Below are 70,820 nucleotides of genomic sequence, written 5' to 3'. Positions count from 1 at the left end.
TATGTCCTCTGCATTTTATATTTGCTCTCTGCATTTTCACAGCTTGATTCAGAAGTTGAGAACTCAATTGATTGGATCCAAATGCACACTGTGTTTAAATTTTCCAGACCATCAAATGAACCTCTTTTGATGACCATAATTCATTACATGACATTTTCTGTTCTGCATTTTAAACACATAGTGATCACTCTGCATATGAATTTTATTTTGGAACTGTTATTGCTGTCATAGTAGCTACCTGTAACACATAGTGATCACTCTGCATATGTTCAACTGTCTGATCTTTCACTGTCAAAGTAGTTACTACCAACTAGCATAGTAGTTACTTTTGCATGCAAAACCCCTCTGAATTGTCTTAATTTTCTCTGATTTCTGCACATTTGCTGTGAAATTATATCCACTTAAAACCTCTGCATTCTGTCATGCTTCACTGCCAAAGTAACTACTTTCATTCATCATATTAGCCACTTTCTGCTGCAGCAATGCTGTAAATTGCCTGCATTTTCTCTCATTCATTTCCAAATGGTGTGAAATTCCTGCTACAGGGTTAATTATGCACTATCACTCATTTATTCCTTTTTCTATGTGCAGATTAATGGCAAACACTCCCAGAAAGAACGCACCCAGAGCCAAGAGAGCCAAGACAGCTGCTGCCTCTTCATCTAGGCCTCAGCCTGCACATGATCCTAGATTCCGGTCCCTGGCCCATGAGAATTTCTTCAAAGCCAATATTCTCAGGCGACACATTGTGCAGGACAGGAATTTTGACCTGCAAAAAGGGACCTACCCCCAATTTGAGCAGGAAATCCAGAAAAGGGGGTGGGATTTGTTCACCACATGTGCTGGGCATAGGTGGAAGGACATCACCCAAGAGTTCTATGCAAATGCCTTCAGGGTTAAGGGAGATGATTTCCCCTACAGGCATTCCATGGTCAGAGGCAAGGTGATAGACTTCAACCCTGCCAACATCCAGAGGATCCTCAACATCCCTCTTCCTGAAAAGAGGCCTGGACAGCTGGACTACACTATTTTCAGCTACTTGGAGGAGAAGGACTACAAGCCAATCCTTCAAGCAATATGCAAGGCTGGAGAGAACTGGGAGTTTAACATGAAGCTCCAGCCCAAGAACCTAACTACAAAGCACCTCCTTCCACCTGCCAAAGTCTGGAGCATCTTCATCCTTAGCTCCTTCATGCCAGTCATGCACTCATCTACCTTGGCAGTGATGGCGATGTTATCAGCAATGCCATCATGACAGGGATGCCCATCCATGTTGGCGATGTTATCAGCAATGCCATCATGGAGATCCTTGCTAGGAAGAAGGACTCCATGGGTTTTCCCTCCATCATTACTATGCTCTGCCAGGATGCTGGAGTTGACTTTGGGGAGTATCAGCAGAAAATCAGAGCAGCTCCCTGCATCACCACAGCTATAGTGAAGGAGCTGTTTAAAGCTAAGAAGAGCTCAGCCCCAAAGATACCTCCCCAAGCTGCAGGGAAGAAAGGCCTTCCTTCTAAAATGAAAGACCAGCTGAAGGAAATAGCTCTGCGACAAGATGCTATACATGCTGGTCAGAAGGCTGCTCTGACCCTTGTAGAGACCATGTTACTCAACATGGGGAAGAAGATGGGAATGACTGCTGACCAGATCTACTATGCCCCCACCTTCCCAGCCCCTTATCTTCGAGCAGCAGTTCAGAATGATCTCCCACCTTTCACACCTACAGCAGAAGAGGAAGAGGAAGAGGAAGATAGCAGCTCTGAGGGTGAGCCAGTACCAGACCCAGTTGCAGCAGCAGAGGGGCAGGATGATGAGGATACTGATACTGATGCAGCTGAGGATAATGACCTCTCTTCCAGCGCTGATGAGGATGCAATGTAGTCTTAAACTTTTAATTCTGTTATTTATTTAACCTTATCTTTCATTGTACATATTTTTTCTGCCAATTTCCCTGTAATTAGTACACTTTTCTTTTTTATTTTCCCTGCCTTTAACTTCCCTTTACTGCTTCTACTCTGAACAACAACTTAACTCTTTCATGCTATATATATATATTATCTGAGTTTGAGTTATTTTGTTCTGTTGGTGCTGAATTTATTATCTCTTTGTGCAGAGAATGCCCTCAGTTCCATCAAGAGGAGCATCATTTTTTTGCCCATGAGTTGAGGCACTATCATTCATGAAAGGGGGGTGAAGTTCTTTCCCTCTATTTCATATACTCTTAACCTCATTTTTCCTGCATAATTATACATTAAAATACAAAAATATATTTTTATTCTTTTTCTTTTAATTGAACCAAATTTTGTAATCCCAATCGTAGACTCTTATTGCAATTTTCATTCAATTCATAAACACACTATACTTTTGTAAATAATTTTCTCTCCATGCCATGCTGAATGTCTTTTCTTGCAAGGTGATTTATTCTCACATGATGATTAAGTAATTATCACCATTTTTACCATGGTAGAGAATTGAGCCCCTAATTATCTTTCTGTGTGTATGCTTCATGTAATTTTGCATCTATTCTCTAGAACTTGCCCTGCTTCTTAATTTAATATGCATTATGCAATTTTTTATCTAGATGATTGAGGCCTCCTTTACACACATACACAACCACTCACCATTGCCCACCTTTGCACCTTATTGCATTACATCCTCTTCTTTTGCCAAAACTTAGTTTGCTAAAACATTTTTTTTCTTCCATCAAGAACGTATTTCTTTTGAGTAACATCAAGAGTGAATGCAAATACCAAGTTTGGGGTGTTGAATTTGATGGTAGTTGCTTGAGGACAAGCAATCTCTCAAGTTTGGGGTGGTGAACAATATACATGTTAAAATACATGTCAAAAAAAAAAAAGTGGTTGCCAAAGTCCAATAAATCATAAAAGAAAGAATGAAAAAGGAAAGAAAATAAAATGAAGCAAGGTCCATGAGATTGAAGAGATCTTCACATAATAAAAAAAAAATAAAAAAAAATGATGAAAAGCAAGGTGAAAAATGCTTGAACCTCTTAGGCTACCTCATTTGATGCATTTCATTCTAATTGTTGTATTCACTCACTCAAGAGGATTCCTTTATCTTGAAAACCCACCTGAGCTTTTGACCCTCCTTGATCAAATTGAACCTTACCTATCCCTATTTGTGACCAACCAAGTCCTTTTGATAGGTAAATCATTGTATTAAGGCAAAGGAGATTGAGAATATGGGCAAGCATATGGTAGGGTAGAGCAATTTGCATGTGTTGAGGGAAAATACCTAGCTTAAAACACTGATGAGTGAAGAGTGAAACACCACCTTATGAGCCAGATAATTTCTGTTTGTGTGAAGTATGATGAACCTTGTTGAATTTTTGTTTCACTTGTATGGGACTTTGCATAAAATTAATTGATATGAGTGTGCTTTCTTTGTTGAATGACTCCATGATTTTGAAATGGAGAAAGTGCATATTAGAGTTAAAAGATTGGAATAGAAAAAATTTGAGAAATTTTTTTTGGATAAGTCCAACCTTTTTTACTTTAGCCCTTGAATTTTGGTTTGCTTGAGGACAAGCAAAAGTTTAAGTTTGGGGTTGTGATGCGTCCACATTTTACTACATTTTTATACATCATTTATTACTTTTTATAGAAAAGAATAGACTTAGATAGTGTAAATAAGATGAATATTCCAAATAGGCTAAATAATATAGCTTTCTTAGTTTTTTGTTAATTTACATGAATTTAGATAGTTTATTTTACATATTTTGATCATTTGAATAATATGGCAGGAATCCCCAAGCTTATTTTGAAGAATTATTGGATTTTGAGGAATTTGAGGTGAAAGTAACTACTTTCAATATTGATAGTGACAACTACAGCAAGCCACTTCCAGCAAAGGGACCAAAGTGATCACTTTCAAAGCTTAAAGTGACAACTACAGTAGCCCAGAATCAACCAAACCTGTGCGTGGTTACTATGAATATTCAAAGTAGTCACTCCAGAGCATGCAGAATTGAAGATGCTGCGCGTAGTTACTATCAAAATTCATAGTGACAACTCCAGAGAGTCCAAAATGTCCCAGTGTTGCGCGTGATTACTATGAATATTCATAGTAATCACTCCAGAGAGGCAAAACTCAACTGATGCTGCGCGTGTTTACTATGAAAGAATGAGAGTAACTACTTTGGAGGGCGCCAGCTTTAGTATAAATAGATTTTTACCAAATTAGGGTAGAGAGTTCTTACACTTTTTGAACCTTTTCTCTTCTTTACTCAATTTAGAATATTTTCCAGAGCTTAGGGCAACCTTGGGTGACAGCCAAGGGTCCAACCTAGGGTTTGGTTTCTCATTTCTCTTGCTTTTACATTAATGTTAATGAGTTTTCTGCATTTCCCAATTACGTTTTTGACCCCCATTTCCATGGAGGGCTAAGTTTGTGTAATCCTTAGTGAATTCACATGGGTTCTTGAGTTCCTTGAATTTAATGATAATATAATTCCTTTATTTCATGAATTACTTCTTCCTTGTCTCTTGAATTGAATTAATGGTGAATGAGGGGGGTATTGCTCAATTAACCCTAATTTCGTTTTAAGGAGATTCTAAACTAAGGGTTGCTTAATCCTAGGTTTAATTCTAAGGTTGCGTAATTTTGGGATGAGAGATTAGAGCCTAACAAATTGCGTAATTTCGTTGGGACCATAAGGTTGATTTTCGCTTGTTAAATTAACCTAATTCATGGAAGAGAGGATGAATGTTAAATCTTGAGTGGAATGAGGATAGAATCTATGTGGATGAACTAAGGATTGCTGTTTTCTATTATTTGAATTAATTAAACTCATTTGCTCATTGCTCTTTATTTTGATTTGAAACCACAAAACCCCCATTTTAATTGCTTGTTTAATTTATGCCTTCAACATGTTTAATGAAGATTAATAACCAATGTTCATGGGAGACAATCTAGGGTTACCCTAGTACTACATTAATTTGTTTAAATTTTGATGAGGATTTACGACAAATCTTTTAAACACCTCGAGAAAGACCATCATCAAAGTGCCAGAAGGGGAGAAGGTGGTGAGAAAGCCTTCCTTTGAATCCTCGGAGTGATATTCAAGGAGTTTCAGTGGCCTAAGACGATATTCGCACTTCTTCCTAAAGCAAAAAGGGACCAAATAAGACCAAAAGAGACCAAAACTGGAACTTGGGTCCAAAGGCGCCAGAAAGTACCAGAAGGGGAGAAGGTGGTGAGAAGGCCTTCCTTTTGAGTCCTTGAAGTGATATTAAAGGAGTTTCAGTGGCCTGAGACGAGTCGTACGTATTCCTTTGCTGGTAAGCAAAAAGGGACCAAAAGAGACCGAAACTGGAACTTGGATCCAAAGACACCAGAAAGTGCCAGATGGGGAGAAGGTGGTGAGAAAGCCTTCCTTTGAATCCTAGGAGTGATATTAAAGGAGTTTCAGTGGCCCGAGACGTGTTTCTCACGTCTTTGTTTGCTGGTAAGCAAAAGTGGACCAAAAGACACCAAAACTTAAACTTGGGTCAAAGGGCACCAGAAAGTGTAAGAAGGGGAGAAGGTGGTGAGAAAGCCTTCCTTTTGAGTCCTTGAAGTGATATTAGTTTCAGTGGCCTTGGATGAGTTGCACGTCTTCCTTTGCCGGTAAGCAAAAAGGGACCAAAAGAGACCAAAACTGGAACTTGGATCGAAAGGCACCAGAAAGTGCCAGAAGCGGAGAAGGTGGTGAGAAAGCCTTCCTTTTGAGTCCTTGAAGTGATACTAAGGGAGTTTCAGTGGCTTGAGATGAGTCGTACCTCTTCCTTTGCCGGTAAGCTAAAGGGGACCCAAAGAGACCAAAACGGGAACTTGGGTCCAAAGGCGCCGGAAAGTGCTAGAAGGGGAGAAGGCGGTGAGAAAACCTTCCTTTGACTCCTAGGAGTGATATTCAAGGAGTTTCAGTAACCTGAGACGAGTTTCGCATGTCTTCCTTCGCCGATAAGCAAAAGGGGACCAAAAGAGACCAAAACTGGAACTTAAGTCCACAGACGCCAGAAAGGCGCCAGAAAGTGCCAGAAGGGGAGAAGGTGGTGAGAAAGGCTTCCTTTGAATCCTAGGAGTGATGTTCAAGGAGTTTCAGTGGCCTGAAACGAGATTCGTAGTCTTCCTTAAGCAAAAGTGGACCAGAAGAGATCAAAACTGGAACTTGGGTCCAAAGGCGCCAGAAAGTGCTAGAAGGGGAGAAGGTGGTGGGAAAGCCTTCCTTTGAGTCCTAGGAGTGATATTCAAGGAGTTTCAGTGGTCTGAGACGAGTTTCGCACATCTTCCTTTGCCGGTAAGCAAAAGCGAACCAAAAGAGACCAAAACTGGAACTTGGGTCCATAGGCGCTGGAAAGTACCAAAAGGGGAGAAGGTGGTGAGAAAAACTTTCTTTGAGTCCTAGGAGTGATATTGAAGGAGTTTCAATGACCTGAGACGAGTTTCGCATGTCTTCGTTTGCCGGTAAGCAAAAGGGGACCAAAAGAGACCAAAACTGGAAATTTGGTCCAAAGGCGCCAGAAAATGCCAAAAGGGGAGAAGGTGGTGAGAAAGCCTTCCTTTGGGTCCTTGGAGTGATATTCAAGGAGTTTCAGTGGCCTGAGGTGACTTTCGCATGTCTTCCTTTGCCGGTAAGCAAAAAAGGTCCAAAAGAGAGCAAAACTGGAACTTGGGTGCAAAGGCGCCGGAAAGTGCCAGAAGGGGAGAAGTGGGTGAGAAAGCCTTCCTTTGAGTCCTAGGAGTCATGTTCAAGGGGTTTCAGTGGCTTGAAACGAGATTCGTACGTCTTCCTTAAGCAAAAGGGGACCAAAAGAGAGCAAAACTGGAACTGGGTCCACAGGTGCCAGAAAGTTCTAGAAGGGGAGAAGGTGGTGGGAAAGCCTTCCTTTGAGTCCTAGGAGTGATATTCAAGGAGTTTCAGTGGTCTGAGACGAGTTTCACACGTCTTCCTTTGCCGATAAGCAAAAGCGAACCAAAAGAGACCAAAACTGGAACTTGGGTCCAAAGGCGCCAGAAAGTGCATGAAGGGAGAAGGTGGTGAGAAAGCCTTCCTTTTGAGTTCTTGAAGTGATATTCAAGGACTTTCAGTGGCCAGAGATGAGTTTCGCACGTCTTCATTTGCCGGTAAGCAAAAGGGGAGCAAAAGAGACCAAAACTTCAACTTGGGTCCAATGGTGCTAGAAAGTGCCAGAAGGGGAGAAGGTGGTGAGAAAGCCTTCCTTTGAGTCCTAGGAGTGATATTCAAGGACTTTCACTGGCCTGAGACGAGTTTTGCACGTCTTCCTTTGCCGGTAAGCAAAAGGGGAACAAAAGAGACCAAAACTGGAACTTGGGTCCAAAGGCACCAGAAAGTGCCAGATGGGAAGAAGGTGCTGAGAAGGCCTTCCTTTGAGTCCTAGGAGTGATATTCAAGGACTTTCAGTGGCCTAAGACGAGTTTCGCATGTCTTCCTTTGCTGGTAAGCAAAAGGGGACCAAAAGAGACCAAAACTGGAAATTTGGTCCAAAGGTGCCAGAAAATGCCAGAAGGGGAGAAGGTGGTGAGAAAGCCTTCCTTTGAGTCCTTGGAGTGATATTCAAGGAGTTTCGGTGGCCTGAGACGAGTTTCGCATGTCTTCCTTTGCCGGTGAGCAAATGGGGACCTAAAGAAACCAAAACTGGAAATTGGGTCCAAAGGTGCTAGAAAGTGCCAGAAGGGAAGAAGGTGGTGAGAAAGCCTTCCTTTTGAGTGCTTCAAGAAATATTAAAGGAATTTTCGTGGCCTGAGATGAGTCGCACGTCTTCCTTTGCCGGTAAGCAAAAGGGGACCAAAAGAGACCAAAACTGGATTTTGGGTCCAAAGGCGCGAGAAAGTACCAGAAGAAGAGAAGGTGGTGAGAAAGCCTTCCTTTGAGTCCTAGGAGTGATATTAACGGAGTTTCAGCAGCCTGAAACGAGTTTTGCACGTCTTCCTTTGCCAGTAAATAAAAGGGGACCAAAAGAGACCAAAACTAGAAACTGAGTCCAAAGGCGCCAGAAAGTGCCAGAAGGGGAGAGGGTGGTGAGAAGACTTTCCTTTGAGTCCTAGGAGTGATATTCAAGGAGTTTCAGCGGCCTGAGACGAGTTTCACATGTCTTCCTTTGCTAGTAAGCAAAAGGGGACCCAAAGAGACCAAAACTGCAACGTAGGTTCAAAGGCGTCAGAAAGTGCCAGAAGGGGAGAAGGTGGTGAGAAAGCCTTGCTTTGGGTCCTAGGAGTGATATTCAAGGAGTTTCAGTGGCCTCAGACGACTTTCGCACGTCTTCCTTTGCCGGTAAGCAAAAGGGGACCAAAAGAGACCAAAACTGGAACTTCAGTTCAAAGGCGCCAGAAAGTGCCAGAAGGGAAGAAGGTTGTTAGAAAGCCTTCCTTTGAGTCCTAGGAGTGATATTCAAGAAGTTTCAAAGGCCTGAGATGAGTTTAGCACATCTTCCTTTGCCGGTAAGCAAAAAGGGACCAAAAGAGACCAAAATTGAAACTTAGGTCCAAAGGCTCCAGACAGTACCATAAGGGGAGAAGGTGGTGAGAAAGCCTTCCTTTGAGTCGTAGGAGTGATATTCAAGGAGTTTCAAAGGCCTGAGATGAGTTTTGCACGTCTTCCTTTGCCGGAAAGCAAAAGGGGACCAAAAGAGACCAAAACATGAAATTGGGTCCAAAGGCGCCAGAAAGTGCTAGAAAGGGAGAAGGTGGTGAGAAAGCCTTCCTTTGAGTCCTAGGTGTGATATTCAAGAAGTTTCAAAGGCCTGAGATGAGTTTAGCACATCTTCCTTTGCTGGTAAGCAAAAAGGGACCAAAAGAGACCAAAATTCAAACTTGGGTCCAAAGGCGCCAGAAAGTGCCAGAAAGGGAGAAGGTGGTGAGAAGACCTTTCTTTGAGTCCTAGGAGTGATATTCAAGGAGCTTCAAAGACCTAAGATGAGTTTTGCAAGTCTTCCTTTGCCAGTAAGCAAAAAGGGACCAAAAGAAACCAAAACTGAAACTTGGGTCCAAAGGCGCCAGAAAGTAGCAGAAGGGAAAAAGGTGGTGAGAAAGCCTTCCTTTGAGTCCTTGGAGTGATATTCAAGGACTTTTAGTGGCTTGAGAGGAATTTCGCAGGTCTTCCTTTGACGGTAAGCAAAAAAGAACCAAAAGGGACCAAAACTGGAACGTGGGTCCAAAGGCGCCAAAAAGTACCAGAAGGGGAGAAGGTGGTGCGAAAGCCTTCCTTTGAGTCCTAGGAGTGATATTCAAGGGGTATCAGCGGCCTGAGATGTGTTTTGCACGTTTTCCTTTGCTAGTAAGCAAAAGGACTCCAAAAGGGACCAAAAGAGACCAAAACTGGAACTTGCGTCCAAAGGGGCTAGAAAGTACCAGAAGGGGAGAAGGTGGTGAGAAAGCCTTCCTTTGAGTCCTTGGAGTGATATTCAAGGAGTTTTAGTGGCCTGAGACGACTTTCGCATGTATTTGCCGGTAAGCAAAAGGGGACCAAAAGAGACCAAAACTGGAACTTGGGTCCAAAGGCGCTAGAAGGTGCTAGAAGTGGAGAAGGTGGTGAGAAAGCCATCCTTTTAGTCCTAGGAGTGATATTCAAGGAGTTTCAGTGGCCTGAGATGACTTTCGCACGTCTTCCTTTGCTGGTAAGCAAAAAAGGACCAATAGAGACCAAAACTGGAACTTGCGTCCAAAGGGGCCAAAAAGTGCCAGAAGGGGAGAAGGTGGTGAAAAAGGCTTCCTTTTAGTCCTACGAGTGATATTCAAGGTGTTTCAGTGGGCTGTGACGAGTTTCGCACGTCTTCCTTTGCCAGTAAGCAAAAGGAGACCAAAAGGGGCTAAAAGAGACCAAAACTGGAACATGCGTCCAAAGGCGCCAGAAAGTGCCAGAAGGGGAGAAGGTGGTGAGGAAGCCTTCCTTTGAGTCCTTGGAGTGATATTCAAGGAGTTTCAGTGGCCTGAGACGACTTTCGCATGTCTTTTTTTGCGGATAAGCAAAAAAGAACAAAAAGAGACCAAAACTGGAACTTGGGTCCAAAGGCGCCAGAAAGTACCAGAACGGGAGAATGTGGTGAGAAAGCCTTCCTTTGAGTCCTTGGGGTGATATTCAAGGAGTTTCAGTGGCCTGAGACGACTTTCGCACGTCTTCCTTTGCCGGTGAGCAATAGGGGACCAAAAGAGACCAAAACTAGAACTTAGGGCCAAAGGCGCCAGAAGGTGCCTGTTGTTTGCAATCTAACACTAGGATGTGCACTTGGATTGCAGCAAGTAATGAGTAAATTTAAGATCCAAATATCGTCTTCACAGGGAATTTAGGTTTCAAATACCACTTCATAGAATTATAACCATTTAAGCTTTTTCAAAATTGGAAGGAGGGTAGTAACATGTAATAATAGCAAACTAAAACAATTAAAAGTAAAATAAACTCGCAGAAAACAGAACAGCGAACAACAGTTATGTGATAACAGAGGAAGAAACCATAGCCAGGGAATTGCTTCACCAAAACTCCAATGTTTAATCAATAAAGTTCTGAATTAACAAGCATTTGGAAAAAAAGACAATCAGTTTCACGTTCTATTGTTCAGAGGTTAATTCCTTAACTCAGTGAACCTAACATTCAATTAAAACATTCTAATTCCTTAGATTTGATTTAATTCAACATTGCTTTAAGTATAAGAAACCAAAAATATTGCAAGATCAAAGTTCTTTATCCCTAAGAAAACTATAATCTTGGTGATTGGTTCAGATCTGAAGAACAAATTCAATTTCCATTGACAAGAGTTCCTCTGGAATTAGTTAATCAAATTTCCATTCAATTCCTACGTAAAGTGTAGAATCAATCACTCAATCTATTCCAAAGCTTGAAATCCAGATCCAAAATCAATTCAACACAATCGTTTCAAATCTACAATCCCTAACTACGAACAAATTACACAGCTATGGCAGCAGGAAAAGAAAAGAATGAGAAGAAGAAAATCAGAATCGCCATGGAAGCTTGCTCCACTCCAATTCCTCTTCGTGAAGCTCCGAGATTCGAATCCCCACTCCTCTCTCTCACTTTCTCTAACAAGAATCTAACTAAAAAAACTGAAAATGAACCGAATCCCTTCTTTCTGGATCGTTTCTGGTATTTATAGAATTTCCCAAATTTTCACATCATCACTTTTATGAGAAATAGTAGTTACGCAGAGAGTTTTTGGTTGCGCGTTAACACTTTTCCCAGAAATAGTGGCCACGCGCAACTTCCTGATATTGAGAGCTCTCTGGAACTATCACTCTTGATGATAAAAGTGACAACGCAGAGCCAAGGCAGTTGCGCGTTATCACTATTGCTAATAAAAGTGACTACGCGCAACTCGCCAAGTTGAAAACTCTCTGGAACGATCACTTTTGATGACAATAGTGGTTACACAGAGCTTTCCTGATATTTTGCCTCTCTGGAACTATCACTTTTAATGATAAAAGTGGTAACGCCCAGGCTTCACTTCTTCTTTGAGCTCTGAAGTGATCACTTTCACTGACAATAGTGATCACGCCCAGTCTGCAATTTCTTATTCTTGTGTTTTTGGAGTCCAGACTTGCTTCTTTCCTCTTCCTTGTCATCAAACCTCCATGGATATGATCCTTGCTCAATTTATTCCTTCAAAAACAAGATTAAAAACTTAATTTCCAAGCAAAATTTCTACAATTGCTAAAATAACTACCTATGTAAACAAACTTCAATTCCTTCTCTTTTTCTGAGTTTTTCTGCTTTCTTTATGTATTTTTCTTATCAAATGTGTTAGAATTATGCTAAAATATCAGTCAAAATATGGATTCATCACTACCCCAAACTTGAATTTTTGCTTGTCCTCAAGCAAATCAAACTAAACCAAGGGTAATTCTTCCACTTTTCAAAAACCAATTAGCAAACTGCTTTTCTCAGATTTTTCAATTTCCAATTCTGTGTTTTCTGCAAAATTTTCAATCAAGATGTTCATCCAATTACTCATCATTGCAATCACAATGCATTCATCAAATTTTAAGCAAGAATTGCTATCTAAGTTCATATATATCAGCCAAGTTCATGTGAGAAACATTAAAAAGCATGATCACTTCTCACTAGACAGTGTTTCTCTCATCACTCAACAGTGTTTATTTGTTGTTTTCTCTCTGAATCATCAATTCAACTACACTCTACCATATGCTTGCCCAATTTCTCCATCTCCTCTACTTAATACAATTAATCACACATCCAGAGGGCTTTTTACAGGTTATAGCAGGGCTTAGGTTAAGGTAGATACTGAACAAAATAAGAAACAAGTTGCAATTTCAAAAGATCAAAGGCATTTTTGAGTGAATGACTTTAAAACTAGTCTGGTTTAGCATCAATTCACATTAAATCCCTCAATTATGCAGCAAACAAATTATTTTAGTGCAGCAGAATTTTCATTTTCCTTTTTCTTCTCTTGCTTCCATTTACTCTTTTCTTTTCCTTGAATTTCTTTTTCTTTTTCTTTGCAACAGTTTACTGCGAATTTTTTCTTTTTGATCTCCAATTTGCTCTTTTCAACTCAGATTCTGTTTTTGAACTCATGTTTTACTCTTTCCACAGTTTTGCTGCATAATTTTTCATTTTTCTGCAGCACTTTTGTTCTTTCTTTCTGACTTTTTGAACTCAAACTTAGATAGCTTGCTATTCCCCTACCCCAAACTTAAAAATTTGCTTGTTCTCAAGCAACATAAATGGATGCTACCCCAAACTTAGTTTTAAAACTCATTCTTGATTAAACTCACAATGCCTTTGATTAATTTGAATGGTAAAATTGGTTTTTCAGCAAGGCTTGTAATGAAGTTAACTCAAGAAACGGGAATATTAAGCTCAAAGGGGTAAACTAGGGCAATTAATCATAAGGGAAGGCATTTTAGGCTAACTAAGTATATCAAACATGGCCTCTATCATGTGTGTGAGAACTGTAACATGCATATTCAATTAAGAACAAGGGCAAGTTCTAGAGAATGCAGTAAAATCTAATTAATCACACAAGAAAAAGAAATAGGCAGCTCAAGTCTCACTAGGCATTTATAAGTGATCATGTAGATTAATGAAAACACAATGCACTTTTCAGAAATATATGCACCTAGTGGCAACTGCCTCATTTTTGAAAATACAAGTGTGATCTCATTTTGAGAATGGGAAAAACAACTTAAAAAGAAATTCACACAGAATTCACAGCCAGCAGTTTATTATCTATTCTAGTATTTTGGTGTTTTTCAAAATTAATTTAGTATAATGTGAAGCTAACACATGAACAAGAGGTAGAGAATGAAACCCCCCTTTCATGGCAGCTTGTGCAAGTGTCACCATCCAATGTGTGTGAGTGTTGTGTGTGTGACATTCTCTGCACAAAAACACCAGAATTCCATCAATTCGCAGCAAGAGAAAGGTAATTAGTTAAAAACTAATATAATTGCAGAACAAGTATGTGAAATTTAACCCAAATTGTACCAATTAGTGATTACAACCCAAAAAGTTTAAAACTACAGAAATTTACAAAATCCTAATAACAGAAAATAAATTCCTAAACTAATCTTCTGCTGCATCTTCTTCCTCTGAGCTTTCCTCTTCAGAACCTTCTTCTTCTTCTTCTTCCACTACCTCTTCAAATGGTGGCTGAGGAAAGTGGGTTCTGTATATTGGCATATTCTTGAAAACAGAAGAACGAAGGCACTGGGCATTCTCTGCCAAGTCTGGAGTATGATACATTTCATCTTTGGTCATTCCCAATTTCTGACCAATATTCAGCATAATACATTCCATTAACATGACTCTAGCTTTGAGGCTATTGTTCAGCTCAGTCTGCCTTTCAGCCAATTGATTCTGCCCTTCAGCTAGTTGCTTCAAAGTGTCCTTTATCATCATCGGTTTCTCTTTCTTGAATTGTGAAGGAATTGGGGCTGCAGAGGTGCAGGAGACAGTTGCATAAATCTCTTTGATCAGAGCTGCAGAAATGGATGGTGCAGCTCTGATTTTCTCTTGATAATCACCAAACTCTACTCCTGCGTCTTCACAAAGTAATGTAATTACTGAAGGGAAGGCTAATGAATCCCTTTTTGTCTTCAGTATTCACAAAATGCATCCACTTATTACTTCTCCCACATCTATGTAGATGTCGGAGACTATGGCAAAAAGCAGAGCAGCCCTCTTAACAGCTAGTGTGGAGCTATGTTTGACAGGCATGAAAGAATTTAAGATAAACATGCTCTATACTTTGGCAAAGGGCAGAAGATTCTTGGTGACAATATGCTTTGGCTTCTTAGATTGGTTGAGCTCCTATGTGGTGCCTGGTTTCCCAATCCTTTCCAGAATTTGCATAAAATCAATATCTGGACTTTCCTTAAATGTTTTGAAGTCCAGCTGTGCAGCATGTTATGCAGAATTAATTTCCAGCACCCTGTTGATGTTTGCTGGTGAGAAGTCAATTCTCATGCCTTTGACCATGGAGCTGAACTTAGGGATTCCTTTTCTTTTAAACCTCATGGCATTGGCATAGAATTCCTGAGTTATTTCCCTCCAACCCAGGCCAGCTGTTGCATAGAAGAATTCCCAGCCTCTTTTCTGGATTTCCTCCTTGAATTCAGGGTAATTGTTCCCAGCTATTTGGAATGCTCTGTCAGGAACAATTTTTCTTCTTAGAATGTTGGCTCTGAAAAAGTTTTCATGAGCCAAACTTCTGAATCTTGGATCATGTGTGGCAGGTGGTGAAGATCCTGAGGGTGCAGTTGTTCTTGGTAGGGGTGATGGTATAGGTGAAGGTGCAGGGGATCGTGTTTGAGGTGGTGGAGAAGGTGAAGGTTCAGATGTAGGTGCAGATGATCTTGTCTGAGGTGAGGGAGAAGGTGAGGGTTCAGAGATCTGAATAGGTGAGGAACTTGAGACACCATCAGTTCTGGCCCTCTTTGATGTTGTAGCTTGGAGATTTCGGCTGGATCTTCTTGTTGGGGTTGTGGAAGATGCAGCTTGCTTCTTCTTAGGAGTGCTAGAAGATGTAGCTTGCTTCTTCTTAGGAGGACCTACAGGTGTGTTGAATGAAGTCCTAACCTTTTTGTAATTTTCTGCAAGAAAGGAGTAATTGTCAGTTTAAAATTTTAGAACCATAGAATAATGCTATACTGCAGAAAGTTCAATCAAGTAGTTTGCAGAAATTTAAATTTTCTAATACTTCACATCATGCAATCTACTAATAGTATCATTCACATTCAAATACCAACTCCCAATTGCACAACTTAGTCAAAACATGCAAAATTTAACAGTAGAATTTCAGAGTGCACACTCTTATAAAATATCAAGGTAACGCAGAAAGATTATTACATGCCTTGACCAAATTTTCAAACTAATTTTGTGCTGTCAGCAAAAATTCACAGGTTGTATTCATTTTGCAATCAAGTATGCACTTCAGATATTCCCAATTTAATGTCTAACTCAATTTCAGCACAGTTATGTATTCTAATTTCCAATTCCAGCAGAGCAATCTGTTCAGGTTTCAATCAATTTCCAAAAATATTGCTGTAACTCACTTATTGTAGTTTTCAGATTAATGAAGAAATGGTTCCATCACAACAGGTAATTTCAAATAGTCGTATTCAGAAATTTCCAATCAACCAATTCACACACTTCAATTTAAGTCAACTAAAATGTTGCAGAATGTGATACATATAGGGTGCAATGCAATGTCAATTATCCAGTAGAAATGTCATAGTTGACAGAGAAAGACCAATTCAGAGTATTGTCTATTCTATTCTTGAAGCAACTAATATCAAAATAGTTTCCCAACACTCATCTCGACATTTTCCCAAGACACTATATGCAGAACACAGCTCAAAAGATAAATACAGACTTCAAATTCAATATCTCTCAATCAAAACATTATTATTAAAGTCTTTTTAGGTCAAGTCAATTTCTGCAGAAGTTTATTAATGTGAAAAGTGCAATGCAGAATTGAATCTTCTCAGAAAACTCAAGTTACAACAAAACCTAATTTCAGTACTTTCTATTCCCCAAATTGATTTAAATGTCTCAAACATTCTTAGTTACCCTTTTTTCCAGCAACTTCCCCAAAATATTTAAACACATACAAAAATCCTAATCACAGATTTTAGAAGTGAAGGAAGTGTACCTTGGTTGAAGATGCAGAAATGATGTTCGAACAGGGAAGAAGAAGCTTCTGAATTGCAATGCAGAGATTTATGAGGACAGAGAGGGAAGGGATTTTTTTGATTTAAAAATGTATGTGCGTATTCACCCTTAGCAGTATTTATAGACACACTTGAGCACGTGTCTACTTTGGAGAATAAAAGTAACTTTTATGTTATTAAAATTTCCAGCGTTATCACTATTATTCGTAAGAGTGAATGTTCCAGAGAGTGGATTTTTCAGAGTGAGGCGCGCGTTATCACTATTGCTGAGAAAAGTGATAACGCGCAGCAAAGTGATAACTTTTTTCAATAAAAGTACTAACGCAGAAATATTAGAAGTTTACTTACCTGTGCGTAGTCACTTCTGACAGAAAAAGGAAGCGATCCAGAGAGCTCATTTTCCCATTTGTCTCTGCGTGATCACTTTTATCAGTAAAAGTGATTGTTCCAGCAGAAAACCTCAAAATGCATTCTCTGCGTAGCTTCTTTTCTGCAATAAAGTGACTCCTCTCGTTAATCAAATACCTCTAAAACCTCAATTAATTCAATTTTCACTCTCGAATCCATCAAATACACACTCTCCACATTGAATATCAATTTCAAACCTCTGACCATTTATCAAATTCAATTCTTAAAGACAGCTGTAGCAACATATATGCAGAACTTGGATAAAATTGTAAAACATGATTATACATATTTCTAATTCTGTAGATACACATTAGACATATTAGATCTCAATTCACATATCAATTTCACCTCAACAAAGATATGCAGCAAAATTACATAGCAGAAGAACAGAAAATTGGAAAATCTGATTATGCAGAATTTTAACCCTTTGATTCACATTCACCTCATCAATTCTCAATTCAAGCATCCAAATGCACCTCAGAAAATCAGATTCAGCAGTATTTTTGCAGAATTTTCGCAAAATATCAGAAATTTACAGAACATTAATATGCAGAATTCTAAAAACACTATAGAAAGCTTAAACTCAGTTAGAAATGTGAGTTGCCTCTCACAAAGCGCTTCTTTAATGTCACTAGCTTGACATTAGTTGTTCCTCACTCAAGAGGAACCAATTTCAAGCATGATATGTTTCTTGCAAACTCTTCTCCATGATAGATCTTCAATCTTTGGCCATTGACCTTGAATTCCCTCCCTGTTTTCTGATCTTCTATAAGAATTGCTCCAAAGGGAGAAGTCTCCTTTATTAAAAATGGTCCAGACCATCTAGATTTCAATTTCCCTGGAAACAATTTTAATCTTGAATTGAATAACAGCACTTGCTGGCCAGGTCTGAAATCTTTTTGCAGAATGAACTTGTCATGGATTCTCTTAGTTCTTTCTTTGTACAACTTTGCATTCTCATAAGCTTGTTCTCTGAATTCCTCCAATTCATGCAGCTGCAGAACTCTCTTCCTTCCAGCACTTGACAGATCAAAGTTAAGCCATTTTGTAGTCCAATATGCTCTATGTTCTAGCTCTAGAGGTAGGTGACAGGCCATTCCAAATACTAACTGATATGGAGACATACCAATTGGAGTTTTAAAAGCAGTTCTATATGCCCACAATGAATCATCCAGCCTCTTTGACCAATCCTTCCTTGAGCTGTTCACTACTTTCTCTAGAATTTGCTTGATTTCTCTATTTGAAACCTCCACTTGTCCACTTGTTTATGGATGGTATGGAGTAGCAACCTTATGCTTCACACCATATTTCATTAATACAGCTTCAAGATACTTGTTGCAGAAGTGAGTACCTGCATCACTTATCAGCACTCTAGGCACACCAAATCTTGAAAAAATGTTCTTTCTTATAAAAGAAATCACTACCTTTGCATCATTTGATCTGGTGGGAATTGCTTCTACCCATTTAGACACATAATCCACTGCCACTAGAATGTATTCGTGTGAGAATTATGGGGGAAATGGTCCCATGAAATCAATCCCCCATACATCAAATAGTTCCACTTCTAAGATGTTGGTTAATGGCAGCTCATGTCTTCTTGAGATATTTCCAGTTCTTTGACATTTGTCACAGTTTTCCACATACCTCTTGACATCTTTGAAGAGTGTACGCCAAAAGAAACCTGCTTGCAAAACTTTTGCAGCAGTCCTTGAACTTGCATGGTGGCCTCCATATTCTGAATTGTGACAATGCCATAGTATCTCAGCTTGCTCACTTTGTGGAATGCACCTTCTAAGTAACCCATCTACTCCAATTTTGAACAGGTATGGGTCTTCCCACACATAGAATTTGCTGTCATGTAAGAACTTCTTCTTTTGCTGCCAGGTAAACCTCTTTGGAATGAATTGAGTGGCTTTAAAATTTGCAATGTTAGCAAACCAAGGCATGTTATCCACTGCAAACAGCTTTTCATCTGGAAATTCTTCATTTATTTCCAATGATTCAGTGGTTGAACTCTCCATAGGTAATCTGGATAGGTGGTCAGCAACACTATTTTCTTTCCCTTTCTTGTCTTTGATCTCTAGCTCAAATTCTTGGAGGAGTAGAATCCATCTTAATAATCTGGGCTTTGCATCCTGTTTTGTCAAAAGATATTTAAGAGCAGCATGATCAGTGTATACAATCACTTTTGAACCCATTAAATATGATCTGAACTTATCAAAAGCGTATACAACAGCTAAAAGTTCTTTTTCTGTTGTTGTGTAATTCACTTGTGCAGGATTTAACACTTTGCTTGAATAATAGATAGCATGTAATTTCCTATCTTTTCTCTGTCCTAACACAGCAGCCACTGCACTATCACTTGCATCACACATGAGTTCAAAAGGTAATTTCTAATCTAGTTTTGCAAGAATAGGTGCAGAAATCAGTTTCTCTTTTAAAACAGAAAATGCATGCAAACAATTATCATCAAATATGCAAACAATTACTCAAGGGTTTAGCAATCTTGGAAAAATCTTTTATGAATCTTCTATAAAAACCAGCATGTCCTAAAAAACTTCTACCTCCCTTAACATTGATAGGTGGAGGCAATTTACTAATGACTTCTATCTTAGCTTGGTCCACCTCCATTCCTTTCTCTGAAATTTTGTGACCAAGGACAATGCCTTCTTGTACCATAAAATGGCACTTCTCCCAATTCAACACAAGGTTAGTGTCTTGACATCTCTGCAAAACAGTGGATAGATTAGCTAAACAATCATCAAAAGAATCACCAAAAACAGAGAAATCATCCACGAATACCTCTATGATGTTTTCTACCAAATCAAAAAAAACAGAAAGCATGCATCTTTGGAAAGTGGAAGGGGCATTACATAAACCAACTGGCATTCTTCTATATGCAAAGACTCCAAATGGACATGTAAATGCAGTTTTCTCTTGATCCAAAGGATCCACAGCTATTTGATCTGCAAATGGTAGTGGGAAATGGTCTTTTCTGGTTGCATCATTTAATTTCCTATAATCTATGCACATTCTCCATCCAGTCACAGTCCTAGTAGGGACAAGTTCATTCTTTTCATTAGGTACAACTGTCATACCACCTTTCTTTGGAACAACTTGGACTGGACTTACCCAATTGCTGTCAGAAATAGGGTATATTATTCCTGCATCTAACAACTTCATGACCTCCTTTTTAACTACCTCTTTCATGGCTGGGTTTAACCTCCTTTGTGGCTGCACAACAGGTTTAAAATTCTCTTCAAATAAAATTTTGTGCTTACAAAATGAAGGATTTATACCTTTCAGATCTGCAATACTCCATCCAATTGCAGATTTGTGTTCTCTCAAAATTCTCAGTAGTTTTTCCTCTTGTTCTTCCTTAAGTTCATTATTGATGATGACTGGATTTTCATGTTTCTCATCCAGAAATGCATACCGCATGTGGGAAGGAAGTTGTTTCAGCTCTAGCTTTTGCTTTTCCTCTTCTTTATCATTCTTTTCTAGCTTCTCCTTGACTGAATTTTCTGCAAATTTTTGAATTGGCAGAGCCTCTAATTGCTGCTGCAGTTCCATGATGTATTCTTCATGCAGAAGTTCAGATTTGTTATTCCCTGCAGATATTATTTCTTCTAACACAGCAAGTTCATCAATTTCATTAATATGGCGTTGTGTAATAAAAGCATCTAGTATATCTACCTTCATACATGTACTATCTTCAATTGGATATTTTAAAGCTTCAAACACATTAAACACTACCTTCTCATCTTGAACTCGAAGCATAAGTTCACCTTTCTACACATCTATTAAGGCTCTTCCGGTTGCAAGAAATGGCCTTCCTAGTATCAAAGGAATGTTGGAATCCACTTCCATGTCCAGAATTACAAAATCTGCAGGAAAAATGAACTTATCAACTTTAACTAATAAATCTTCAACAACTCCATATGGATAAGTGTATGATCTATCAGCTAGTTGCAGTGTAATGTTGGTGGGCTTCACTTCCTCTATCCCAAGTTTCTGCAGAATAGCCAATGGCATCAGATTTATGCTTGCTCCCAAGTCACACAATGCTCTTCCCACAGTGCAGTTTCCTATTTCACAAGGAATGCTAAATGATCCATGATCTTTCAACTTTTGAGGAAGCTTTCTCTTGAGAATGGCACTGCACTCCTCTGTCAAAGGTACTATTTTATCATGCTCTAGCTTCCTTTTTCTGGAAAGTAGTTTTTTCATAAACTTTGCATATGAAGGCATTTGCTCCAAAGCTTCTGCAAAAGGAATGTTAATTTGTAATTTCTTAAAGACATTCATAAACCTTTCAAATTGTTCCTCTTGTTTGGGATTTTGGACTCTTTGAGGATAGGGCAGCCTCTTGTATTTTTCTGGATCTATTGGCTTACAAGCTTCCTCAAAGAGTTGCTTTTTGGTTTTCCTCTCAGAATTCATAGGAACATCTACTTTTTATTCTGTATGGTCTTTCTTCAATAGCTTAAAATTTTCTTGTTGCAGATCTTGCTCAATTTTTCTCTCTGTTGCATCATTTACTTTCTTTTCTGCTGGTTTAGGGCTTGCAACTTCAGCTTCACTCCTTGTAGTTATGGCTTGACATTGCTCTTTAGGATTGATTACTGTATTGCTTGGAAATTTTCCTTCATCCCTACTGGATAGTTGTTCAGCTAATTGTCCGATTTGTGTTTCTAGTTTCTTCATGGAAGCTTCTTGGTTCTTGAAGCTTGTTTGAGTCACCTTCATGAATTGCAGCATAGTTTCTTCCATCTCAGTCAACCTCTCATTCATAGGCTTGGAAAATTTCTGATTTCCTTGAGGTTGAGTGGATGAATTCCTCTGAAAATAAGGCTGTTGTGTTGCTGGACCTGCATTAGAAAAAGGAAAATTTGAGTTAGAATTCTTTGCAGCAAAATATTGATTATTCCAATTAGAATACTGCTGAGTTTTATTATTCGAAAATTGAAATCCAGGGGGATATGATGGCTGTTGTCTCTGAATATTATTTATATAATTCACTTGCTCTTGTGGTTCACTTGTGGATGCCTTGCATGCACCATTTACATGGTTTCCTCCACAAAAATCACAACTTAGCTGACTTGTAGGCATGCTCCCTGTTTGCAGATTGCTGATTTGTTGTGTTAAGGCAGCTAATTGTTCTGAAAACATTTGATTTTGTAGCTGATTCTGTGCAAGAAAAGTTTCCAGAACCTTAACTTCATGACTAGAGTTTCTTCCTTGATTTCTTGAGTTTGAATTCTGATTCATTGAAGATGCCATCATCTCAATAATTCTCTGAGCTTCTTCCACGGACTTTGTGTTTAATAAACCTCCAGCAGCAGCATCAACCATTGTTCTTGTTACTGCATTCATCCCATTATAAAAAGTTTCCAATTGCATCTAATCTGGGATACAATGATGTGGACACCTTCTAAGTAATTCTTTGTATCTTTTCCAAGCTTCATACAATGATTCTCCTTCTTGCTGCACAAAGGATGTAATTTCTCCTCTCAACTTAGCAGCTTTGGATGGAGGGAAGTACTTAGTTAGAAACTTATTCACAAGTTCTATCCAGGTTGTGATGCTTCCTTGTGGTTGAGCTTGTAACCAACATTTTGCTCTATCTCTCAAGGAAAAAGGAAATAGTCTTAATCTGATAGCTTCTTCACTAACTCCATTCATTCTTTTGGTGTCACATAGCTGCAGAAAATTTGAAATATGTAAGTTAGGATCATCAGAATTTCCTCCAGAAAACTGATCCTGTTGGACTAAATGTAGTAGGGTAGGTTTAATCTCAAAATGGTTGGCTTGAATAGTTGGCCTAATTATAGAAGAGTTAAAACTTTGCATGTTAGAAATAGCATAGTCCCCTAATGTTCTAATTCTGTTCTGCTCTGCCATTTCTGTTGCTGGATTTGGTTGTCTCAAGGGTGTAGATGTTCTTTTCACTCTAGGATTACTCTGAAATTCTGGAGAATGGACAGCTTCTAATTCACTATCACTCCCTATGGCTTTTTTTGCTCTAGACTCTTTTCTCAATCTTCTCAAAGTTATGTCTATGTCAGGATCAAAGACCAGAATTGATTTATTCTTGTTTTTACCACGCATATACAAATCAGATTAAAGCAAAATTAGACTATAATTGATATTCAGAAATGCACACAGAAATCATGCAAAATCTATCAGTAAAAGTATATAGAAACTTAAATCTAGCAGTTACAGAATTGTAAAATCATGTAACAATATGCAGAATGGCAATTACAAATATAAAGAACAATGAAAACTAAAATTATGCAGATAAACAAGGATGTAAAAAATTCTATGCAGCAGACAGAAATATTATGCAGAATACTACACAAGGTGCAGTAAAATTATGCAAAAAGCAATTTGAAAGCAAAGAAAAAAATAAATGCTCAATCTAGTTACTTTTCTACTACTAATGATATTGAAATGCAAAATTCCCCGGCAGCGGCGCCAAAAACTTGTTGTTTGCAATCTAACACTAGGATGTGCACTAGGATTGCAGCAAGTAATGAGTAAATTTAAGATCCAAATATCGTCTCCACGGGGAATTTAGGTTTCCAATACCACTTCATAGAATTATAACCATTTAAGCTTTTTCAAAATTGGAAGGAGAGTAGTAACATGTAATAACAGCAAACTAGAACAATTAAAAGTAAAATGAACTTGCAGAAAACAGAACAGCGAACAACAATTATGTGATAACAGAGGAAGAAACCATAGCTAGGGAATTGCTTCACCAAAACTCCAATGTTCAATCAATAAAGTTCTGAATTATCAAGCATTTGGAAAGAAAGACAATCAGTTTCACGTTCTATTGTTCAGAGGTTAATTCCTTAACTCAGTGAACCTAGCATTCAATTAAAACATTCTAATTCCTTAGATCTGATTTAATTCAACATTGCTTTAAGTATAAGAAACCAAAAGATTGCAAGATCAAAGTTCCTTATCCCTAAGAAAACTATAATCTTGGTGATTGGTTCAGATCTGAAGAACAAATTCAATTTCCATTGACAAGAGTTCCTCTGAAATTAGTTAATCAAATTTCCATTCAATTCCTACGTAAAGTGTAGAATCAATCACTCAATCTATTCCAAAGCTTGAAATCCAGATCCAAAATCAATTCAACACAATCGTTTCAGATCTACAATCCCTAACTATGAACAAATTACACAGCCATGACAGTAGAGAAAAGAAAAGAAAGAGAAGAAGAGAAGAAGAAAATCAGAATCGCCATGGAAGCTTGCTCCACTCCAATTCCTCTTCGTGAAGCTCCGAGATTCGAATCCCCATTCCTCTCTCTCACTTTCTCTAACAAGAATCTAACTAAAAAAACTGAAAATGAACCGAATCCCTTCTTTCCGGATCGTTTCTGGTATTTATAGAATTTCCCAGATTTTCACGTCATCACTTTTATGAGAAATAGTAGTTACACAGAGAGTTTTTGGTTGTGCGTTAACACTTTTCCCAGAAATAGTGGCCACGCGCAACTTCCTGATATTGAGAGCTCCCTGGAACAATCGCTCTTGATGATAAAAGTGACAACGCAGAGCCAAGGCAGTTGCGCGTTATCACTATTGCTGATAAAAGTGACTACGCGCAACTCGCCAAGTTGAAGACTCTCTGGAACGATCACTTTTGATGACAATAGTGGTTACGCAGAGCTTTCCTTGCTCAATTTATTCCTTCAAACCTCCATGGATATGATCCTTGCTCAATTTATTCCTTCAAAAACAAGATTAAAAACTTAATTTCCAAGCAAAATTTCTAAAATTACTAAAATAACTACATATGTAAATAAACTTCAATTCCTTCTCTTCTTCTGAGTTTTTCTGCTTTCTTTATGTATTTTTCTTATCAAATATGTTAGAATTATGCTCAAATATCAGTCAAAATATGGCTTCATCAGTGCCAGAAGGGGAGAAGGTGGTGAGAAAGCCTTCCTTTTAGTCCTAGGAGTGATATTCAAGGAGTTTCAGTGGCCTGAGATGAGTTTCACACGTCTTCCTTTGCCGGTAAGCAAAATGAGACCAAAAGGGACCAAAAGAGACCAAAACTGGAACTTGCATCCAAAGGCGCCAGGAAGTGGCAGAAGGGGAAAAGGTTGTGAGAAAGCCTTCCTTTGAGTCCTTGGAGTGATATTCAAGGAGTTTTAGCAGACTGAGATGACTTTCGCACATCTTCATTTGCCGGTAAGCAAAAGGAGACCAAAAAAGACCAAAAGAGACCAAAACTGAAACTTGCATCCACAGGCACCAGAAAATGCCAGAAGGGGAGAAGGCGGTGAGAAAGCCTTCCTTTGAGTCCTTGGAGTGATATACAAGGAGTTTCAGTGGCCTCAGACAAGTTTCGCACGTCTTTCTTTGTCGGTAAGCAAAAAGGGACCTAAAGAGACCAAAGGAGACCAAAACTGAAACCTGCGTCCACAGGCGCCCGAAAATGCCAGAAGGGGAGAGGATAGTGAGAAAGCCTTCCTTTGAGTCCTTGGAGTGATATTCAAGGAGTTTCAATACCCTAAGATGAGTTTCGCACGTCTTTCTTTGTCTGTAAATAAAAGCGGACCAAAAGAGTCCAAAATAGGAACATGGGTCCAAAGGCGCCAGAAGGTCCCAGAAGGCGAGAAGGTGGTTAGAAAGCCTTCCTCTGAGTCCTAGGAGTGATATTCAAGATGTTTCAGTGGCCTGAGATGACTTTTGCACGTCTTCCTTTACCGGTAAGCAAAAGGGGACCAAAAAAGACCAAAACTGGAACTTGGGTCCAAAGGCGCCAGAAGGTCCCAGAAGGTGAGAAGGTGGTTAGAAAGCCTTCCTCTGAGTCCTAGGAGTGATATTCAAGGAGTTTCAGTGGCCTGAGACGAGTTTCGCACGTTTTTCTTTGTCGGTGAGCAAAATGGGAGCAAAAGAGACCAAAACTGGAACATGGGTTCAAAGGTGCCGGAAAGTGCCAGAAGGGGAGAAGGTGCTGAGAAAGCCTTCCTTTGAGTCCTAGGATTGATATTCAAGGAGTTTCAATGGCCTGAGAAGACTTTCGCACGTCTTCCTTTGCTGGTAAGCAAAAGGGGACCAAAGGAGACCAAAACTGGAACTTGGGTCCAAAGGCACCAGAAGGAGCCAGAAGGGGAGAAGGTTGTGAGAAAGCCTTCCTCTCAGTCCTAGGAGTGATATTGAAGGAGTTTCAGTGGCCTAAGACGAGTTTCGCACGTCCTCATTTGCCGGTAATCAAAAGGAGACCAAAAGAGACCAAAACTGAAACTTGCGTCCATAGGCGCCAGAAAGTGGAAGAAGGGGAGAATATGGTGAGAAAGCCTTCCTTTTAGTCCTAGGAGTGATATTCAAGGAAATTTAGTGGCCTGAGATGAGTTTCGCATGTCTTCCTTTGCCAATAAGCAAAAGGAGACCAAAAGGGACCAAACCAGACAAAAACTGGCACTTGCATCCAAAGGTGGCAGAAGAGGAGAAGGTTGTGAGAAAGCCTTCCTTTGAGTCCTTGGAGTGATATTCAAGGAGTTTCAGTGGCCTGAGACGACTTTCGCACGTCTTCCTTTGCCGGTAAGCAAAAAGGGACCAAAAGAGACCAAAATTGGAACTTGGGTCCAAAGGCGCCATAAAGTGTCAGAAGTGGAGAATGTGGTGAGAAAACCTTCCTTTGAGTCCTTGGAGTGATATTCAAGGAGTTTCAGTGGCCTGAGACGAATTTCACACGTCTTACTTTGCCGGTAAGCAAAAGGGGTCCAAAAGAGACCAAAACAGGAACTTGGCTCCAAAGGTGCCAGAAGGGGTGAAGGTGGTGAGAAAGCCTTCCTTTGAGTCCTTGGAGTGATATTCAAGAAGTTTCAGTGGCCTGAGACGAATTTCACACGTCTTCCTTTGCCAATAAGCAAAAAAGGACCAAAAAAGACAAAAATTGGAACTTGGGTCCAAAGGCGCCAGAAAGTGCAACAAGGGGAGAAGGTGGCGAGAAAACCTTCTTTTGAGTCCTTGGAGTGATATTCAAGGAGTTTCGGTGGCCTGAGACGACTTTCGCACGTCTTCCTTTGCCGCTAAGGAAAAGGGACCAATAGAGAACAAAACTGGAACTTGGGTCCGAAGGCGCCAGAAGGTGGCAGAAGGCGAGAAGGTCGTTAGAAAGCCTTCCTCTGAGTCCTAGGAGTTATATTCAAGGAGTTTCAGTGGACTGAGATGACTTTCGCACGTCTTCCTTTGCCGGTAAGCAAAAGGAGACCGAAAGAGACCAAAACAAACAAAAACTGGCACTTGCATCCAAAGGCACCAGAAAATACCAGAAGGGGAGAAGGTGGTGAGAAAGCCTTCCTTTGAGTCATTGGAGTGATATTCAAGGAGTTTTAGTGGCCTGATAGGACTTTCGCACGTCTTTCTTTGCCGGTAAGCAAAAGAGGACCAAAAAAGACAAAAATTGGAACTTGGGTCCAAAGGCGCCAGAAAGTGCAACAAGGGGAGAAGGTGGTGAGAAAACCTTCCTTTGAGTCCTAGGAGTGATATTCAAGGAGTTTCAGTGACCTGAGACGAGTTTCGCACGTCTTTCTTTGCCGCTAAGGAAAAGGGACCAAAAGAGATCAAAATAGGAACTTGGGTCCAAAGGCGCCATAAGGTGCTAGAAGGCGAGAATGTGGTTAGAAAGCCTTCCTCTGAGTCCTAGGAGTGATATTCAAGGAGTTTCAGTGGACTGAGATGACTTTCGCACGTCTTCCTTTGCCGGTAAGCAAAAGGAGACCAAAAGGGACCAAAACAAACAAAAACTAGCACTTGCGTCTAAAGGCGCTAGAAAATGCCAGAAGGGGAGAAGGTGGTGAGAAAGCCTTCCTTTGAGTCATTGGAGTGATATTCAAGGAGTTTCAGTGGCCTGAGACGACTTTTGCACGTCTTTCTTTACTGGTAAGCAAAAAAGGACCAAAAAAGACAAAAATTGGAACTTGGGTCCAAAGGCGCCATAAAGTGCAACAAGGGGAAAAGGTGGTGAGAAAACGTTCCTTTGAGTCCTTGGAGTGATATTCAAGGAGTTTCAGTGGCCTGAGACGAATTTCACACGTCTTCCTTTGCCAGTACGCAAAAACAAACCAAAAGAGACCAAAGCTGGAAGTTGGGTCCAAAGACGCCAGAAAGTACCAGAAGGGGAGAAGGTGGTGAGAAAGCCTTCCTTTGAGTCCTAGGAGTGATATTCAAGGAGTTTCAGTGGTTTGAGACGAGTTTTGCACTTCTTCCTTTGCCGGTAAGCAAAAGGGGACCAAAAGAGACCAAAACAGGAACTTGGGTCCAAAGGCGCCAGAAAGTGCCAGAAAGGGAGAAGGTGGTGAGAAAGCCTTCCTTTTCGTCCTAGTAGTGATATTCAAGGAGTTTCAGTGGCCTGAGAGGAGCTTCTAGGTTTTCCTTTTCCGGTAAGCAAAAGGGGACCAAAAGGGACCAAAAGAGACCAAAACTGAAACTTGCGTCTAAAGGCGCCAGAAAGTTCCAGAAGGAGAGAAGGTGGTGAGAAAGCCTTCCTTTGAGTCCTTGGAGTGATATTGAAGGAGTTTCAATGGCCTGATACGAGTTTCGCACGTCTTCCTTTGCCGGTAAGCAAAAGGGGACCAAAAGAGACCAAAACAGGAACTTGGGTCCGAAGGCGCCAGAAAGTGCCAGAAGGGGAGAAGGTGGTGAGAATGCCTTCCTTTTAGTCCTTGGAGTGATATTCGAGGAGTTTCAGTGGCCTGAAATGACTTTCGCACGTCTTCCTTTGCCGCTAAGGAAAAAGGGACAAAAAGAGACCAAAACTGGAACTTGGGTCCAAAGGCGCCAGAAGGTGTCAAAAGGCGAAAAGGTGGTTCGAAAGCCATCCTCTGAGTCCTAGGAGTGATATTCAAGGAGTTTCAGTGGACTGAGATGACTTTCACACGTCTTCCTTTGCGGGTAAGCAAAAAGAGACCAAAAGGGACCAAAACAAACAAAAACTGGCACTTGCGTCCAAAGGCGCCAGAAAATGCCAGAAGGGGAGAAGGTGGTGAGAAAGCCTTCCTTTGAGTCATTAGAGTGATTTTCAAGGAGTTTCAGTGGCCTGAGAGGAGTTTCTAGGTCTTCCTTTGCCGGTAATCAAAAGGGGACCAAAAGGGACCAAAAGAGACCAAAACTGAAACTTGCGTCCAAAGGTGCCAAAAAGTGCCAGAAGGGGAGAAGGTGGTGAGACAGCCTTCCTTTGAGTCCTTGGAGTGATACTCAAGGAGTTTCAGTGGCCTGAGACGAGTTTCGCACGTCATCCATTGCTTGTAAGCAAAAACGGACCAAAAGAGACCAAGACTGAAACATGGGTCCAAAGGAGCCGGAAAGTGCCAGAAGGGGAGAAGGTGCTGAGAAAGCCTTCCTTTGAGTCCTAGGAGTGATATTCAAGGAGTTTCAGTGGCCTGAGACGAGTTTCGCACGTCTTCCGTTGCTTGTAAGCAAAAGGGGACCAAAAGAGACCAAAAGAAGAACTGGGGTCCAAAGGCGCCAGAAAGTGCCAGAAAGTGCCAGAAAGGGAGAAGGTAATGAGAAAGCCTTCCTTTGAGTCCTTCGAGTTATATTCAAGGAGTTTCAGTGGCCTGAGACGATTTTTCCACGCTTCCTTTGTCGGTAAGCAAAACGGGACCAAAAGAGAACAATACAGGAAATTGGGTCCAAATGCGCCAGAGAGTTCCAGAAGGGGGGAAGGTGGTGAGAAAGCCTTCCTTTTAGTTCTAGGAGTGATATTAAAGGAGTTTCAGTGGCCTGAGACGAGTTTTGCATGTCTTCCTTTGCCGGTAAGCAAAAAGAGACCAAAAGGGTCCAAAAGAGACCAAAACTGAAACTTGCATCCAAAGGCGCCAGAAAGTGCGAGAAGGGGAGAAGGTGGTGAGAAGACCTTCCTTTGAGTGCTAGGAGTGATATTCAAGGAGTTTCAGTGACCTGAGACGAGTTTCGCAGGTCTTCCTTTGCCGGTAAGCAAAAGGGGAGCAAAAGAGACCAAAACTGGAAAGTGGGTCTAAAGGCGCCACAAAATGCTAAAAGGTGAGAAGGTGGTGAGAAAGCCTTCCTTTTGAGACCTTCAAGTGATATTAAAGGAGTTTCAGTGGCCTGAGACGAGTCGCACGTCTTCCTTCGGCGGTAAGCAAAAGGGGACGAAAAGAGACCAAAACTGGAACTTGGGTGCAAAGGAGCCAGAAAGTGCTAGAAGGGGAGAAGGTGGTGAGAAAGGCTTCCTTTGAGTCCTTGGAGTGATATTCAAGGTGTTTCAGTAACCTGAGACGAGTTTCGCAGGTCTTCCTTTGCCGGTAAGCAAAAGGGGACCAAAAGAGACGAAATTTGGAACCTGGGTCCAAATGCGCTAGCAATTGTCAGAAGGAGAGAAGGTGGTGAGAAAGCCTTCCTTTGTGTCCTAGGAGTGGTATTCAAGGAGTTTCAGTGGCCTAAGACAAGTATCGCACGTCTTCCTTTGCCGATAAGCTAAAGGGGACCAAAGGAGACCAAAACTGGAACTTGGGTCCAAAGGCGCCAGAAAATGCCAGAGGGGGAGAAGGTGGTGAGAAAACTTTCCTTTGAGTCCTAAGAATGATATTCAACGAGTTTCAGTCGTCTTCCTTTTCCGGTAACCAAAAAAGGACCAAAAGAGACGAAATTTGGAACTTGGGTCCAAATGCGCTAGCAACTGCCAGAAGGAGAGAAGGTGGTGAGAAAGCCTTCCTTTGAGTCCTAGGAGTGGTATTCAAGAAGTTTCAGTGGCCTGAGACGAGTTTCGAACGTTTCCTTTACCGGTAAGCAAAAGGTAACCACAGGAGACCAAAACTGGAACTTGGGTCCAAAGGCGCCAGAAAATGCCAGAGGGGGAGAAGGTGGTGAGAAAGCCTTCCTTTGAGTCCTAAGAGTGATATTCAACGAGTTTTAGTCGTCTTCCTTTTCCGGTAAGCAAAAAGGGACCAAAAGAGACGAAATTTGGAACTTGGGTCCAAATGCGCTAGCAACTGCCAGAAGGAGAGAAGGTGGTGAGAAAGCCTTCCTTTGTGTCCTAGGAGTGGTATTCAAGGAGTTTCAGTGGCCTGAGACGAGTATCGCACGTCTTCCTTTGCCGGTAAGCAAAAGGTGACCAAAGGAGACCAAAACTGGAACTTGGGTCCTAAGGCGCCAGAAAAGGCTAGAAGGGGAGAAGGTGGTGAGAAAGCCTTCCTTTGAGTCCTAGGAATGATATTCAAGGAGTTTTAGTGGCTTGAGACGAGTTTCGCACAACTTCCTTTGCCGGTAAGCAAAAGCGGACCAAAAGAGACGAAATTTGGAACTTGGGTCCAAATGCACAAGCAATTGCCAAAAGGAGAGAAGGTGGTGAGAAAGCCTTCCTTTGTGTCCTAGGAGTGGTATTCAAAGAGTTTCAGTGGCCTGAGACAAGTATCGCACGTCTTCCTTTGCCGATAAGCTAAAGGGGACCAAAGGAGACCAAAACTGGAACTTGGGTCCAGAGGCGCCAGAAAATGCCAGAAGGGGAGAAGGTGGTGAGAAAGCCTTCCTTTGAGTCCTAAGAGTGGTATTCAACGAGTTTCAGTCGTCTTCCTTTTCCGGTAAGCAAAAAGGGACCAAAAGAGACGAAATTTGGAACTTGGGTCCAAATGTGCTAGAAACTCCCAGAAGGGGATAAGGTGGTGAGAAAGCGTTCCTTTGAGTTCTAGGAGTGGTATTCAAGGAGTTTCAGTGGCCTAAGACGAGTTTCGCACGTTTCCTTTACCGGTAAGCAAAAGGTAACCAAAGGAGACCAAAAATGGAACTTGGGTCCAAATGCGCTAGCAACTGCCAGAAGGAGAGAAGGTGGTGAGAAAGCCTTCCTTTGTGTCCTAGGAGTGGTATTCAAGGAGTTTCAGTGGCGTGAGACGAATATCGCACGTCTTCCTTTGCCGGTAAGCAAAAGGTGACCAAAGGAGACCAAAACTGGAACTTGGGTCCAAAGGCGCCAGAAAATGCCAGAAGGGAAGAAGGTGATGAGAAAGCCATCCTTTGAGTCCTAGGAGTGATATTCAACGAGTTTTAGTGGCCTGAGACGAGTTTCGCCTGTCTTCCTTTGCCGGTAAGCAAAAGGAGACCAAAACTGGAACTTGGGTCCAAAGGCGTCAGAAAATGCCAGAAGGGGAGAAGGTGGTGAGAAAGCCTTCCTTTATGGCCTAGGACTTATATTCAAGCTGTTTCAATGGCCTGAGACGAGTTTCGCCTGTCTTCCTTTGCCGGTAACCAAAATGGGACCAAAAGAGACCAAAACTGGAACTTGGGTCTAAAGGCGCCAGAAAATGCCCGAAGGGGAGAAGGTGGTCAGAAAGCCTTCCTTTCAGTCCTAGGAGAGATATTCAACGAGTTTTAGTGGCCTGAGGCGAGTTTCGCACGTCTTCCTTTGCCGGTAAGCAAAAGGGGACCAAAAGAGACCAAAACTGGAACTTGGGTCCAAAGGGGCCAGAAAGTGCCAGAAGGGGAGAAGGTGGTAAGAAAGACTTCCTTTGATTCCTAGGACTTATATTCAAGCAGTTTCAGTGGCCTGAGATGAGTTTCGCACGTCTTCCTTTGCCAGTAAGCAAAAGGGAACCAAAAGAGACCAAAACTGGAACTTGGGTCCAAAGGGGCCAGAAAGTGCCAGAAGGGGAGAAGGTGGTGAGAAAGCCTTCCTTTGAGGCCTAGGACTTATATTCAAGCAGTTTCCATGGCCTGAGACGAGTTTCGCTTGTCTTCCATTGCCGGTAAGCAAAAGGGGACCAAAGGAGACCAAAACTGGAACTTCGGTCCAAAGGCGCCAGAAAATGCCAGAAGGAGAGAAGGTGGTGAGAAAGCCTTCCTTTGAGGCCTAGGGCTTATATTCAAGCAGTTTCAATGCCCTGAGACGAGTTTCGCCAGTCTTCCTTTGCCAGTAACCAAAAAGGGACCAAAAGAGACCAAAACTGGAACTTGGGTCCAAAGACGCCAGAAAATGCCAGAAGGGGAGAAGGTGGTGAGAAAGCCTTCCTTTATGGCCTAGGACTTATATTCAAGCTGTTTCAATGGCCTGAGACGAGTTTCGCCTGTCTTCCTTTGCCGGTAACCAAAATGGGACCAAAAGAGACCAAAACTGGAACTTGGGTCCAAAGGCGCCAGAAAATGCCCGAAGGGGAGAAGGTGGTGAGAAAGCCTTCCTTTCAGTCCTAGGAGAGATATTCAACGAGTTTTAGTGGCCTGAGACGAGTTTCGCACGTCTTCCTTTGCCGGTAAGCAAAAGGGGACCAAAAGAGACAAAAACTGGAACTTAAGTCCAAAGGGGCCAGAAAGTGCCAGAAGGGGAGAAGGTGGTGAGAAAGACTTCCTTTGATTCCTAGGACTTATATTCAAGCAGTTTCAGTGGCCTGAGATGAGTTTCGCACGTCTTCCTTTGCCGGTAAGCAAAAGGGAACCAAAAGAGACCAAAACTGGAACTTGGGTCCAAAGGGGCCAGAAAGTGCCAGAAGGGGAGAAGGTGGTGAGAAAGCCTTCCTTTGAGGCCTAGGACTTATATTCAAGCAGTTTCCATGGCCTGAGACGAGTTTCGCTTGTCTTCCTTTGCCGGTAAGCAAAAGGGGACCAAAGGAGACCAAAACTGGAACTTCGGTCCAAAGGCGCCAGAAAATTCCAGAAGGAGAGAAGGTGGTGAGAAAGCCTTCCTTTGAGGCCTAGGACTTATATTCAAGCAGTTTCAATGCCCTGAGACGAGTTTCGCCAGTCTTCCTTTGCCAGTAACCAAAAAGGGACCAAAAGAGACCAAAACTGGAACTTGGGTCCAAAGGCGCCAGAAAATGCCAGAAGGGGAGAAGGTGGTGAGAAAGCCTTCCTTTGAGGCCTAGGACTTATATTCAAGCAGTTTCAATGCCCTGAGACGAGTTTCGCCATCTTCCTTTGCCAGTAACCAAAAAGGGACCAAAAGAGACCAAAACTGGAACTTGGGTCCAAAGGCCCCAGAAAATGCCAGAAGGGGAGAAGGTGGTGAGAAAGCCTTCCTTTCAGTCCTAGGAGAGATATTCAACGAGTTTTAGTGGCCTGAGACGAGTTTCGCACATCTTCCTTTGCCGGTCAGCAAAAGGGGACCAAAAGAGACCAAAACTGGAACTTGGGTCCAAAGGGGCCAGAAAGTGCCAGAAGGGGAGAAGGTGGTGAGTAAGCCTTCCTTTGATTCCTAGGACTTATATTCAAGCAGTTTCAGTGGCCTGAGATGAGTTTCGCACGTCTTCCTTTGCTGGTAAGCAAAAGGGGACCAAAAGAGACCAAAACTGGAACTTGGGTCCAAAGGGGCCAGAAAGTGCCAGAAGGGGAGAAGGTGGTGAGAAAGCCTTCCTTTGAGGCCTAGGACTTATATTCAAGCAGTTTCCATGGCCTGAGACGAGTTTCGCTTGTCTTCCATTGCCGGTAAGCAAAAGGGGACCAAAGGAGACCAAAACTGGAACTTCGGTCCAAAGGCGCCAGAAAATGCCAGAAGGAGAGAAGGTGGTGAGAAAGCCTTCCTTTGAGGCCTAGGACTTATATTCAAGCAGTTTCCATGGCCTGAGACGAGTTTCGCCAATCTTCCTTTGCCAGTAACCAAAAAGGAACCAAAAGAGACCAAAACTGGAACTTGGGTCCAAAGGCGCCAAAAAATGCCAGAAGGGGAGAAGGTGGTGAGAAAGCCTTCCTTTGAGGCCTAGGACTTATATTCAAGCAGTTTCAATGCCCTGAGACGAGTTTCGCCAGTCTTCCTTTTCCAGTAACCAAAAAGGGACCAAAGGAGACCAAAACTGGAACTTGGGTCCAAAGGCGCCAGAAAATGCCAGAAGGGGAGAATGTGGTGAGAAAGCCTTCCTTTCAGTCCTAGGAGAGATATTCAACGAGTTTAAGTGGCCTGAGACGAGTTTCGCACGTCTTCTTTTGCCGGTAAGCAAAAGGGGACCAAAAGAGACAAAGTTTGGAACTTGTGTCCAAATGCGCTAGAAACTGCCCGAAGGGGATAAGGTGGTAAGAAAGCCTTTCTTTCAGTCCTAGGAGTGATATTCAACGAGTTTTAGTGGCCTGAGACGAGTTTCGCATGTCTTTCTTTGCCGGTAAGCAAAAGGGAATCAAAAGAGACAAAATATGGAACTTGGGTCCAAATGCGCCCGAAACTGCCAGAAGGGGAGAAGGTGGTGAGAAAGTCTTCCTTAGAGTCCTAGGAGTGGTATTCAAGGAGTGTCAGTGGCCTTAGACGAGTATCGCACGTCTTCCTTCGCCGGTATGCAAAAGGGGACCAAAAGAGACCAAAACTGGAACTTGGATCCAAAGGCGCCAGAAAGTGCCAAAAGGGGAGAAGGTGGTGAGAAAGCCTTCCTTTGAGGCCTAGGACTTATATTCAAGCAGTTTCCATGGCCTGAGACGAGTTTCGCTTGTCTTCCTTTGCCGGTAAGCAAAAGGGGACCAAAGGAGACCAAAACTGGAACTTCGGTCCAAAGGCGCCAGAAAATGCCAGAAAGAGATAAGGTGGTGAGAAAGCCTTCCTTTGAGGCCTAGGAGTTGTATTCAAGCAGTTTCAATGCCCTGAGACGAGTTTCGCCAATCTTCCTTTGCCAGTAACCAAAAAGGCACCAAAAGAGACCAAAACTGGAACTTGGGTCCAAATGCGCCAAAAACTGCCAGAAGGGGAGAAGGTGGTGAGAAAGCCTTCTATTGAGGCCTAGGACTTATATTCAAGCAGTTTCAGTGGCCTGAGACGAGTTTCGCCTGTCTTCCTTTGCCGGCAAGCAAAAGGGGACCAAAGGAGACCAAAACTGGAACTTGGGTCGAAAGGCGCCAGAAAATGCCAGAAGGGGAGAAGGTGGTGAGAAAGCCTTCTATTGAGGCCTAGGACTTATATTCAAGCAGTTTCAGTGGCCTGAGACGAGTTTCGCCTGTCTTCCTTTGCCGGTAAGCAAAAGGGGACCAAAGGAGACCAAAACTGGAACTTGGGTCCAAAGGCGCCAGAAGGGGAGAAGGTGGTGAGAAAGCCTTTCTTTGAGTGCTAGGAGTGATATAAAAAGAGTTTCAATGGCCTGAGAGGAGTTTCGCACATCTTCATTTGCTGGTAAGCAAAAGGGAACCAAAAAAGACCAAAATTGGAACTTGGGTCCAAAGGTGCTTAAAAAAGCCAGAAGGGGAGAAGGTGGTGAGAAAGTCTTCTTTTGTGTCCTAGGAGTGATATTTAAGGAGTTTCAGTGGGCTGAGACGAGTTTTGCACGTCTTCCTTTGCCGGTAAGGAAAAGGGGACCAAAGGAGACCAAAACTGGAACTTGGGTCGAAAGGCGCCAGAAAATGCCAGAAGGGGAGAAGGTGGTGAGAAAGCCTTCTATTGAGGCCTAGGACTTATATTCAAGCAGTTTCAGTGGCCTGAGACGAGTTTCGCCTGTCTTCCTTTGCCGGTAACCAAAATGGGACCAAAAGAGACCAAAACTGGAACTTGTGTCCAAAGGTGCTTGAAAGTGCCACAAAGGGAGAAGGTGGTGACAAAGCCTTCCTTTGATTCCTAGGACTTATATTCAAGCAGTTTCAGTGGCCTGAGATGAGTTTCGCACGTCTTCCTTTGCCGGTAAGCAAAAGGGGACCAAAAGAGACCAAAACTGGAACTTGGGTCGAAAGGCGCCAGAAAATGCCAGAAGGGGAGAAGGTGGTGAGAAAGCCGTCCTTTCAGTCCTAGAAGTGGTATTCAAGGATTTTCAGGGGCCTGAGAGGAGTTTCAGGCGTCTTCCTTTGCCGATAAGCAAAAAGGGAGCAAAGGAGACCAAAACTGGCACTTGGGTCCAAGGGTGCCAGAATATGCCAGCAGGGGTGAGGGTGGTGAGAAAGTCTTCCTTTGAGTCCTAAGACGTATATTCAAGCAATTTCAGTGGCCTGAGACGCGTTTCGCACAGATTCCTTTCCTGGTAAGAAAAAGGGGACCAAAAGAGACCAAAACTCGAACTTGGGTCCAGAGGCGCCAGAAAGTGCCAGAAGGGAAGAAAGTTGTGAGGAAGCCTTCTTTTGAGTCCTAGGAGTGATATTCAAGGAGTTTCAGTGGCCTGAGACGAGTTTCGCAGGTCTTCATTTGTCGGTAAGTAAAATGGAACCAAAAGAGACCAAAACTGAAATTTGGGTCCAAAGGCGCTTGAAAGTGCCAGAAAAGGAGAAGGTGGTGAGAAAGCCTTCCTTTGAGGCCTAGGACTGATATTCAAGGAGTTTCGGCGGCCTGAGACGAGTTTTGCCTGTCTTCCTTTGCCGGTAATCAAATGGGGACCAAAAGAGACCACAACTGGAACTTGGGTCCAAGGCGCCAGAAAGTGCCAGAAGGGGAGAAAGTGGTGAGAAAGCCTTCTGTTGTGTCCTAGGAGTGATATTTAAGGAGTTTCAGTGGACTGAGACGAGTTTCGCACGTCTTCCTTTGCTGGTAAGAAAAAGGGGACCAAAAGAGACCAAAACTTGAACTGATGTCCAGAGGCGCCAGAAAGTGCCAGAAGGGGAGAAGGTGGTGAGAAAGCCTTTCTTTGAGTGCTAGGAGTGATATAAAAAGAGTTTCAGTGGCCTGAGAGGAGTTTCGCACATCTTCATTTGCTGGTAAGCAAAAGGGAACCAAAAAAGACCAAAATTGGAACTTGGGTCCAAAGGTGCTTAAAAAAGCCAGAAGGGGAGAAAGTGGTGAGAAAGTCTTCTTTTGTGTCCTAGGAGTGATATTTAAGGAGTTTCAGTGGGCTGAGACGAGTTTTGCACGTCTTCCTTTGCCGGTAAGGAAAAGGGGACCAAAAGAGACCAAAACTAGAACTTGGGTCCAAATGCACCAAAAACTGCCAGAAGGGGAGAAGGTGGTGAGAAAGCCTTCCTTTGAGTCCTAGGGGTGGTATTCAAGGAGTTTCAGTGGCCTGAGACGAGTTTCACACGTCTTCCTTTGCCAGTAAGCAAAAGGGGACCAAAAGAGACCAAAACTGGAACTTGGGTCCAAAGGTGCCAGAAAGTGCCAGAAGGGGAGAAGGTGGTGAGAAAGCCTTCCTTTGAGTCCTAGGGGTGGTATTCAAGGAGTTTCAGTGGCCTGAGACGAGTTTCGCACGTCTTCCTATGCTGGTAAGCAAAAGGGCACCAAAAGAAACCAAAACTGGAACTTGGGTCCAAAGGTGCCAGAAAGTGCCAGAAGGGGAGAAGGTGGTGAGAAAGCCTTCCTTTGAGTCCTAGGGGTGGTATTCAAGGAGTTTGAACAGCCTGAGACGAGTTTCGCACGTCTTCCTTTGCCGGTAAGCAAAAGGGGACCAAAAGAGACCAAAACTGGAACTTGGGTCGAAAGGCGCCAGAAAATGCCAGAAGGGGAGAAGGTGGTGAGAAAGCCTTCCTTTGAGTCCTAGGAGTGATATTCAAGGAGTTTCAGTGGCCTAAGACGAGTTTCGCACGTTTCCTTTGCCGGTAAGCAAAAGGTAACCAAAGGAGACCAAAAATGGAACTTCGGTCGCCAGAAAATGCCAGAAGGGGAGAAGGTGGTGAGAAAGCCTTCCTTTCAGTCCTAGAAGTGGTATTCAAGGATTTTCACTGGCCGAAGACGAGTTTCGCACGTCTTCCTTTGCCGGTAAGGAAGAGGGGACGAAAAGAGACCACAATTGGAACTTGGGTCCAAAGGCGCAAGAAAGTGCCAGTAGGGGAGAAAATGGTGAGAAAGCCTTCTTTTGTGTCCTAGGAGTGATATTCAAGGAGTTTAGAGGCCTGAGACGTGTTTCGCACATCATCATTTGCTAGTAAGGAAAAGGGAACAAAAAAAGACCAAAATTGGAACTTGGGTCCAAAGGTGCTTGAAAGTGCCAGAAGGGAAGAAGGTGGTGAGAAAGCCTTCCTTTGAGGCCTAGGAGTGATAATCAAGGAGTTTCAGTGGCCTAAGACGAGTTTCGCACGTTTCCTTTGCCGGTAAGCAAAAGGTAACCAAAGGAGACCAAAAATGGAACTTGGGTCGCAAGAAAGTGCCAGTAGGGGAGAAAATGGTGAGAAAGCCTTCTTTTGTGTCCTAGGAGTGATATTCAAGGAGTTCAGCGGCCTGAGACGTGTTTCGCACATCATCATTTGCTGGTTAGGAAAAGGGAACCAAAAAAGACCAAAATTGGAACTTGGGTCCAAAGGTGCTTGAAAGTGCCAGAAGGGAAGAAGGTGGTGAGAAAGCCTTCCTTTGTGGCCTAGGACTTATATTCAAGCAGTTTCCATGGCCTGAGACGAGTGTCCCACGTCTTCCTTTGCCGGTAAGCAAAAGGGGACCAAAAGAGACGAAATTTGGAACATTGCTCCAAATGCGCTAGAAACTATTAGAAGGGGAGAAGCTGGTGAGAAAGCCGTCCGTTTAGTTCTAGGAGTTGTATTCAAGGAGTTTCAGTGGCCTGAGACGAGTTTCACACGTCTCCCTTTGCCGGTAAGCAAAAGGGGACAAAGGAGACCAAAACTGGAACTTGGGTCCAAAGAGGGCCAAAAAATGCCAGAAGGAGAGAAGGTGGTGAGAAAGCCTTCCTTTCAAGCGTAGGATTGATATTCAAGGAGTTTCAGTGGCCTGAGATGAGTTTCGCACGTCTTCCATTACCAGTAAGGAAGAGGGAACAAAAAGAGACCACAACTGGCACTTGGGTCCAAAGGCGACAGAAAGTGCCAGAAGGGGAGAAAGTGGTGAGAAAGCCTTCCTTTGAGTCCTAGGAGTGGTATTTTAGGAGTTTTGGTGGCATGAGACGAGTTTCGCACGTCTTCCTTTGCCGGTAAGCCAAAAGGGACCAAAGGAGACCAAAACTGGAACTTGGGTCCAAGGGCGCCAGAATATGCCTGAAAGGGAGAGGGTGGTGAGAAGGCCTTCCTTTGAGTCCTAAGACATATATTCAAGCAATTTCAGTGGCCTGAGACGAGTTTCGTACAGATTCCTTTCCTGGTAAGAAAAAGGGGACCAAAAGAGACCAAAACTCAAACTTGGGTCCAGAGGCGCCAGAAAGTGCCAGAAAGGAAGAAAGTGGTGAGGAAGCCTTCTTTTGAGTCCTAGGAGTGATATTCAAGGAGTTTCAGTGGCCTGAGACGAGTTTCGCACGTCTTCATTTGTTGGTAAGAAAAATGGAACCAAAAGAGACCAAAACTGAAACTTGGGTCCAAAGGCGCTTGAAAGTGCCAGAAAAGGAGAGGGTGGTGAGAAAGCCTTCCTTTGGGGCCTAGGACTAATATTCAAGGAGTTTCGGCGGCCTGAGACGAGTTTTGCCTGTCTACCTTTGCCGGTAAGCAAATGGAGACCAAAAGAGACCACAACTGGAACTTGGGCCCAAGGCGCTAGAAAGTGCCAGAAGGGGAGAAAGTGGTGAGAAAGCCTTCTGTTGTGTCCTAGGAGTGATATTTAAGGAATTTCAGTGGGCTGAGACAAGTTTCGCACGTCTTCCTTTGCTGGTAAGAAAAAGGGGACCAAAAGAGACCAAAACTGGAACTTCGGTCCAAAGGCGCCAGAAAATGCCAGAAGGAGAGAAGGTGGTGAGAAAGCCTTCCTTTGAGGCCTAGGACTTATATTCAATCAGTTTCAATGCCCTGAGACGAGTTTCGCCAGTCTTCCTTTGCCAGTAACTAAAAAGGGACCAAAAGAGACCAAAACTGGAACTTTGGTCCAAATGCGACAGAAACCAGAAGGGGAGAAGGTGGTGAGAAAGCCTTCCTTTAAGTCTTAGGAGTGGTATTCAAGGAGTTTCAGTGGCCTGAGACGAGTTTCGCACGTCTTCCTTTTCCAGTAAGCAAAAGGGGACCAAAAGAGACCAAAACTGGAACTTGGGTCGAAAGGTACCAGAAAGTGCCAGAAGGGGATAAGAAGGTGAGAAAGCCTTCCTTTGAGTCCTAGGACTTATATTCAAGCAGTTTCAGTGGCCTGAGGTGAGTTTCGCACGTCTTCCTTTGCTGGTAACAAAAGGGGACCAAAAGAGACCAAAACTAGAACTTGGGTCACAGGCGCCAGAAAGTGCCAGAAGGGGAAAGGTGGTGAGAAAGCTTTCCTTTGAGTCCTAGGAGTGATATTCAAGGAGTTTCAGTTGCCTGAGATGAGTTTCGCATGTCTTCCTTTGCCGGTAAGCAAAAGGGGGTCACAAGAGATGAAATTTGGAAGTAGGGTCCAAATGAGCCAGAAACTGCCAGAAGCGGAGAAGGCGGTGAGAAAGTCTTCCTTTCAGTCCTAGACGTGGTATTCAAGGAGTTTCAGTGGCCTTAGACAAGTTTCGCTGGTCTTCCATTAGCAGTAAGCAAAAGGGAACCAAAAGAGACCAAAACTGGAACTTGGGTCCAAAGGTGCCAGAAAGTGTCAGAATGGGATAAGAAGGGGAGAAAGCCTTCCTTTGAGTCCTAGGAGTGGTATTCAAGGAGTTTCAGTGGCCTAAGACGAGTTTCGCCTGTCTTTCTTTGCCGGTAAGCAAAAGAGGACCAAAGGAGACCAAAACTGGAACTTGGGTCCAAAGGCGCTAGAAAGGGCCAGATGGGGAGAAGGTGGTGAGAAAGCCTTCCTTTGAGTTCTAGGAGTGATATTCAAGGAGTTTTAGTGGCCTGAGACGAGTTTCGCAGGTCTTCCTTTGCCTGGAAGCAAAAAGGGAACCAAAAGAGACGACATTTGGAACTTGGGTCCAAATGCGCCAGAAATTGCCAGAAGGGGAGAAGGTGGTGAGAAAGCCTTCCTTTCAGTCCTAGGAGTTGTATTGAAGGAGTTTTAGTGGCCTAAGACGAGTTTCGCACGTCTTCCTTTGCCAGTAAGCAAAAGAGGACCAAAAGAGACCAAAACTGGAACTTGGGTCCAAAGGTGCCAGAAAGTGGCAGAAGGGGAGAAGGTGGTGAGAAAGCCTTCCTTTGAGTCCTAGGAGAGGTATTCAAGGAGTTGCAGTGGCCTGAGACGAGTATCGCACGTCTACCTTTGCCGGTAAGCAAAAGGAGACCAAAAGAGACCAAAAGTGGAACTTGGGTCCACGAGCGCCAGAAAGTGCCAGAAGGGGAGAAGGTGGTGAGAAAGCCTTCCTTTGAGGCCTAGGACTTATATTCAAGCAGTTTCAAAGGCCTGAGACGAGTTTCGCCTGTCTTCTTTTGGCGGTAAGCAAAAGGGGACCAAAGGAGACCAAAACTGGAACTTGGGTCCAAAGGCGCCAGAATGTGCCAAAAGTGGAGAAGGTGGTGAGAAAGCCTTCCTTTGAGTTCTAGGAGTGATAATCAAGGAGTTTCAGTGGCCTGAGACGAGTTTCGCAGGTCTTCCTTTGCCTGTAAGCAAAAAGGGGACCAAAAGAGACGAAATTTGGAACTTGGGTCCAAATGCGCCAGACACTGCTAGAAGGGGAGAAGGTGGTGAGAAAACCTTCCTTTGAGTCCTAGGACTTATATTAAAGGAGTTTCAGTGGCCCAAGACGAGTTTCGCACGTTTCCTTTGCCGGTAAGCAAAAGGTGACCAAAGGAGACCAAAATTGGAACTTGGGTTCAAAGGCACCAGAAAATGCCAGAAGGGGAGAAGGTGGTGAGAAAGTCTTCCTTTGAGTCCTAGAAGTCATATGCAAGGAGTTTCGGTGGCCTGAGACGAGTTTCGCACAACTTCCTTTGCCGGTAAGCAAAAGGGGACCAAAAGAGACGAAATTTGGAACTTAGGTCCAAATGCGCCAGAAACTGCCAGAAGGGGAGAAGGTGGTGAGAAAGCCTTCCTTTGAGTCCTAGGAGTGGTATTCAAGGAGTTTCAGTGGCCTGAGACGAGTTTCGCACGTCTTCCTTTGCTAGTAAGCAAAAGGGGACCAAAAGAGACCAAAAGTGGAACTTGGGTCCAAAGGCACCAGAAAGTGCCAGAAGGGGAGAAGGTGGTGAGAAAGCCTTCCTTTGAGTCCTAGGAGTGATATTCAAGGAGTTTCTTTGGCCTGAGACGAGTCTCCCACGTCTTCCTTTGCCGGTAAGCAAAAGGGTACCAGAAGAGATGAAATTTGGAACATGGCTCCAAATGCGCCAGAAACTGGTAGAAGGGGAGAAGGTGGTGAGAAAGCCTTCCTTTCAGTTCTAGGAGTTGTATTCAAGGAGTTTCAGTGGCCTGAGACGAGTTTCGCACGTCCCTCTTTGCCGGTAAGCAAAAGGGGACCAAAGGAGACTAAAACTGGAACTTGGGTCCAAAGGGGCCAAAAAATGCCAGAAGGGGAGAAGGTGGTGAGAAAGCGTTCCTTTCGAGCGTAGGACTGATATTCAAGGAGTTTCAGTGGCCTGAGATGAGTTTCGCACGTCTTCCATTGCCAGTAAGGAAAAGGGAACCAAAAGAGACCACAACTGGCACTTGGGTCCAAAGGCCACAGAAAGTGCCAGAAGGGGAGAAGGTGGTGAGAAAGCCTTCCTTTGAGTCTTAGGAGTGATATTCAAGGAGTTTCAGTTGCCTGAGACGAGTTTCGCATGTCTTCCTTTGCCGGTAAGCAAAAGGGGGTCACAAGAGATGAAATTTGGAAGTAGGGTCCAAATGAGCCAGAAACTGCCAGAAGCGGAGAAGGCGATGAGAAAGTCTTCCTTTCAGTCCTAGACGTGGTATTCAAGGAGTTTCAGTGGCCTTAGACGAGTTTCGCACGTCTTCCTTTGCCAGTAAGCAAAAGGGGACCAAAAAAGACCAAAACTGGAACTTGGGTCCAAAGGTGCCAGAAAGTGCCAGAAGGGGAGAAGGTGGTGAGAAAGCCTTCCTTTCAGTCCTAGGAATGATATTCAATGAGTTTCAGTGGCCGGAGACGAGTTTCGCATGTCTTCCTTTGCCAGTAAGCAAAAGGGGACCACAAGAGACGAAATTTAGAAGTTGGGTCCAAATGCGCCAGAAATTGCCAGAAGTGGAGAAGGCAGTGAGAAAGCCTTCCTTTCAGTCCTAGACATGGTATTCAAGGAGTTTCAGTGGCCTTAGACGAGTTTCGTACGTCTTCCTTTGCCAGTAAGCAAAAGGGGACCAAAGGAGACCAAAACTGGAACTTGGGTCCCAAAGTGCCAGAAAGTGCCAGAAGGGGAGAAGGTGGTGAGAAAGCCTTCCTTTGAGTCCTAGGAGTGGTATTCAAGGAGTTGCAGTGGCCTGAGACGAGTATCGCACGTCTACCTTTGCCGATTAGAAAAGGGAGACCAAAAGAGACCAAAACTGGAACTTGGGTCCAAAGGCACGAGAAAGTTCAAGAAGGGGAGAAGGTGGTGAGAAAGCCTTCCTTTGAGGCCTAGGACTTATATTCAAGCAGTTTCAATGGCCTGAGACGAGTTTCGCCTTTCTTCCTTTGCCGGTAAGCTAAAGAGGACCAAAGGAGACCAAAACAGGAACTTGGGTCCAAAGGCGCCAGAAAGTGCCAGTAGGGGAGAAGGTGGTGAGAAAGCCTTCCTTTGAGTTCTAGGAGTGATATTCAAGGAGTTTTAGAGGCCTGAGACGAGTTTCGCAGGTCTTCCTTTGCCTGTAAGCAAAAAGGGGACCAAAAGAGACCAAAAATGGAACTTCGGTCGCCAGAAAATGCCAGAAGGGGAGAAGGTGGTGAGAAAGCCTTCCTTTCAGTCCTAGAAGTGGTATTCAAGGATTTTCACTGGCCGGAGATGAGTTTCGCACGTCTTCCTTTTCCGGTAAGGAAGAGGGGACGAAAAGAGACCACAATTGGAACTTGGGTCCAAAGGCGCAAGAAAGTGCCAGTAGGGGAGAAAATGGTGAGAAAGCCTTCTTTTGTGTCCTAGGAGTGATATTCAAGGAGTTTAGCGGCCTGAGACGTGTTTCGCACATCATCATTTGCTAGTAAGGAAAAGGGAACAAAAAAAGACCAAAATTGGAACTTGGGTCCAAAGGTGCTTGAAAGTGCCAGAAGGGAAGAAGGTGGTGAGAAAGCCTTCCTTTGAGGCCTAGGAGTGATATTCAAGGAGTTTCAGTGGCCTAAGACGAGTTTCGCACGTTTCCTTTGCCGGTAAGCAAAAGGTAACCAAAGGAGACCAAAAATGGAACTTGGGTCGCAAGAAAGTGCCAGTAGGGGAGAAAATGGTGAGAAAGCCTTCTTTTGTGTCCTAGGAGTGATATTCAAGGAGTTCAGCGGCCTGAGACGTGTTTCGCACATCATCATTTGCTGGTAAGGAAAAGGGAACCAAAAAAGACCAAAATTGGAACTTGGGTCCAAAGGTGCTTGAAAGTGCCAGAAGGGAAGAAGGTGGTGAGAAAGCCTTCCTTTGAGGCCTAGGACTTATATTCAAGCAGTTTCCATGGCCTGAGTCGAGTGTCCCACGTCTTCCTTTGCCGGTAAGCAAAAGGGGACCAAAAGAGACGAAATTTGGAACATTGCTCCAAATGCGCTAGAAACTGTTAGAAGGGGAGAAGCTGGTGAGAAAGCCATCCTTTTAGTTCTAGGAGTTGTATTCAAGGAGTTTCAGTGGCCTGAGACGAGTTTCACACGTCTCCCTTTGCCGGTAAGCAAAAGGGGACAAAGGAGACCAAAACTGGAACTTGGGTCCAAAGAGGGCCAAAAAATGCCAGAAGGAGAGAAGGTGGTGAGAAAGCCTTCCTTTCAAGCGTAGGATTGATATTCAAGGAGTTTCAGTGGCCTGTGATGAGTTTCGCACGTCTTCCATTACCAGTAAGGAAGAGGGAACAAAAAGAGACCACAACTGGAACTTGGGTCACAAGCGCCAGAAAGTGCCAGAAGGGGAGAAAGTAGTGAGAAAGCTTTCCTTTGAGTCCTAGGAGTGATATTCAAGGAGTTTCAGTGGCCTTAGACGAGTTTCGCACGTCTTTCTTTGCCAGTAAGCAAAAGGGGACCAAAGCAGACCAAAACTTGAACTAGGGTCCAAAGGCGCCAGAAAGTGCCGGAAGGGGAGAAGGTGGTGAGAAATCCTTCCTTCGAGTCGTAGGAGTGATATTCAAGGAGTTTCAGTGGCCTTAGACGAGTATCGCACGTCTTCCTTTACCGGTAAGCAAAAAGGGACCAAAGGAGACCAAAACTGGAACTTAGGTCCAAAGGCGCCAGAAAATGCCAGAAGGGGAGAAGGTGGTGAGAAAGCCTTCCTTTGAGCCCTAGGACTTATATTCAAGCAGCTTCAGTAGCTTGAGACGAGTTTCGCACGTCTTCCTTTGCTGGTAAGAAAAAGGGAACCAAAAGAGACCAAAACTGGAACTTGGGTCACAAGCGCCAGAAAGTGCCAGAAGGGGAGAAAGTAGTGAGAAAGCTTTCCTTTGAGTCCTAGGAGTGATATTCAAGGAGTTTCAGTGGCCTTAGACGAGTTTCGCACGTCTTTCTTTGCCAGTAAGCAAAAGGGGACCAAAGCAGACCAAAACTTGAACTAGGGTCCAAAGGCACCAGAAAGTGCCGGAAGGGGAGAAGGTGGTGAGAAATCCTTCCTTCGAGTCGTAGGAGTGATATTGAAGGAGTTTCAGTGGCCTTAGACAAGTATCGCACGTCTTCCTTTACCGGTAAGCAAAAAGGGACCAAAGGAGACCAAAACTGGAACTTAGGTCCAAAGGCGCCAGAAAATGCCAGAAGGGGAGAAGGTGGTGAGAAAGCCTTCCTTTGAGCCCTAGGACTTATATTCAAGCAGCTTCAGTAGCTTGAGACGAGTTTCGCACGTCTTCCTTTGCTGGTAAGAAAAAGGGAACCAAAAGAGACCAAAACTGGAACTTGGGACCAAAGGCGCCAGAAAGTGCCAGAAGGGGAGAAGAAGGTGAGAAAGCCTTCCTTGAAGTCCTAGGAGTGATATTCAAGTAGTTTCAGTTGCCTGAGACGAGTTTCGCAGAACTTCCTTTGTCGGTAAGCAAAAGGGGACCAAAAGAGACGAAATTTGGAACTTCGGTCCAAATGCGCCAGAAACTGCCAGAAGGGGAGAAGGTGGTGAGAAAGCCTTCCTTTGACTCCTAGGAGTGGTATTCAAGGAGTTTCAGTGGCCTGAGACGAGTTTTCAACGTCTTCCTTTGCCAGTAAAAAAAAGAGGACCAAAAGTGGAACTTGGGTCCAAAGGCGCCACAAAATGCCAGAAGGGGAGAAGGTGGTGAGAAAGCCTTCCTTTGAGCCCTAGGACTTACATTCAAGCAGTTTCAGTGGCCTGAGACGAGTTTCGCACGTCTTTCTTTGCTGGTAAGAAAAAGGGGACCAAAAGAGACCAAAACTGGAACTTGGGACCAAAGGCGCCAGAAAGTGCCAGAAGGGGAGAAGAAGGTGAGAAAGCCATCCTTGAAGTCCTAGGAGTGATATTCAAAGAGCTTCAATGGCCTAAGACAAGTTTCCCACGTCTTCCTATGAGTCCTAGGAGGGATATTCAAGGAGTTTCAGTGGCCTGAAATGAGTTTCACACGTCTTCCTTTGCCGGTAAGCAAAAGGGGACCAAAAGAGACGTAATTCGAAACTTGGGTCCAAAGGCGCCAGAAAGTGCCAGAAGGGGAGAAGGTGGTGAGAAAGCCTTCCTTTGAGTCCTAGGAGTGGTATTGAAGGAGTTTCAGTAGCCTAAGACGAGTTTCGCACGTCTTCCTTTACCGGTAAGCAAAAGGGGACCAAAAGAGACGTAATTTGAAACTTGGGTCCAAAGGCGCTAGAAAGTGCCAGAAGGGGAGAAGGTGGTGAGGAAGCCTTCGTTTGAGTCCTAAGAGTAGTATTCAAGGAATTTCAGTGGCGTGAGACGAGTATCGCACGTCTTCCTTTGCCGATAAGCAAAAGGAGACCAAAAGAGACTAAAACTGGAACTTATGTCCAAAGGCGCCAGAAAGTGCCAGAAGGGGAGAAAGTGGTGAGAAAGCCTTCCTTTGAGTCCTAGGAGTGGTATTGAAGGAGTTTCAGTGGCCTGAGACGAGTTTCGCACGTCTTCCTTTGCCGGTAAGCAAAAGGGGACCAAAAGAGACCAAAATTGGAACTTGGGTCCAAAGGCGCCAGAAAGTGCCAGAAGGGGAGAAGGTGGTGAGAAAGTCTTCCTTTGAGTCATAGGAGTGATATTCAAGGAATTTCAGTGGCCTAAGACGAGTTTCGCACGTCTTCCTTTGCCGGTAAGCAAAAGGGGACCAAAGGAGACCAAAATTGGAACTTGGGTCCAAAGGCGCCAGAAAATGCCAAAAGAGGAGAAGGTGGTGAGAAAGCCTTCCTTTGAGTCCTAGCAGTGAAATTCAAGGAGTTCAGTGGCTTGTGACGAGTTTCGCACGTCTTCCTTTGCCGGTAAGAAAATGGGGACCAAAAGAGACCAAACCTATAACTTGGGTCCAGAGGAGCCAGAAAGTGCCAGAAGGGAAAAAGGTGGTAGAAAGCCTTCCTTTGAGTCCTAGGAGTGATATTCGAGGAGTTTCAAGGGCCTGAAGCGAGTTTCGCACGTCTTCCTTTGCCGGTAAGCAAAAAGAGACCAAAACTGGAACTTGAGTCAAAAGGCGCTTGCAAGTGCCAGAAAAGGAGAAGGTGTTGAGAAAGCCTTCGTTGGAGTCCTAGGAGTGATATTCAAGGAGTTTGAATGGCCTGGGACGAGTTTCTTACGTCTTCCTTTGCCGATAAGTATAAGAGACCAAAACTAGAACTTGGGTCCACAGGCGCGATAAAGTGCCAGAAGGGGAGAAGGTGGTGAGAAAGACTTCCTTTAAGTCCTTGGAGTGATATTCAAGGAGTTTCAGTGGCCTGAGACGAGTTTCGCACGTCTTCCTTTACCGGTAAGCAAAAGGGGACCAAAAGAGGCCAAAATTGGAACTTGGGTCCAAAGGCGCCAGAAAGTGCCAGAAGGGGAGAAGGTGGTGAGAAAGTCTTCCTTTGAGTCATAGGAGTGATATTCAAGGAATTTCAGTGGCCTAAGACGAGTTTCGCACGTCTTCCTTTGCCGGTAAGCAAAAGGGGACCAAAGGAGACCAAAATTGGAACTTGGGTCCAAAGGCGCCAGAAAATGCCAAAAGAGGAGAAGGTGGTGAGAAAGCCTTCCTTTGAGTCCTAGCAGTGAAATTCAAGGAGTTCAGTGGCTTGTGACGAGTTTCGCACGTCTTCCTTTGCTGGTAAGAAAATGGGGACCAAAAGCGACCAAACCTATAACTTGGGTCCAGAGGAGCCAGAAAGTGCCAGAAGGGAAAAAGGTGGTAGAAAGCCTTCCTTTGAGTCCTAGGAGTGATATTCAAGGAGTTTGAATGGCCTGGGACGAGTTTCTTACGTCTTCCTTTGCCGATAAGTATAAGAGACCAAAACTAGAACTTGGGTCCACAGGCGCGATAAAGTGCCAGAAGGGGAGAAGGTGGTGAGAAAGACTTCCTTTAAGTCCTTGGAGTGATATTCAAGGATTTTCAGTGGCCTGAGAGGAGTATAACACGTCTTCCTTTGCTGGTAAGTAAAAGAGAGCAAAACTAGGAATTGGGTCCAAAGGCGCGAGAAAGTTCCTGAAGGGGAGAAGGTGGTGAGAAAGCCTTCCTTTGAGTTCTTGGAGTGATATTCATGGAGTTTCAGTGGCTTGAGACGAGTTTTACACGTCTTCCTTTGCCGAGAAGCAAAAGGGGACCAAAAGAGACCAAAACTGGAACTTAGGTCTAAAGGCGCGAGAAAGTGCCAGAAGAGGAGAAGAAGGTGAGAAAGCCTTCCTTTGCTTGTAAGGAAAAAGGGGACCAAAAGAGACTAAATTTGGAATTTGGGTCCAAATGCGCCCGAAACTGCCAGAAGGGGAGAAGGTGTTGAGAAAGCCTTCCTTTGAGGCCTAGGACTTATATTCAAGCAGTTTTAATGGCTTGAGACGAGTTTCGCCTGACTTCCTTTGCCGGTAAGTAAAAGAGGACCAAAGGAGACCAAAACTGGAACTTGGGTCATAGGAACCAGAAAATGCCAGAAGGGGAGAAGGTGGTGAGAAAGCCTTCCTGTGAGTCCTAGGAGTGATATTCAAGGAGTTTCAGTGGGCTGAAACGAGTTTAGCATATCTTCCTTTGCCGGTAAGCAAAAGGGGACAACAAGAGACGAAATTTGGAACTTGGGTCCAAAGGCGCCAGAAAGTGCCAGAAGGGGAGAAGGTGGTGAGAAAGTCTTCCTTTCAGTCCTATACGTGGTATTCAATGAATTTCAGTGGCCTGAGACGAGTTTCGCAGGTCTTCCTTTGCCAGTAAGCATAAGGGGACCAAAAGAGACCAAAACTGGAACTTGGGTCCAAAGGTGCCAGAACGTGCCAGAACGTGCCAGAAGGGGAGTAGGTGGTGAGAAAGCCTTCCTTTGAGTCCTAGAACATATATTCAAGGAGTTTCAGTGGCCTGAGACGAGTTTCGCACGTCTTCCTTTGCCGGTAAGAAAAAGGGGACCGAAAGAGGCCAAAACTGGAACTTGGGTCCAAAGGCGCCAGAAAGTGCCAGAAGGGGAGAAGGTGGTGAGAAAGCCTTCCTTCGAGTCGTAGGAGTGATATTCAAGGAGCTTCAGTGGCCTTAGACGAGTATCGCACGTCTTCCTTTACCGGTAAGCAAAAAGGGACCAAAGGAGACCAAAAGTAGAACTTGGGTCCAAAGGCGCCAAAAAATGCCAGAAGGGGAGAAGGTGGTGAGAAAGCCTTCCTTTGAGCCTTAGGACTTATATTCAAGCAGTTTCAGTGGCCTGAGACGAGTTTCGCACGTCTTTCTTTGCCGGTAAGAAAAAGGGGACCAAAAAGGACCAAAACTGGAACTTGGGTCACAAGCGCCAGAAAGTGCCAGAAGGGGAGAAAGTGGTGAGAAAGCCTTCCTTTGAGTCCTAGGAGTGATATTCAAGGAGTTTCAGTGGCCTTAGACGATTTTCGCACGTCTATCTTTGCCAGTAAGAAAAGGGGACCAAAGGAGACCAAAGGAGACCAAAACTGGAACTTGGGTCCAAAGGCGCCAGAAAGTGCCGGAAGGGGAGAAGGTGGTGAGAAAGCCTTCCTTCGAGTCGTAGGAGTGATATTCAAGGAGTTTCAGTGGCCTTAGACGAGTATCGCACGTCTTCCTTTACCGGTAAGCAAAAAGGGACCAAAGGAGACCAAAACTGGAACTTGGGTCCAAAGGCGCCAGAAAATGCCAGAAGGGGAGAAGGTGGTGAGAAAGCCTTCCTTTGAGCCCTAAGACTTATATTCAAGCAGCTTCAGTAGCCTGAGACGAGTTTCGCACGTCTTCCTTTGCCGGTAAGAAAAAGGGAACCAAAAGAGACCAAAACTGGAACTTGGGACCAAAGGCGCCAGAAAGTGCCAGAAGGGGAGAAGAAGGTGAGAAAGCCTTCCTTGAAGTCCTAGGAGTGATATTCAAAGAGTTTCAGTGGCCTAAGACAAGTTTCGCACGTCTTCCTATGAGTCCTAGGAGGGATACTCAAGGAGTTTCAGTGGCCTGAGATGAGTTTCACACGTCTTCCTGTGCCGGTAAGCAAAAGGGGACCAAAAGAGACGTAATTTGAAACTTGGGTCCAAAGGCGCCAGAAAGTGCCAGAAGGGGAGAAGGTGGTGAGAAAGCCTTCCTTTGAGTCCTAGGAGTGGTATTGAAGGAGTTTCAGTAGCCTGAGACGAGTTTCGCACGTCTTCCTTTACCGGTAAGCAAAAGGGGACCAAAAGAGACGTAATTTGAAACTTGGGTCCAAAGGCGCTAGAAAGTGCCAGAAGGGGAGAAGGTGGTGAGGAAGCCTTCGTTTGAGTCCTAAGAGTAGTATTCAAGGAATTTCAGTGGCGTGAGACGAGTATCGCACGTCTTCCTTTGCAGGTAAGCAAAAGGAGACCAAAAGAGACTAAAACTGGAACTTGGGTCCAAAGGCGCCAGAAAGTGCCAGAAGGGGAGAAAGTGGTGAGAAAGCCTTCCTTTGAGTCCTAGGAGTGGTATTGAAGGAGTTTCAGTGTCCTAAGACGAGTTTCGCACATCTTCATTTGCTGGTAAGCGATAGGGAACCAAAAAAGAACAAAATTGGAACTTGGGTCCAAACGCGGTTAAAGTGCCAGAAGGGGAGAAGGTGGTGAGAAAGCCTTCCTTTAAGTCCTAGGACTTATATTCAAGCAGCTTCAGTGGCCTGAGACGAGTTTTGTTTGTCTTCCTTTGCCGGTAAGCAAAAGGGGACCAAAAGAGACCAAAACTAAAACTTGGGTCCAAAGGTGCCAGAAAGTGCCAGAAGGGGAGAAGGTGGTCAGAAAGCCTTCTTTTGAGTCCTATGAGTGATATTCAAGGAGTTTCAGTGGCTTGAAACGATTTTCGCACATCTTGCTTTTCCGGTAAGCAAAAGGGGATGAAGAGAGACCAAGACTGGAACTTGGGTCCAAATGTGCCAAAAAGTGCAAGAAAAGGCGAAGGTGGTGACAAAGCCTTCCTGTGAGTCACAGCAGTCAAACTCAAGGAGTTTCAGTGGCCTGAGACGAGTTTCGCACGTCTTCCTTTGCCGGTAAGAAAAAGGGGACCAAAAGAGACCAAACTTGGAACTTGGGTCCACAGCCGCCAGAAAGTGCCAAAAGGTGAGAAGGTGGTGAGAAAGCCTTCCTTTCAGTGCTAGGAGTGATATTAAAGGAGTTTCAGTGGCCTGAGACGAGTTTCGCACATCTTCACTGTTGGTAAGCAAAAGGGAACCAAAAAAGACCAAAATTGGAATTTGGGTCCAAAGGCGCTCGAAAATGCCAGAAGGGGAGAAGGTGGCGAGAAAGCCTTCCTTTGAGTCCTAGGACTCATATTCAAGCAGTTTCAGTGGCCTGAGACGAGTTTCGCCTGTCTTCCTTTGCTGGTATGCAAAAGGGGACCAAAAGAGACCAAAACTGGAACTTGGGTCCAAAGGCGCCAAAAAGTGCCAGAAGCGGAGAAGGTGGTGAGAAAGCCTTCCTTTGAGTCCTAGCAGTGAAATTCAAGGAGTTTCAATGGTCTGAGACGAGTTTCGCACGTCTTCCTTTGCTTGTAAGAAAAAAGGGACCAAAAGAGACCAAAACTGGAACTTGGGTCCAAAGGCGCTTGAAAGTACCAGAAGGGGAGAAGGTGGTGCGAAAGCCTTCCTTTCAGTGCAAGGAGTGGTATTTAAGGAGTTTCAGTGGCCTGAGACGAGTTTCACACATCTTCATTTGCTGGTAAACAAAAGGGAACCAAAAAAGACCAAAATTGGAACTTGGGTCCAAAGGTGCTTCAAAGTGCAAGAAGGGGAGAAGGTGGTGATAAAGTCTTCCTTTGAGGCCTAGGACTTATATTTAAGCAGTTTCAATGGCCTGAGACGAGTTTCGCCTGTCTTCCTTTGCCACTAAGCAAAAGGGAACCAAAGGAGACCAAAACTGGAACTTGGGTCCAAAGGTGCCAGAAAATGCCAGAAGGGGAGAAAGTGGTGAGAAAGACTTCCTTTCATTCTAGGAGTTGTATTCAAGGAGTTTCAGTGGCCTGAGACGAGTTTCGCCTGTCTTCCTTTGCCGGTAAGCAAAAGGGGGCTAGAAGAGACAAAAACTGGAACTTGGGTCCAAAGACGCCAGAAAGCTCCAGAAGGGTAGAAGGTGGTGAGAAAGCCTTCCTTTGAGTCCTAGGAGTGATATTCAAGGAGTTGCAGTGGTCTGAGACGAGTTTCGCACATCTTCATTTGCTGGTAAGCAAAAGAGAACCAAAAAAGACCACAATTGGAACTTGGGTCCAAAGGCGATCGAAAATTCCAGAAGGGGAGAAGGTGGTGAGAAAGCCTTCCTTTGAGTCCTAGGACTTATATTCAAGTAGTTTCAGTGGCCTGAGAAGAGTTTCGCCTGTCTTACTTTGCCGGTAAGCAAAAGGGGACCAAAAGAGACCAAAACTGGAACTTGGGTCCAAAGGCGCCAGAAAGTGCCAGAAGGGGAGAAGGTGGTGAGAAAGCCTTCCTTTCAATCCTAGGAGTGATATTCAAGGAGTTTAGTGGCCTAAGACAACTTTCGCACGTCTTCATTTGCCGGTAAGCAAAACGGGACCAAAAGAGACAAAACTGGAACTTGGGTCCAAAGGCGCTATAAAGTGCCAGAAGGTGAGAAGGTGGTGAGAAAGCCTTCCTGTGAGTCCTTAGAGTGATATTCAAGGTGTTTCAGTGGCCTGAGACAAGTTTCGCACGTCTTCCTTTGCCGGTGAACAAAAGTGGACCAAAAGAGACTAAAGCTGGAACTTGTGTCCAAAGGCGCCAGAAAGTGCCAGAAGGGGAAAAGGTGGTGAGAAAGCCTTCCTTGGAGTCCTCGGAGTCCTTGAAGTGATAATCAAGGAGTTTTAGTAGCCTGAGACGAGTTTCGCACGTCTCCTTTTGCCGGTAAGCAAAAGGGGACCAAAAGAGACCGAAACTGGAACTTCGATCTAAAGGCGCCAGGAAGTGCCAGAAGGGGAGAAGGTGGTGAGAAAGCCTTCCTTTGAGTCCTAGGAGTGATATTCAAGGAGTTTCAGTGGCCTGAGACGGTTTTGCACGTCTTCCTTTGCCGGTATGCAAAAGGGGATCAAAGAGACCAAAACTGGAACTTGGGTCTAAAGGCACCAGGAAGTGCCTGAAGGGGAGAAGGTGGTGAGAAAGCCTTCCTTTGAGTCCTAGGAGTGATATTCAAGGAGTTTGAATGGCCTGAGACGACTTTCTCACGTCTTCCTTTGCCGATAAGTATAAGAGATCAAAACTAGAACTTGGGTCCAAAGGTGGGAGCAAGTGCCAGAAGGGGAGAAGGTGGTGAGAAAGCCTTCCTTTGAGTCCTTGGAGTGATATTCATGGAGTTTCAGTGGCCTGAGACTAGTTTCGCCCATCTTACTTTGCCAATAAAAAAAGGGTACCAAAAGAGACCAAAACTAGAACTTGGGTCCAAAGGCGCCAGAAAATGCCAGAATGGAGAAGGTGGTGAGAAAGCCTTCCTTTGAGTCGTAGGAGTTATATTCAAGAAGTTTAAGTGGCCTGAGACGGTTTCGTACGTCTTCATTTGCCAGTAAGCAAAAGGAGACCAAAAGAGACCATGACTGAAACTTGGGTCCAAAGGCGCCAGAAAGTGCCAGAAGGGGAAAACGTGGTGAGAAAGCCTTCCTTTGAGTCCTAAGAGTGATATTCAAGGAGTTTTAGTAGCCTGAGACGGTTTCACACGTCTTCCTTTGCCGGTAAGCAAAAGAGGACCAAAAGAGACCAAAACTGGAACTTGGGTCTAAAGGCGCTAGGAAGTGCCAGAAGGGGAGAAGGTGGTGAGAAAGCCTTCGTTGGAGTTCTAGGAGTGATATTCAAGGAGTTTGAATGGCCTGGGACGAGTTTCTCACGTCTTCCTTTGCCGATAAGTATAAGAGACCAAAACTAGAACTTGGGTCCACAAGCGCGATAAAGTGCCAGAAGGGGAGAAGGTGGTGAGAAAGACTTCCTTTAAGTCCTTGGAGTGATATTCAAGGAGTTTCAGTGGCCTGAGACGAGTATAACACGTCTTCCTTTGCTGGTAAGTAAAAGAGAGCAAAACTAGAACTTGGGTCCAAAGGCGCGAGAAAGTTCCGGAAGGGGAGAAGGTGGTGAGAAAGCCTTCCTTTGAGTTCTTGGAGTGTTATTCATGGAGTGTTATTCATGGAGTTTCAGTGGCTTGAGACGAGTTTTGTACGTCTTCCTTTGCCGATAAGCAAAAGGGGACCAAAAGAGACCAAAATTGGAACTTAGGTCTAAAGGCGCGAGAAAGTGCCAGAAGAGGAGGAAGGTGAGAAAGCCTTCCTTTGAGTCCTTGGAGTGATATTGAAGGAGTTTCAGTGGCCTGAGTCGAGTTTCGCACATCTTTCTTTGCCGGTAAACAAAAGGGGACCAAAAGAGACCAAAACTAGAACTTAGGTCCAAAGGCGCTAGAAAGTGCCAGAGGGGAGAAGATGGTGAGAAAACCTTCCTTTGAGTCGTAGGAGTGATACTCAAGGAAGTTCAGTGGCCTGAGGCGAGTTTCGCACGTCTTCCTTTGCCAGTAAGCAAAAGGGGACAAAAAAAGACCAAAACAGGAACTTAGGTCCAAAGGCGGCAGAAAGTGCCAGAAGGGAGAAGGTGGTCAGAAAGCCTTCCTTTGAGTCGTAGGTGTTATATTCAAGGAGTTTCAGTGGCCTGAGACGGTTTCGCACGTATTCCTTTGCCGGTAAGTAAAAGAGACCAAAACTAGAACTTGGGTCCAAAGGCACGAGAAAGTGCCGGAAGGGGAGAAGGTGGTGAGTATAACCATGTCGCAATGGTATCAAACAAGCTAGATTTTGTCAAAAATTATGCAATACAAGAAGCAAACCTAGGTCATCTCTCAAGGACATAAAATGCATTTTATTTTTAATTCCATCATGCAATTTCAAATTAGATTGGGGGAGGATTTGTTTTGAATTTAAACGACAAAATAACAAAAACGAAAATTAAGGATTATGAAATTCAACCAATTCAAGATCTCAATCCCTACAATGCAATTCTCGTCGTTCACACAAATATAATCCCAACGAATTTCCAATCACACTAATTCAATGCGCATCAACAACCCTAAAATCTAAATCTAGATTATGAATTCCATCAAAACAAGAACCGCAATCGCAAACCCAATGCTTTAATAAAATTTAGAACAATTGATTGATTAAATTAGGTGAATCCAATTAATTCAAATCTGAAATTGACCTATTCTTTCTATTTAGGATGCAACAAAAATTCCTTATCATGAAAAACGTAATTAACCTAATTAGAAAAGAGGAAGGAAAGGAGGAATTCAATAAAACCTATTTTGAAACTCGAATGCAATGTAGTTTTTGAAACCTTGAACCGGTTGATGAATTAGCCTTGCTTCATAATCATGTTGGTCGACCAATTAGAGAAGGGGATGAAGTTTCCGAAAATAAAAGAGAGGGAGACGAGAGGAATCCTTACGAAAGCTTTTATTTAAAATTCTAAAAATTAAGGCAAAAAAAATAGGGAAGAAGATCCCCACGTGAAATCATAAACCCTATTCAAGGACAAAATAATTGGGCTTAATTAAGGCCCAGCTTCCTAACGAGGTTCCTAAAACCCTAATTAAGTAATGTCAATAATAAAACCAAATTCTGAAAAATTCATTGCAGGACCGCAACATTGTGACGCAGTTTTGGGCCTGAAGATGTTCGAACTGGGATTTTCTCGCAACAGAGAAGTTGTAGATCTCTCTCTTATCTTTCTAGGGACACCAATTTTGTCCATTTCCGAGTAGTGTAGCTCCAGATATGGTTTTTTCAAGAAACTGTGTCAAAACAAGAATTTATGGCGGGAATTAAGAAAGATTTAAATTTAAATCCTAAATGACTTACCAACACAAATCTAAACTAACACATCAAAATAATATACTAAAAAGACTCAATTAAATCGAAAACATAGAGAGAATGATGTATTAAAATATGACTATCAAATACCCCCACACTTAATCCTTTGCACTCCGGGGTAAAACTTACAAAAATTCTCAAAACTTTCTAATGAATTTCCAATGCCAAGAATAAAGAAAGAGAACAAACACTTCTAGAATCAAGGCAACAAACAATCTATGAGACACAAATGACATTAAGAGTAAGCAAGAAGACAAGTCAAAATAAAGAAAGATTCAACAATGATAGAACCTCACAAGGTAGTATATAGCTCTTAACTCTAAAAAAAATAAAAATTCGGCTAGTGTTTACACTCAATCACAACATGAAAAGTAGCACACTTAAGTTTTGACAAGCTTCTAATTTCCACAACTTGAAACACATGCAATTAAAGATCAAAAGGACTTTTATTTAGCTTGTAATGTGGCCAAGGTAAAGGTTAGGTGAGAAAGATATTAAGGCTAAACAACCAAAGAGAAAAGAGGAGCAATGGGGAATAAGTTCAAATAAGCAAAGGGATTACCCCTTGAAACATCTCCTAAATCCTATGTATTTTTTTTTTCTTAATACCAAACAACTCAACATCAATATCCACAATTTAGAATAAGCATTCCCTAGAAGTACCCCCACACTTATTAAAGACCCATTCCCAAAACAATTCCAAAGCTCCTTTAATCCCTAAGGTTATGGAACATCATGGTTATTTAATTTTATTTATTTATTTATTTTTATAGTTCATAATGAGCTAAAGTCAAGGAAGGGTTATAAAGGCTCAAAGGGGGTAAACAAGTGGAATTAATGCGAGGTAAGTCAATTTGGCAAAGTGGCTACATTTTGAAAGAAGGCCTAAATCATATCAATAATGCATGTGACAAGAAGCTTCAAAAAGATACAAGGCAAAACCAAAGGTAATCTAGCAACATGAGTGAAATCACACAAGAAAGAAGTAAAATATGCTCAAAATTCTCACAAGGTTCATATTCTATCATTAATGAATCAAACTCATCCTTTTTCAAGTAACTTGCTCAACTAAAAATGTAAAAATGACTCATATCAAGTATTGCAACCTATCAACTAAAAATGGTGTAACAACTTTCACAATTCCTACATCTAGAAATTAAAAGGAAAGAATGAAAATTTGTGTAACTACTCCAACAAAACATCATCAAAACAGAAAAGTAGAGGCACAAAAAACATGCAGAATTCGTACTCCAAAACAGCAGAAAAACAGAAAATAGAATTATAAACAGCAGCAGAAAAATGAAATCTGCAACAGAAAACAAAAACTGCAGAACAGAAAATGAAATCTGTAGAAATCAGCACAGCAAAAAAAATGAAAATAGAAAACAGCAAAACAGAAACAGCAGAAAATGAAAAATGAAAACAGAAACAGCAGAACAGAAAATGAAAACAAAAAACCAGAAAAATGAAAACAGAAAATAGCAACACAATATGCATGCAACTCCCCCCACACTAAAAATCACATTGCCCTCAATGCAGCAACACAACAAAGACAATTTCAAAGAATACAGAATGGGGAAAGAACTCCCTCAAGGTCCAAGGGTTGGTGCTTCCAAGGCTATGCTTTCTACATTTTTCTCCTCCAACTTTGGACTTTGATGAAATTCCTTGAGTTGATGTCCATTGACCTTGAAAATGCTACCGGTAACTTTATTCTTAATCTCAACTGCACCATGGGAAAACACATTAGTAATAACAAAAGGACCATCCCATCTAGATCTAAGTTTACCGGCTATAAGTTTTAGGCGGGAATTGAACAAAAGCACTTGTTCGCCCACTTTGAACTCCTTTCTCAAAATATTTCTATCATGAAAACGTTTGACTTTTTCTTTATAGATCTTCGAGCTCTCATAGGCCTCCAAGCAAAGCTCCTCAAGTTGTTGTAATTGAAGCTTCCTTTCCATACCTGCTTGTTCAAACTCTAAGTTACAATGTCTAACCGCCCAATATGCTCTATGCTCGATCTCAACGGGCAGATGACATGCTTTACCAAACACAATCCTGTAAGGGGACATCCCAATCGGTGTCCGGTAAGCCATCCTATGGGCCCAAAGAGCATCCTCCAAAAATTTGCTCCAATCCTTTCTATTGGGGTGGACTATCTTCTGCAAAATCTGCTTGATTTCCCTGTTAAAAACCTCAACCTGCCCATTAGTTTGGGGATGATAAGCTGTAGACACTCTATGCACAACCCCATACTTATGAAGCAAAGCCTGCATGCTCCTATTGCAGAAGTGGCTTCCCCTGTCACTGATAATGGCTTTAGGCACACCGAATCTGCAAAAAATGTTGGATCTAACAAAATCCACAACAACTTTAGAATCATTAGTTTTGGTGGCCTTAGCCTCCACCCATTTAGAAACATAATCAACAGCTAGTAAAATGAATGTGTAACCAAAAGATGCAGGGAATGGACCCATAAAATCAATACCCCAAACATCAAAAACCTCACAGAAAATGATCGGTTGCTGGGGCATCTCATGCCTGTGTGTAATGGTCGTCCCTGCTCTTTCACACTGCTCACAGGTGCTAGAGATCTGATGTGCATCTCTGAAAATGGTAGGCCAGTAAAACCCACTCTCCAACACCTTCCTAGCTGTCCTGTATGATCCATAATGTCCTCCCACAAGTTAACTATGACAAAACTGAAGCATAGAATGGATCTCGTGATCTGGAATGCACCTGCGGATTACCTGGTCACTGCAAAATCTCCACAAATAAGGGTCATCCCAAACATAATATTTAGCCTCACTTTTCAAGTTTGGCTATCTGTGCTCTAGATGCATCTGGAGGAAAGACACCTGCAACCAAGTAATTCACAATATCAGCAAACCAAGGAGTAATATCATGCAACTGCATCAACTGCTCCTCAGGAAAATCATCTCTAATAGGAAAGGGATCAACATTCCCTCCCTTAATCCTACTCAAGTGGTCTGCTACCAAGTTCTCTGCACCACTCCTATCTCTGATCTCAACATCAAACTCCTGAAGGAGAAGCATCCACCTGATCAATCTAGGTTTAGCATCGGGCTTCTTCAACAAGAATTTCAAAGCTGCATGGTCAGAAAACACAATAATCCTAGAGCCTAGCAAATATGAACGAAATTTATCTAAGGCAAATACAATAGCTAGAAGCTCTTTCTCAGTAGTGGTGTAATTAACTTGAGCTGCATCCAACGTGCGAGAAGCATAGGCTATAACATGAGAAAGTCTCCCAACCCACTGAGCTAAAACAGCTCCAAGTGCAAAGTTGGATGCGTCGCACATGAGCTCAAAAGGAAGCTCCCAATCAGGTGGCTGAACAATGGGTGTGGTGGTCAGCCGCCTCTTCAACTCCTGAAAAGCTAGCTGACAGGGCTCATAAAAAACAAACTCTACTTCCTTCTGCAGCAACTTGGACAATGGTAATGCAATCTTGCTGAAGTCCTGTATAAACCTCCTGTAAAAACCTGCATGTCCAAGAAAGGAACGCACTTCTCTCACAGAAGTGGGGTAAGGGAGAGAAGCAATGATATCAATTTTAGCCTTATCAACCTGAATACCTTGACTGGAGACTAAGTGACCCAAGACTATACCCTGTGTGACCAAAAAATGACACTTTTCAAAATTTAACACAAGGTTAGTTTGGATGCACCTATGTAACACCTTAGATAAATTCTCTAGGCATGCATCAAATGAAGAACCATAGACAGTAAAATCATCCATAAACACCTCCATGCAACTCTCCAAAAGGTCAGAAAATATACTAACCATACACCTCTGAAAGGTGCCCGGAGCGTTGCACAAGCCAAATGGCATCCTAGTGTAAGCAAATGTGCCAAATGGGCAGGTGAATGTGGTCTTGTGCTGGTCCTCCGGTGCAATATGAACCTGCATGTACCCAGAAAATCCATCTAAAAAGCAGTAATGGGATTTACCTGCCAGCCTTTCCAATACCTGATCGATGAATGGAAGAGGGAAATGATCCTTGCGAGTTGCCTAGTTAAGTCTCCTGTAATCTATGCAAACTCGCCAACTATTTTGAACTCTAGTTGGAACCAACTCATCATCCTGGTTCTTCACCACAGTCATCCCAGTCTTCTTTGGGACCACCTGCACAGGACTAACCCACTTACTGTCAGAAATAGGATAAATAATACCTGCTGCCAGTAGCTTTGTGACCTCCTTCTTCACAACATCTAGAATAGTAGGGTTGAGTCGCCTCTGTGGCTGTCTCACAGGTCGAAACTCATCCTCCAATAAAATTCGGTGCATACAAATGGCAGGACTAATTCCAGGAAGATCAGCAAGGGTCCAACCAATGGCCTTCCTATGATCTCTCAAGACCTGCAGTAATCTCTCCTCTTGATCAGATTTGAGATCCCGAGCTATAATGACAGGAAGTCGCTGGTTGTCCTCTAGGTAAGCATACTTCAGATGTGCAGGTAAAGGCTTAAGCTCTATTGATGGAGATGGAGCTAGATCAACTGCTGGTAGTGAATCATCTACTGGTGTAACCATATCTGCTGCACCTGCAACATCAACACTACAAACAGCACACACAGAAGAATCATCACAAGCACATGATGGGTCAGTAAGGTCTGAGGAATCAGCAAACAAATCATCTAAATTTGTACAATCATGAACAAGTAAATCAATAACATCCAAACTGAAAACAGAATGGTTTTCTGTTGGGTGTCTCATTGCCTCAAAAATGTTGAACTGCACCAAATTGTCACCAAACTCCATAGAAAGGGTCCCTGCATGCACATCTATCTTTGTTCGTGCCGTCCTCAAGAATGGTCTCCCAAGGATCAATGTAGCATGGCTGGGCAGGTCATCCTCCATCTCTAGAATATAAAAATCAGTAAGGAAAAGGAGGTCCTCAACTTTGACAAGAACATCTTCTACGACACCAAGTGGCTGCACAGTGCTCTTGTTTGCTAACTGGACTACAATTCCTGTAGGAATCAAATCTCCAATCTGCAAGGATCTAAAAACAGATGCAGGCATAACATTAATTGAAGCACCTAAATCCAGCATAGCATTTGTAAAAACTTCCTCTCCAATAGTGCAAGGGATGGTGAAAGTTCCTAGATCCTTGCACTTCTGTGGCAACTCAGGGAGCAAGTTTTGTGGAATGATTGCAGACACATTTTTATTCTGGAGGAGTGCAGAGCCATTTCTTCCCATGCTCACTCTCTCATTGCCCTTTAGCTTCCTCTTGTTGGTACACAATTCCTTTAGGAACTTTGCATATTTTGGAACTTGTCAGATGGCGTCAAGGAGGGGAATATTTACTTCTATTCTGCTGAACATGTCCAGCAACTCATTGTCCGACTCTGGTTTTTTTCTTGCTGCTGCTGGTCTGCTCGGGAAAGGCAACGGAACATGTTTTTCAGTGGCACTACTCTCATTTTCAGAATCTGGTGCTGCAGCTACAACTGCTGGTAACTCTTTTCCACTTCGCAGGGTAATAGCACTCACATTGCCCTTTGGATTCATGACTGTTTGAGAAGGCAAATTACTGGAGCCTTGAGACTGAATCTGACTCACTTGAGTGGCTAGCTGTCCAACCTGAATCTTCAAATCCTGGACGGTTGCTTGCATGTTCTGTTGAAACTGCAGGTTGTTTGCAGCAATCTGTTGCATCATCTCTTGGAATGATGGCTCGCTCCTTTGTGCAGGAGGAGGTGTTGAAGGTGGAGGTGGCTGTTGCCTGAATGGAGGTTGATATTTGCCTGCAGCAGGTTGAAATGAAGATTGTTGACCTTGTTGCTGCTGCCCCCATTTCAGGTTTGGATGATCTCTCCAGCCCGGGTTATATGTCTGGGAATACGGGTTATAATTCTGCTGTTAGTGTGGAGATCTATATTGCTGCTGTTGGTTGGTGTAGATTCCAGAAACATTCGCATCCGTCTCTTGCAGGGTAGGGCATGAATCTGTAGGATGCTTAGTGGAAGTACATATCCCACAGACTCTTGCTAGCTGCTCACTTACTGGATTCACTTGTTGTTGGCCAATTGCCAAATGCCTCACCATGGTGGTCAGCTCATTGATTTTGTTTTCCAGCCTTTGATTTTCCACACCATGAACAGCAGCAGTACCAGCACCAAGTGCTATCTCATTCACTCCCTTAGCGGCTCCTCTGAATCTGAATTGTTGAGTGTTGGCTGCCATGTTTGTAATAAGCTGTCTCGCAGCCTGTGGTGTCTTGTCCATCAATGCTCCTCCACTTGCTGCATCTATCATGCTCCTGTCCATCAAAGTTAGCCCTTCATAAAAATATTGAATTAGTAATTGCTCACTTATCTGATGGTGAGGGCAGGTAGCACACAGTTTGTTGAATCTCTCCCAGTAGTCATACAAGGTCTCTCCATTCAGCTGCCTTATAACACAAATCTCTTTTCTTATTGCAGCGGTTCTGGAGGCAAGGAAGAATTTCTCCAGAAATAACCTCTTCATTTGATTCCATGTGGTGATTGTTGAAGGTAGGAAGTAGAGCCAATCCTTCGCAACACCATCCAGGGAGAAGGGGAACGCCTTCATCTTGACATGGTCTTCAGGCACTCCTTGTGGTCTCATGGTGGAACACACCACATGGAACTCTTTTAAATGCTTGTGAGGATCTTCACCTGCAAGTCCATGAAACTTTGGCAACAAATGGATAAGTCCAGATTTAAGCTCATAAGAGGTTGTTTCATCTTCAGGATATTGGACACACCATGACTGATACACAACATTAGGTGTGGCCAATTCCTTCAAAGTTAGCTCAAGATTATCAGCCATGTTCTCCCTAACAACAGGAATAACAGTAATAGTTTCAGAATCACCAAGTAAGCTACCACTACCACTACCACTACCACTGTTTTTGCTAGATCTTATCCTCCGAAGTGTTCTTTCTATTTCAGGGTCAGGTTCATGCAATATAACAGGGTTGGCCCTGGTCATTCAAGGTTAGAACCAACAAGAACAGAAAATACTCAATGAATGCACAAATTCAGTTTACAGAACCCTAGGACAATTCCTATAAAAGGAGAATTGGTCTTGAACCTTAGGAGGCAGTTTTTGGAAACGAAAGACTCAGAGACGGAAGCAGGATAAGATCAAGCGTTTTAATTCATCTCTTTTGTAATTTTAATTTCAAGATGTTTAGGTTCTAACTTTCCTTTGAGTATCTAGATGTAATGAATCCTAATTGACTAAATTTTCTGGATTCTTCTAATGCTATTTCATGTTCCTTTCTCTTGGGTTTAATTGAGTAGTATCAATTTTCTTCTATCTTGTTTTCTTGTTTGAATTTGAGTAAAATTCTTGCATGAATTTAACATTGCTCAATTAAAAAGACTTGAATGTATTTCTAGAGATAGAAAGACGTGAGTTTTCTGTATTAGGATTAACCCTAATTATGGAATTCATAATGAACTTAATGCAACCCAGGGGTATTAATTAAGGAAGAGATTCCGATTAATCAACTGAGGGTTAAGAATTATTATCCTTGAGAAAAGTATTGATTTAATTTGGAATTTCCTGCAGCGATAAGGGTTTGGAACTAAGTAGTTGAAGAAGAATTTCAGTTATTTGGACACTTAGGGGGATTTACAGTCTAGATACTTGCCTTTTTACATTGAATACCTTTAGTCATAATTTTCTATAATTTATTTTCACTAGAATATTTGTTCCTTTTAATTTATTATTCTTTTACTTTTAGCAATTTCATCAACAAGGTTTATTTTTCATATTTATTAACAATTACGCAATTAAGGAAAAGTTTCTTAATAACAGTCCCTGTGGATACGACACTTGGTACTTTAATTTTAATTTTAAATATTACTTCGACAACGAGTACACTTGCCCAGTGATCAGATTTTTACACACCAAGTTTTTGGCGCCGTTGCCGGGGACTGTTTAATTAGGATTCCCTTTATTACGTATTTACTAATTTTATTTATTTCTTTAGTCTTGAATTAACTTATCTATTTTTCTTTCATTCTTTTTAGGAGCTGATTTTTCTGGTGTATGATCAGAACCCGTTCTACTGCACTATCTGAAGAACTATTTGAATTTGACCCAGAGATCGAAAGAACTTGGCAAAAAATTTGGAAAGAGAGGCGACTGCTAGTACAGAGGGAAAACACACAAACCCACATGGAAGGAATGGCAAACAACGAAGATCAACCAAGGACCATGTCCGATTATGCTCGTCCATCATTAACTGGGACAGAATCTAGCATTGTCCGTCCGGATGTGCAGGGAAATTTTGAAATAAAGCCCAATGTTATTCAGATGGTTCAGCAGTTTGTTCAATTTGATGGGTTGCAAGATGAAGACCCAAACGCTCACATCGCTAATTTTCTGGAGATCTGTGGTACTTTCAAGATTAATGGAGCTACTGATGATGCAATCCGCTTGAGGCTATTCCCATTTTCTCTCAGGAGTAGAGCAAAGCAATGGTTGAACTCTCTCCCGTGAGGATCTATCACTTCATGGGAGGTGATGAATTCATTTTTTATTATATTTTTACTTGCCTTTTTGGTGCTCCTTAATAGAAAAAAATGGACTTAGATTGTGCAAATAATATAGAAATCACATTTTGAGTAAATATCATAGGTTTATTAATTTTTGGTTAATTTGCATTTAATTACATAGATATAGATTGCAATTTTAATTATCTTGATGATTTTACAGAATGCCCAAGTTAAATTTGAGAAATCTTGGTCCTTGGATGAAAGTTGCCCCCAAAGTAGCCACTTTTGGGAGCAAAAGTGGCAACTACAGCAAGTCTGGGCATTAAAAGTTCCAAAGTAGCCACTTTCAAGACCAAAAGTGACAACTCCAGAAGTTCCAGGGATGCTAAATTGGAAGCATGATGCGCGTGGTTACTATGGGCTCTCAAAGTAACCACGCGCACCAAAGTAGCTACTATCAAGCCCAAAAGTGACAACTCCAGAAGCTCCAGGGACGCTAATTTTGAAGCCTTCCTGCGCGTGGTTACTATGGGCTCTCAAAGTAACCACGCGCACCAAAGTAGCTACTTTCAGCACAAATAGTGGCAACTCCAGAGAAGTGGCAATCCTCCCATCATGCGCGTAGACACTTTCAGGGCCCAAAGTGGACACTTTCAAAGGCAAAAGTGGACACTTTGGTGACATGTCATCCACTATAAATAGATTTTAGGAATTAGGGTACGGGATTTTTGACATTTTACACAATTTTCTTTGCCAAATTAGGATAATTTCTTACGACATTGGAGTCTTGGGTGACAGCCAAGGGTCCTCTATAGGTTTTAATTTCCAATTTCTCTTTTGATTTTTGTTGAATTTGCATTAATGATGTTTACGTTCTTGCATTTCTTTCTCTCTTTTGTGAAGCCCATCCACATGGAGGGCTAAACTTCCTTATAATTCCTAGTCAATGCACATGAATCTTGAATTCTTGGGATTAATTGCAATACAAATCTTTCTTTCCTTGAATTTATTAACCCCAATCTCTGAATGAAATGGAATTTGCATGAAGGGAACATTGCTTAATGAACCCTAATTTACCTAACGAAATTCTAATTCAAAATTGCTTAATTTTGGTTAATCCTTGAGGTTGCTTAATCTTAGGGATAGAGATTGGAGCCCATTAAGATGCTTAATTTTAATTGGGATGTTAAAGTTAGTCTTCGCTTGTTAGATTAACTTAATTTAAGGGAAAGAAAAGGGATTATTGAATCATTTGGAAGAACAATGATAGAACTCATTGCTTGACTAGGGATTACTCATTTTAATTGATTGAATTTCATTAAATTTACATTTCGTTCTTGATTAAAACCCGGAAATTGACAAACCTCCCCCCAATTTACTTGCTTTAAAATACATGTTTACACTTGTTCGATGTATGTTCTCAACCAAAAATTCCTTGGAGACGACCTAGGATAACACCCTAGTACTGCATTCATTTCTTTGCATATTTGATGAGGATTAACGACAATCTTTTGCATGACGAGTAGTAAAAATCGTTTCATCAAATTGGCGCCGTTGCCGGGGAGTTTTTGGTGCTTAACTTATGTTGAACATGCTTGGTGCTCTGTTTTTGTGTCTTACATATTAGTGTGTTTGTTTCATTTTGAGTTTTTGTATTGTGTTGATAGTCATACGAATTTTATGGTCTGTTTCTGCATTATCATTGCATGATTTTCTGCATCATTCACTTCATTTCTAGTGCCGCAATTTTTCAATTACTCACTTTCAATTTTCTGCACTCATTTTGCTGCATATTTCTCTGTTTTTCTGCACTTTATGCTGCATAATTCTGTAGAATTCTGTAGAGAGATTTTAAACTGTTCTTGTTATTTCATTTACTCAATTTGCTTTCAATTTAGTTAGTTGATATCTAGTGCATGACCCGATCAAACCCTGGAGATTTGTATCAATTAGACCAGGAGATTGATAGGACTTTTCATAGGAACATTAGGACACATAGGGATCACTCTGAACACTCTGAACCATCATCATCTCCTACTGCATCTTTGCAATTAGTGACACCAATTTCTGTTTACTCTTCTACATTTTCACTTGACTCTAGTTTTGGAGTAATGGCAAGTGATGAGAGGACTCTTAAGGAGCTAGCTGCACCGGATGTCACATACCAAACATTGTGCATCCAATATCCAGATGTGGATGCCCCTTTTGTTTTGAAAACTGGATTAATTCACCTTCTACCTAAATTCCATGGTTTTGCAGGTGAAGACCCTCACAAACACTTGAAGGAGTTTCACATTGTATGTTCCACTATGAGACCTCAAGGTGTTCTGGAGGAGCATGTCAAATTGAAGGCATTTCCATTCTCTCTTATGGATTTGGCTAAAGACTGGTTGTATTATCTTCCACCTGGCTCTATTACAAGTTGGGACACCCTCAAGAGATTGTTCCTGGAAAAAATTTTCCCTGCCTCAAGAGCTGCCTCAATAAGAAAGGAAATATGTGGTATTAGGCAGTTAGAAAGGGAAAGTCTCTATGAATACTGGAAGAGGTTTAAAAGACTATGTGCCAGCTGCCCCCACCACCAAATTAGCGATCAATTGCTAATCCAATACTTCTATGAGGGATTACACCCAATGGATAGAAGTATGATCGATGCAGCGAGTGGAGGAGCTGTGGTAGATAAGACCCCTGTGGCAGCCTGGAACTTGATAGAAAACATGGCTGCCAACTCCCAGCAATTTGCAACTAGACAAAATTCTTGTGTTACTAGAGGTGTGCATGAAGTTCAAGCTACAGAACCAAACAAATTGGAGCACAAGATTGATGAGCTAGCCTCCATGGTAAAGCAATTAGCTGCAATGCAAAAGAGTGATGTCTCTGCAACACCTCCACCACCAATTCCAGCTACACTTTGCAGAATATGCTCAGCTGCAGATCATTACACAGACAGCTGCCCTACATTGCAGGAGTCAGACACTCCTGAATGTAACCCCCAAGCCTATGCTGCAAATACTTACACTGACAAATTTCCTTTTCAGCAGCAGCAGCAACAACCAAACTGGGACCTTTCTTCAAACCGGTACAACTCGGGCTGGCGAAATCATCCAAACTTGAGGTGGGGAGGAAATTCCAACCAGCAAAATCAGCAAAGCAACAATTACCAAGCTAGTCAAGGTAGGCCACATCAGCCACGCCAATGGAATGATCAACAACATGGGCAACAACCTCACCAACAGCAGCAAGCATCCTCATCCCAAGCCTCTTCTTGTCAAAAGAATGAGCCATCATTGGAGGAGCTTGTGAAGCAGATGGCCATGAGCAACATTAATTTTCAACAGCAAACAGAGGCCAGTATCAAAACAATTGAGAACCAGATGGGACAGTTGGCTTCCTCTATAAATCAAATTCAGTCCCAAGGTTCAGGCAACCTCCCAGCACAGACAGTCACCAACCCAAAGAATGTCAGTGCAATTACTCTGCGGTCTGAGAAGGTAATGCAAGAGCCTGAAATGCCTAGGAAAAAGGAGATCCCACGCCCCTTGGTTGAAGAAAGGGAGGAAGAAAATGCACCCACCACTCAAGAAGTGGTAGAAGAAGCTGAAAGGGCAATTCCACCACCTTTTCCTCAAAGGGTTATGGTCACCAAACCCAGTAAGAAGGCTGAGGAGAGTGACAAAGAAATTTTGGATACTTTCAGAAAAGTTGAAGTCAATATCCCCTTGTTAGATGCTATCAAGCAAATCCCAAAGTACGCCAAATTTCTTAAGGACTTGTGCACTCATAGAAGGCGGCTAAAGGGTAATGAAAGAGTGAACATGGGGAGGAATGTATCAGCTCTTTTTGAGAGGCAGAAAACTTCCATGCCTGAGAAATGCAAAGATCCAGGGACGTTTACTATTCCCTGCATTATAGGCAACAATAGGATAGATAATGCCATGCTTGATTTAGGTGCATCTATTAATGTTATGCCTTTATCTATCTTCACATCTTTGTCTCTTGGACCATTACAGCCCACAGGTGTCATCATCCAGCTAGCAAACAGGAGCACAGCACATCCAGCTGGACTTGTGGAGGATGTGTTAGTAAGGGTGAATGACCTCATTTTTCCAGCTGATTTTTACATCCTTGACATGAAAGAGTCAATGAATAGTATTGCACCAATCATTTTGGGAAGACCGTTCTTAAAGACTACGAGAACGAAGATTGATGTGCATGCCGGATCACTTACTATGGAGTTTGGAGACAGTGTTGTCCGCTTTAACATACTGGATGCTATGAAGCACCCAAATGAAGAACACTCTGTTTTCCACATTAACCATCTTGATGAATTAATAGATGATAGTTTGTCTGAATTTCTAGGAGGAGACTCTCTCCTTAATTTTTCTGATTGTGTAGATACTTCCAATTGTGAATCGTGTAATAGTTCTTCTCTGTGTGACATTTGTGCTGAGATTTCTGATTATTTGAATGCAAATTCTACTACTTTCAACGTTGATGAACCTGAAAATTCCATAGGATTAGAATGTGATGTATTAAGCACAACAAGTACAGTTGAATCTAACGCCTTTGGTTTGAATATTGCAGAGACTTTGCCAAATGAAAGTGCCAAATCACTTCCTTCTGTGGAGCAACCTCCCACATTGGAGTTGAAGCCCCTACCAGAACATTATGAGAAGCTCCCGGTCATTATTTCCACCAAGCTTGAAGACGATCAAGAGGAGCTATTGTTGGAAGTAATTAAAAGGGACAAGAGAGCTATTGGATGGACTTTAGCTAACATTCCTGGTATTAGCCCTCTCATGTGCATGCACAAAATTCTGTTGAAAGGGGGGACCAAACTAGTGAAGCAACTTCAGAGGAAAAGAAAGAGAAAAAGGAAGAGGAAAAGGAAGCCACAACTCCAAGAACTAGAAGCGCTGCACTTAGGAGCATATGAAGACTCAAGAACCTACAAGGAGAGAACCAAGCAGTATCATGATAAATTGATAGGTAGAGGAGAGTCTTGTGTAGGTCAAAAGATGCTTCTATTCAACTCATGTCTCAAGTTCATGACTGGAAGGCTGCATTCCAGGTGGATTGGTCCATCAACAGTTACACAAGTATTTCCTAATGGTGCAGTGGAAATCAAGAGTGACTCCACTAACAAATGTTTCACAGTGAATGGACATCGCCTGAAGCATTTTTTGGAGAACTTAGTTCCCTTGGAGGAGATTGAAGAGGTGGATGTGTACTCCCCCATCATTTCCTTCAACCAAGACCCCTGTCATGAGTAAATCACTTTGCACGTCAAGCTAGTGACGTTAAAGAAGCGCTCTGTGAGAGGCAACTCACACGTGAATAAGGATTTTTGCTCTTTCCCTTTGCATTCTTTCAATTGAGTTTTTGTTTTTATTTGTTTTCATTTGTAAATACAATTCAATTTTGTGTAAATAATTTTCTGTGGACTTAGAATTTTTGCAGGGATTGTGGCAGCAACAAAAACTTTGGGTACTCATTCATGCTTGGTACAATTTGTTTTTCGTGAGAGTGGTCACTTTCGTAGGCCATAGTGGTCACTTTGGCTCAAGGTAAGCATGTTTCTCACTGTAGTTCCCACTTTTAAGAGTGAAAGTGGCTACTTTGACACCTAGGAGGTCAATAGTTTGCGCGTGGACACTTTCTAGT

At 42.8% G+C, this 70,820-nt stretch overlaps 1 protein-coding gene and 1 non-coding gene across 2 annotated transcripts; one reads left to right on the top strand and one right to left on the bottom strand.

Moving 5' to 3' along the window:
* The first annotated feature begins 21,985 nt into the window (after positions 1-21,985).
* Positions 21,986-22,092, top strand: LOC113851668. Its single transcript, XR_003502240.1, has one exon. It is a non-coding gene; the product is annotated as a small nucleolar RNA R71 (small nucleolar RNA).
* A 35,335-nt stretch (positions 22,093-57,427) lies between these two features.
* LOC113850853 lies at positions 57,428-62,343 on the bottom strand. Its single transcript, XM_027481378.1, has 2 exons — positions 62,100-62,343; positions 57,428-61,313 (listed from the first exon to the last, which is right to left on the bottom strand). The coding sequence occupies exons 1-2, from the start codon at positions 62,341-62,343 to the stop codon at positions 60,688-60,690; spliced, it is 870 nt and encodes a 289-aa protein (XP_027337179.1). The 3' UTR covers positions 57,428-60,687.
* Between the last annotated feature and the right edge of the window lie 8,477 nt (positions 62,344-70,820).

The sequence above is a fragment of the Abrus precatorius genome, unplaced genomic scaffold (assembly GCF_003935025.1).
Source record: "Abrus precatorius isolate BTA unplaced genomic scaffold, Abrus_2018 Scaffold9, whole genome shotgun sequence".
In the NCBI taxonomy this organism is placed as follows: domain Eukaryota; kingdom Viridiplantae; phylum Streptophyta; class Magnoliopsida; order Fabales; family Fabaceae; genus Abrus; species Abrus precatorius.
The sequence above is the reverse complement of the archived record's forward strand: the minus strand, read 5'-3'. Positions and strand labels throughout refer to the sequence as shown.

Bases quoted from the DNA above. Each gene is read 5' to 3' on its own strand.
- LOC113850853 (XM_027481378.1), bottom strand. From the start codon at position 62,343: ATGATGCAACAGATTGCTGCAAACAACCTGCAGTTTCAACAGAACATG. The intron at 61,314-62,099 runs GTAGTGCCACTG...GTACAAATTTAG, and splicing joins ACCAGATTCTGAAAATGAGA to ATGATTTGTTTGCTGATTCC.